This window comes from Cyanistes caeruleus, chromosome 3 (assembly GCF_971803275.1).
Source record: "Cyanistes caeruleus chromosome 3, bCyaCae1.hap1.1, whole genome shotgun sequence".
Taxonomy (NCBI): domain Eukaryota; kingdom Metazoa; phylum Chordata; class Aves; order Passeriformes; family Paridae; genus Cyanistes; species Cyanistes caeruleus.
In genome coordinates this window covers 6,149,472-6,221,560 of record NC_141703.1, presented here as the reverse complement: position 1 = coordinate 6,221,560, position 72,089 = coordinate 6,149,472, and the positions used below count along the sequence as shown (strand labels likewise).

Here is a 72,089-nt window from a genome sequence, read left to right as displayed (position 1 = left end):
AGGGGAAAGAGAAGTTAAGAGAAGCAATCTCCAAATGATCACATCTTGATGTATTTATTTACACTACTCTTCATAAATTCCACTGGTCACATCATTAATCCCAAAGATTCTGAACTATGCAGCAGAACCACTATTTTCCCTGGACAGGGATACATTCACTTTCAAGTCATTCCTTGGAAACCCTTCTACAATTAAGTCCTTATTAAAACCCTTCCGAATAAATAGCAGATAAACTTAGAACAGGCTCCCTGCAGGTTTTGCCAGCAGAAATGAGAGTGCTGTGTGTCCTGAGGGAGAAGTGATTTGTTGCCAATAACTTAGCAGAGTGCTCCTTGCAAAAATATTCTCCCTTCTTCCTTAATTAGGTCCATGTCCCAGGTGTCTGCTCATGCACACTCCAAAAGTGGACAGGTGAGAGACTGGGCAATCTCTGTTTCTTCAGGTTTTTTTAATCCCTTTTCAAACAAAAATTCTTTTGAAATTAATTCATGCTAAAAAGAAGGAAATATTTCCTTCCTTAATGCCCTTAACTCTTCAGGAAAACAAATGGTTCCACAGAACATCAGCAGCAATCAAAGGGCAAACCATAATCAATCAAAGTAAATATTACAGAGGACACAAGTTTGCTTTCTCTTACAGTAAATGAGAGCTTATAGATATCTGCTTGGGTAAATAGGCTCCTCAGAAGTTGGGGTTTTTTTCTGGAGAAAACCCATAAAACTTGGAAATTCCAAATAGATCTTTTTATGTCCTACTGTGTAGTCACTCCTAAACTTCATGTACATTGACTGTAATAGTACCATTGCCACTGATTACTACTGACTTCTTGCAAACCAAATATTTCTTTGAAATAATCTCATAAGGAATATATTTGCAATAATTTAAGCAGCCAAAGTTAATTATCATAGATGGAATTAAATGAAGCCATTATTTGAAAGCCCTGCTACCATGCAAGGTGTACTTTCCTCACAATATGATCATCCCAGCCACACTGGCTCCCTTTCTGCAAATTCTTTTCCTGCATTGTTCTAGCCCAGCAGTCATTCTGCATATTGATGTTCCTGTGCAAATAGACACGCTGAGAAATGAGGTTCCTTGGCATTTCCTGAACTTCAGAGTGTTTTCAAGTGCACTTCCTAATGCCTTTTACACTTGAGAAAGACTTGTGTAGTTTTAAAGAAGAAATATGAATTCCCATGGCATGAACACATGCTCTGTGATGAATATAGATTTTGCAATGTGTGCCATACTATCCACTCAGAATGTGCTGCTGTTGTAGAGAGAGTCACATGCTTGTTTCTCTTGAATAGAATTATGCTGTGAATAAGTCACTGTGAATCAAAGTGTCTCCTAAACCAATAAAGTACTGTTCAATAAGCTGAGTAACAACAGAATGGGGTTCAAAGGGTTGCAAGCATTAAATAACATGGTAAGATGGAGATGGCCAGACATGCAAGGTGTGTGCTTAACTCTAGAGTCTTTAAGAAACTTTCAGCCTGGTTTAATTACTCATGAAAGATATTTTAATGCTGCTCTGCAAGATGTTTTTATCTTGCTGCATGTTATCTTTCCAATAAATTTCTCCTGCCCCTCAGGCCAAATCATTTCAGCAGAAGTGCATTGATCAAGGAGTGTAATGATTCTCTTCTCCCGCACCTGACATTTCTACCGTTTCATTTTTAGAGGTTTTTCTTTGATTTTCTCAATCATTAGCTGGTTTTATATCTGTGAGAGTGTATGACAGAACAGAGGGCATGCATACTTTGGTCTATTCAGCACAGCTCTATCACCCTGTTTTTACACCTACATAAAATTGGTTTAACACAGTGATAAACCAGGCCTGGAACAGCCAGTTCTTCAAATCCCAGGAAGACAGAGTAAATGTCTGGGTTTTGGGTACCCTTAGTTACTGCACAACTGCTCTCATAGTTGCTTTTTGTTTCATAATTAAGCTCACTGCTCTGTTTTGCCAGTCCCTCACATCTTGTGGAAGCCTGTGTGATATCCAGTGCACAGAAGCCTGAATGTGCTGGCTTTTGAGAATATTCATCAGGCTGGGGGATTTGGGTTTGCACATTCCCTGTCAAAGGTATCTCACAGCAGTGCCTTGATAAACTCAACTGCTCCCCTTTGCTCATCATCCAGGAAGAAAGAAAACAGAATTGATACGTGTAGCTCAAGAAGCAAGTTTTTATAAGGCAGATGCAGAAAGACAGTTCTGGCTTCTGGGACGCCTGTGAACAGGAAGGATACCTCCCATCATGTCAGGGTTTGACGAGTGCCACTGCACTGAGTTGGACTCTCTTTCAGCACCGTTTTGACATCCAGGCAGCCATCACTGTTGGAGCTGCAGTTTTCTGATAGCTGTCACATGCATTTTGTTTTCAGCTGGCTTTGTGTGTTTTTAAATCAATCCACAGCTCCTGCCATAAGGAGTCGTTTGTTTCTTAAGAGGAGAAAGATGTGCTGAGTGATGTGGGAAGAGGGACACTGGGAACACGTTCAGAGGGGCTCTCGAGGATGCCAATCCCACAGCTAAAGCTCATGATTTCTTCTAGATATCTCAGAGGCCCAAAGTCCCTCAAGCCATCTGTGTCCTCTCTGTCTGCTGTGGTTCCATGTCCTGCCCTGCCTGCTCTCTCCCACCAGGGTGGGTGGGCTCTTGCCTGCCTGCCCAGCAGTGAAACACATTTCTGCCAGTGCAGCTGAGACGAGGACTGTGAGGAAGTGTCAGGTTTTTGTCAAAGGCAGCTCCTGCAGCTGCTGGGGGTGGTGCAAGGACAGGACAGGAGTGTGTGACAGGACATCAGGCTGCCAGTGAGCTTCATCTTCTGGTTATGGTTTCACATCTCCCTGAGTCCTGCCAAGGAAGAGAGAGGAGACCCTGCCCCTCACCCTCTCTCCTCCCCCAGCCAAATCTGCCCCGTTCCCTTGGGATGGTTCTAGTGACCAGGTAGCCTTGGGGCAAATCAATTCAGAGAATTGACCTGGTGGAAATCCAATGCCACACATAAATAAATATGCAAGTAAAAGAACAATTTACTGCCTGATATGTCAACCTGTCAAGTGAGCAGGCTCGCCCTGAGGCCACACAATTTCCAGAGCCAATATGAGGAGGGAGAAAGGTGCCTGCAGCTGGGGAGAAAGGGCAGGGGAGATGGAGCAGGACCTTTCTTTTCACTGGAAGGTGGGCACTGACTTGTCAGGGCTGCTGTCAGTATGAACCCAACCCTCTGGTTCTGTGCCACCTGTGCTTAGAATGGAAGGGGTCTTAACAGGTGACAAAATGAATAGAGAAAAGTATTAGTTCTTGGAGATTCATTCATCAGGGATGATTAATTATCTGACAGAAACAGATTTCTCTGGGCAAGTGGTTATGTTGTCTCTGTTTTGAGGTTACCTTACCTCACTTACATCAGATTACTTTATCTCAGTTGTGATCATGGGAGGAGCCCAGAGACATGTACAACTACCTGAGAGGAGGTTGTAGTGAGCTGGGGGCTGTCTCCTCTGCCATGTCTCAAGTGAAAGGACAAGAGGGGATGGCCTGAAGCTGCACCATGGGAGGTTCAGATTAGATACTAGGAATGAAATTTGCTGACACAGTGATCAGGCATTGGAATTAATTGCCCAAGGAGTTGATGGAGTCTGGAAGTGTTCAAGAACCATCTGGATGTGGCACATAGGGACATGGTTTAGGGGTGATTATGGTAGTGCTGGGTTGACAGGGGGACTGGATGATCTTGCAGGTGTCTTCCAAACATGAGGACTCTGTAGTTACACCCTCTAGGGACAAGGCTGCTTTGTGGAAATCTGTAATAGCAATGACTTTTGTCTTGTCCCTGGAGTTCTCTGTCAGAGGGACCCTGGCTGGCAGGGTGACCAACTGCCCAGGATCAGGGCTGGCTCTGGCAGCCCCTAGAGAAGTCATCTGTGTGCTCAGAAGCTCCTGACCCCACAAAACTAGAAACTCAATTCCTTCTGCACAGTCAAAGCAGCAAAAATTAAGAGGGGGCAATAATATAACTCTGCTATTGCTGCCATTGAAGTAAAGATAAATAGTTAACAAAATTGTTCCATTTTTCAATTTTTCAGTATGTGTATTTACAAATAATGAATACCTATGTGTATTTAAAAATAAAGAACATCTGTATTTAAATAAAATTATCCACGGTTTATACTACATGCTCATGATGCTCACCTTGCATTTTCCCCATGTAAACATATATGGTTTATCCTGACAAACCACTAACCTTAATAAGAGCAGAACCAAATCTTTGGCAGGAAATTATGCTACATATTTTAAAGCTCTTTTATGCTAAGTATATACATTTTCAGTCTAAGGAAAGGTAGAAGAAAAGCCCCCACAGCTTTTCCTAAATGGATATGTTCTTGCTAATTTAAGAAAAAATTAAAATAAAATTTCTGAACCTCTCATGCTAAAATTAAAATTCAAATAAAGTTAAAGAAACAAACTTTCTCAAATGTTCTCCAAACAAATTGTTATATTTTGCTATTGTGGAATTTCACCAGGACTCAATGAGTTCTTCCCAGTTCTCATTTTTTTGCATAATTGGCTCTTTGTCCTCCAGTTTGCACTGATCTGAATTTACAGGGTTTGCTGCCACCTTTTCCAGTTACTGAATTCAGAAAGATTCTTCTTTGAGTAACCTTACCTGTTCTAAACATATTTTTAAATCATTTAACTGGCCGACTAAACTATTAAACTAATAACTTCAGGATGGCTTTATGTGTGCAGTATGCCGACAGGTCCAGTTCTCTATCCTTAATAAATATACCTAATAAGGTTGCTGAATTATTTTTGTCTCTGTACATAGAAGGAAATGAGCTCCAAAACTGGTAACATTTGGAGAGTGAAAAAATGTGGCTTTTTTTTTCTGCTTTGTGAAATTCTTAGGTTTCAGCAGTCATGCACATGGTGCATATGGTCTGTCAGTACAATTTACCTGAGTTCATTCACCTTTTTGGTCAGTGAAGAGCTCACCACCTGTTCTAGATACTAAAATATTGATAAATAATATATGTGGAAATTAGTTAGTATTACTGCACAAGATGTTGCTATATTAATAATTTCCCACTAGGCACAAGGAATTTGTATAATTAAGATCATTTATCTGTAAAAAAGTGAGTTCTTGAAGTTGGCAATGATATGTATCACAACATTATCAGAAATTATTAAAAAATTCACACTAAAAAAAGGAAGGGAGCAGTTCTCTACAAAGGCAAGATAATGGAACTTTGGAGCTCCTGAAAATTCTTAAATGCTAGGCACTCATATAAAATGTTTTGCTTATTCAAGATTTGTTATTCAACTCAAATAAAATGTTTTGTTTATTTAAGATTTGTTATTCAGCATATGTATGAAGACTGACAAGAATGTTATGAAAGTAACTCAGTGAAACTTGTAGGACACTGCATCATCTTCTTTACTTGCTTTTAAATGTCTGCTCAATGCCATGAGCATGCAAGACTTGTGCTTTGTTTAAAGTTCTGATGGATAATTCAGGGCAAATAATGTCATCTCCCTGTGTTTTCATTTTTTCACACTCATCTCTGTGCTGGAGGATACTGGGATGTAGTATTGGAAATATTAAGGTTTAATTATCTCTTTCTGAACATCACTGCTCTTACCTCAGGACAGCACAGAAGATAAATGACAAATACACACAGTTTTTCATGTTTCTTTGACCCCCCTTAAAAGAGAAAAAAGTTAATGGTGTTGCTCACTGACACACTAGGGGTGAAATTCTAGTTCCATTAAAGAAGATGTGGGTTTGCCATCATCCTCAATACAGTTCACTTTAATTTGTCTTTGATGGGATTTTGCACACTGCTTCATTTCAAACTATACTTATTACATATTTCACTAATATCTCAGTTTGTAAGGGAAAAGATCCCAACTTGCAAAGGAAAACCTCTCCACTGGAGGAATACTATGCATAAAGGTAACAAGGAGCAGCCATTTCATCCAGAATGCTCTAACTATGAGAGTCTGGCTTTAAATTTATCACAGAAGAAATAAAACAGCCACCTAAACTGTGGGCATTGTTTTGACTCTAAGGTAGGCACCTTTGTCCCATGCTTTGGCTGCTATCGAGGTATCAGATGTTTGAGGCGCTGCCCAAGAAGAGCAGGCAGGTTTATTGCTGTTCCCTGCTCCTGCTTTTCTCAAGCTGCAACAATCAAATGAACAAGGAAAGTCGTTTCTACAAGGTGGAGTAGATATCTGTTAACATGCCTGCTGATTTTATGGTGGAGTAGAAGGAACATAGCTGTAACTGCTCGCTGTAGAACACTCTTAAACTTGCATTTATTTACATAGCATCTATGGCATTTAGCCGACTGAAGAGAATTGATTAGCAAGGAGGCTGTTAAACAGCAGTCCTCTAGCAGGCACTGCTCCGAGGATTAGAGGTTTATTTCACTAATTGCCCTCCTGTAGTCTTTATGAGTCAATTCTAAAAAAAATAAAGGAGCGCTCCAAACTGTGTTTGGAATAAAAGCAGAGTGATGCTTTTCACAGCGCAGAAATCCCATAGATGAGCTCTTTTAGAAACGGGTTTAGGATTTTCCAGCCAAATTTTTCTCTCTGGTGAACTCTTGCTGTATCCCTGCTATTCTGTTTAACCCTAGAGAGCACGGCGTGCTGAAAACCAGACCTGCAGCTGACACATTAAGGATGATGTTGTCTCAGCTGTCCACCCCAGCTGCCTGGAAGCCACACACCTTTCTTTTGAAGAATTTTTTTTATCAGGGGAAACAGAAGCAAAGGCCTCACCTCTGTGGTTTTAAAAGCTAATGAGACAAAAAGGAGATGCGCACGCTGCACCCTCAGGAGCAGCACTGGTACTCACACCAGGGGCTGCCCGGCTCCAGCTGCCTCCCGGAGTTCCCAGGGCATGGACAGCACCACTAGAGGGCTCACAAAGTATTTAAAGGGTTATTACATGTGCTACGTGAAAAACAGTCTCATTTTCCTTCCCGTTTCCCCGTTTGTACAAGTGACGAATTTCAGAACCGGACCTGCTAGAGAGTGCCTTTATTTCCTCCCCACGCTCTGTGGCAGGTTCGGCTCCAGCTGGGGCCAATCCAGCTGCTGTCCTCTGCTGTGTGAGCAGCACTTCAGGGACAGCAGTGCTGGCCTGAAAATGCTGCAGCCACCAGCCAGAGACAGCCGTTCTGCAAAGCAACACCTGCCCCAGCCTTCCAGAGGAATGCAGAACTTATATAGCAATAGAGAAATATAGAGGTATTTTATATGTCGGTGCTTCAGAAAAAAAAACAAATCAGAAACCACCACCATAAACTTATTTACCTTCCTCTTCTCATAAATTTTGGGATAACAGACTGTCTGGCATATGAATCATTGTTATACTGTTCATGGGGTCAGTTTGGTCATCCTTATAATTAGATATGAAAGCTATTTTTGGCTACTAATAAATGATATTAACTACACCTAAAACACATTTCCTCTTAAGAATCATGATCTATCTTTGTTGATGGGGGAGAATGCCAAATTAGTATAGCAAGTTTTCTTTTTTGTCTTAGCCCTGAAGACCTTGTTACAACATTTGGTGTTGAGAGTAGAAATGTTCTAATATATAGCCCCGAACTAAAAAATGTGAAGGCAATAATCACAGGAGTATTTCAACACTAACTGAAATTAATTACTTTTTTTTTTTTTTTACTCTTTCTTTTCCCTTTCCTCTCTGAAACAGACTGCCAAGGGAATTATTATGATTACTCTGCATGTTTTGCAGATGGTTGGCTGCTGCACAAGCTTCTCAAGAGAGGTCAACATCCTATAGCATCCAGCTTGGATGCTGCCCTACAGCCCAGCTGAGCTGTGGAAGTCCTTAGTCAGCAAAGCTTTTGCTGACACAACCAATTAAAGTCTCTGGAATGTGTCACCTCCTCAAAGCTCAGACTGAAGCCCTTTCATGAGCTGGGACCTGATTTTTCTCTCCTATTAAACCCAGAGGATGTACTCTACTTGTAAGGAATAGATGTTGAATTGGACTTTTACCTTTTAAGAATATTTATATGTACGTATGTATATCCACAGATATACACATAAGAGCTGTAACTCTGATGTGTTCAGGAGCCACGTTCAAGGATGTTTTCAGGAGCTTCAGCTAAACCTCAAAAGGTTTTTCTTAGGGGTGCTAGAGACAAGGGCATTGATTGTATCATGTCACTGCTGTGAGGACGGGAAGTTTTCCTGCTTTTTGGCTTTGCTGTGTGGCATTCTGTCAAACAGGTCAGAGAGACCAGAGGACAGGCTGTGTGTTTATTTAATCTGTAGCTTTTTGGGACATATTTGGTAGATCCACCTTTCTGGTACCACTCCCCAGTGAAGTGGAAGAAAAAAGGGGCAGTATTGACATAATGCTGCAACACCCACCTGGAGGGTGCCCTGCTTTCTTCATGAATGCCAGTAACATAGACACTGCTGTCATGATTACACTGATTAAAGATCAAATTAGGAATAGCTAACTGCCCCAAAGGCTCTGTTTGGTCAGGGTACTCACATCTGCTGCTCCATTCAAAGAATGAGACTGATACAACAAACCCAGACTTTCAGACACAAGGAAGGGTAAAGGATCAGCTGCTGCAGGTTGTCTTGGAGTCAGCAGCTCCCATGACTGACAGGAAGGCTGTGACAGGGATCAGGAACAAGTACTGCTGCTTGTACTGAGAGTTTGCTCTGGAACATGGCATCAACTCATGTCCAGACCCTGGGGAAGGTCTCCAGAGCTTTAGCCTTAGGGGGAGACGTAGAATGCTCTGCCATTTGAGGTTTTCAGATCACTCCATTCTCCCCCACATGCATCCTGAAAGAAAACTCCTGGAAATCTGTCTTCATTACAGAAGTAGCATCCTTCAGGACAGGAACATGTTTCCCTGACTCATCCACTTCACAGCAACAAATGCATGGAGGTGATAATGCTGAATAAACAGTCCAAGATTTTCAAAGCCACCAAGAGTGAAAACTGGATTTTCACATCCTTTAGGTAGTCAGAGCCTCTGTCCTCATTGTCTGAACAGCACCCACATGGGCAGTCCCTGCAAATGTGGCATTATGCAAGTCTGAGTTTCAGGTTTATTGTTTAAAACTATTTTGGAACCAGTGACTGACACAGACACATCTCCTTATCTATGTCAACAAGTCACAGTTCTTACTGGATTTCTAAAATCCAAATTATATATTTATGCTAGAAATTGATGCATTTAATATAATTTATTTCAAGGTGGGCTTTTTCATTTTGAACAATTCTCACAAAGTTGCATACCAGTATTTATGTATGATGAGGTTGTACAGACCAATAAAAGCAAAGAAATTACAAGGCAAGGTTGATGACAAATTGATGATACATTCCTAACTCATGCTGTTGTGCCTAGTTATTGCAGGACTGACAACCAGTTTATGATAATAACATATTGTGGAGGGAAGTGGGGGGCTGGAGTGGGGAATAATTGCTTTGGGTTCATGTTACTTTTTCTAAACTTTATTGGCATGTTTGATTAATATATCTTTCTTATGTTTTAAGCTTGTAAGACCTGCAAATTCAAATGCAAACCTCCTGATGGATCAGGAAGAGCAAAGCTGGTTTTGACTCTTGTCAAAAACACAACAATCTTAATTACAGAATCAAAGAATCTTAGAATTGTATGGGTTAGAAAGATCACTTCATTCCAACCCCTCTGCCATATGCAGAGATACATTCCACTGTACCAGGTTGCCCAGAGCTCCATCCAACCTAGCCTTGAACACTTCCAGGGCTGGAGAGTCCACAGCCTCTTGGGACAACCTGTCCCAGTGTCTCACCACCCTCACACTGAAGAATTTCTTCCTAATATCTAATCTAAGTCTACCCTGCTTCAGTTTAAAGACATTATCCCTTGTCCTATCACTTCCTGCCCTCGTAGAAAGGCTTGATTCAGTTTTTTACCACAAAAACATGCAGTTATTGCTTCCCTTTGCTAACCATTCTTGACCAATAATGACCAAGCTCATTATCTTCCAGAAGAGACACCAGCCAGTTTTGTTTCTGTTTGTGAGAGAAGGAGGGGCTTTGAAGAGCACAGGCAAGGAGCTATTACACACAGTGACCGTGGATTTCTCTTGGTCTCTCTTTTTACTCTTTCATAGAGTTCAAAAGCAAACATATCTTTCCAATCTCTCACTGGATTTGAATGTAGTTTAAATCCCAGAGCGGTGGTGGTATCTAGAGAGGAGTTTAGTGTTTTTTGCTCTCTCATTTTGCACTCTTATGTCCTTTGCCCAATTTAAATGGTCAGAGCATTCTGGGCCTGCGATTTTTGTTTGCTCAATATGCACATGGTCCCCAGCACTACAGGGTCCCACTCCAATGAAAATATTAAGTGCATCTCTTCTAGAAATGCTAAATAATTGATCACGAATCCCTAAATCATAAAATGCAATGTAATTTCTTCTCCCAGATTTTCTTACACTGTTATTTATATCAGTTTATGGTATCGATAAAAGAAATTTGTAATGAAGTCCCAGAGATGGTTTGATTTAATGTGGTTACAGAGACTATCATTGCAAGTGGGAACAAATAGCTCTAATGGATTTTCTAGTACCTTGTTTTTATCATTCATAATAGACTTTCATCTGTGCTGGTCGGAACTGTAGGATGTCCGTGTGTTCTGCATCCAGACTTTAACAGATCTATATTTTACGGCCCTACAGTAAAAGTAATTGCAGGTTTTATAATGTCTGTGTACTGTTCCGACTGAAAGCAATCCATTTAGAGAGTTCTGGAAAGTTGAGTTGTTTCAGTTACAAGTGCATGAGCTGAGACGAGTTCCAGTCATGCAGCCGGCCAGTTACCTGAATCATTTTAATGAGGGCACATTCCAGAGATCTAACTTTCTTTTCCTTTCCCTATACCAAAACAGAGTAAGTTTTCTGAACATGAGGGGTTTGAGCTGAAAGAATCCTGCCCCTGAGTTCCATAGTTCAAAGGAAGTGCAGGAATGTGGAGGGCAGCACAGAAGATGCTGGCAGCTGGAAGCAGCATGAGAGCAGGATGCCAGCATGGATGCTCACCCTCTTCCCAAATCAGACCCTTTGGCTGCAGCTCACACTTGATAAAAATCAAGAATTGATTTTGATTCACTGTCTGACCTCAAATTAGCTCAAAAAAACATGCAACAGTTCTTGGCAATCTCACCTTAGGAAAGCAGGAACTGAGGCAATCAGAAAAACAAAGCCTTTCTTTCTTTCTTTCTTTCTTTCTTTCTTTCTTTCTTTCTTTCTTTCTTTCTTTCTTTCTTTCTTTCTTTCTTTCTTTCTTTCTTTCTTTCTTTCTTTCTTTCTTTCTTTCTTTCTTTCTTTCTTCTTTCTTTCTTTCTTTCTTTCTTTCTTCCTTCCTTCCTTCCTTCCTTCCTTCCTTCCTTCCTCTTCCTTCCTTCCTTCCTTCCTTCCTTCCTTCCTTCCTTCCTTCCTTCCTTCCTTCCTTCCTTCCTTCCTTCCTTCCTTCCTTCCTTCCTTCCTTCCTTCCTTCCTTCCTTCCTTCCTTCCTTCCTTCCTTCCTTCCTTCCTTCCTTCCTTCCTTCCTTCCTTCCTTCCTTCCTTCCTTCCTTCCTTCCTTCCTTCCTTCCTTCCTTCCTTCCTTCCTTCCTTCCTTCCTTCCTTCCTTCCTTCCTTCCTTCCTTCCTTCCTTCCTTCCTTCCTTCCTTCCTTCCTTCCTTCCTTCCTTCCTTCCTTCCTTCCTTCCTTCCTTCCTTCCTTCCTTCCTTCCTTCCTTCCTTCCTTCCTTCCTTCCTTCCTTCCTTCCTTCCTTCCTTCCTTCCTTCCTTCCTTCCTTCCTTCCTTCCTTCCTTCCTTCCTTCCTTCCTTCCTTCCTTCCTTCCTTCCTTCCTTCCTTCCTTCCTTCCTTCCTTCCTTTCCTTCCTTTCTTTCTTTCTTTCTTTCTCTCTCTTTCTCTCTTCTCTCTCTCTTTCTCTCTCTCTTTCTTTCTCTCTTTCTTTCTTTCTCTCTCTCTTTCTTTCTCTCTTTCTCTCTCTCTCTTTCCCTCTTTCTCTCTTTCTCTCTCTCTCTTTCTCTCTCTCTTTCTCTCTTTCTCTCTTTCTCTCTCTCTCTTTCTCTCTTTCTTTCTCTCTTTCCCTTTCTCTCTCTCTTTCTCTCTTTCCCTTTCTCTCTCTCTCTCTCTCTTTCTTTCTCTCTTTCTTTCTCTCTTTCTCTTTCTCTCTCTTTCTTTTCTTTTTCTTCTATTTTTTCTTTTTCTTTTTTTTTCTTTTTAATGTTAAATGACAGGGTAATTATACCCTCCACCTAACATTGGAGGGTTCTGCCAAACATTTGTACCTACACAGCCGTGCACAGCACTGCCTCCTGCCCCTATGGTAACAACCAGCCCTGCAGCAAGAATCTGGCCCAAGGAGAAGGTAACTGGGAATGTGGCATTTTAAAGGCACAAATGCCCTCTAAATGCCAGTTCTGCCAGTTGCACCTCTCAAGACCAAGAATAACTCAGTCTGAATGCTAACAGTGCCTTTTTCACTGTATGTGATGAATGGATTAACCCTGCTGTTATCAGAATAATTAATCTTGCTGGACACTCCAGGCAAAAAATCCAATATTCTGGATTCCACAGACATGGCAGTGCTTCATAGTATATTGTTATTTTTTCAATGTATTATTGATAAGGAGAGTAGGGAATCCAGGGGAATCAGCCAGTATTAAAATGAGCAGAAACTGGAAAGTCAAGGTATCTGGAGCTGAGGCTCAGCTATTTCAATGACATTATCAACTGAAAAGAAACTCCACAACTGAGGATAGACAAGCTGGCTACAGCATAGATGCCACTTCCTGAACTACCTGAAATTATTTTATGTCATGGCATGAATTATTTCTCTCAGTGATTAGTCTTATTTTAAAGTGTTACTATTTTCACAATATGCTCTTTGACTGATACATCCAGATGTATCAGCTGCAGAGAAAATGGTAGCCAGCCTATACCTTTGGCATTGTCAGTCTCCCAAAAGCAGACATTCAGCCCAAAAACTTGTGCATGGCTTAGTAGGGAAAAAAATATCCTTTAGTCTTATGGGTAGACAATTACAGAATGCTCATATTAATCATGTCATTTTTTTATTTTCAGAATGGCTCCCCAAAGACTCTACTTGATTCAAACAATACACATTCTTCCTCCAGTTCTAGAAAACCACGTGAATCAAACAGTTATTTCCAAACACCATATTTTTTTGGCTTAAAAATTACCTCCCCTCCCAACACACACAAATTATCTTATGTGCTTTTTCTCCTCCCCCCAGGTTAAATACTCATTCTAAGGCTGCAGAGATGACCATACAATATTTGCTGTGTGCTTTGTTCACCTCCCTACCTGGTAAAATAAACAAAAACGTGTGGAGTTCCTACACGGACCAGTGGGGGCTGATAGTTTGAAGCAATCTTCACTTGGACTGGACACCACTGACCTGCTGTAGCTCAGAACCTGTCCTGAGAGACAGAGAAACTTTTATTTCTGTTTTCAGGGGGACTTCAGAGGGAGGTGCTAAATGACATCACTGCAATATCCCCAGCTGAACGTGCCATAGAGCAGTTCTGTGTCACCCCAAGCTGCTCATGTGGAACTGGTGTGCAGGTAAACAGACTTGATCATGGGACTTTGGGAAATTAGGGAAGGAGAAGAATTTGCCTGAGTTTTTAATCAGAGAAGAAAACAATCCATGGGACAGATACTCAGTTGCAATGGTCACTTGCCATGGCCTTACAGATTTCAGCTGAACAAATTAATGTAGCAGCAGCAGTAAGGCCTGGGCCCTAGAACTCCTGAAGAGAGGTGGCAGGAAGAAACCATAGCCACAGGGAAAAACAGTGTTTACTCAGAAGTTCAGTGTGTTCTTGGGTCAATGTGAATAGGTATTATACTATTCAGAGATATGAAAATGCATTTCAGTCTTGACGGAGCTGCCATGGAAATATGCAAAGGAGAATTGATTGAATCACTGCTGCCCATTCAAAGCTTCCCTAAAATCAGATGCATTTTTCAGCCACAGGACCTACTAAACATTTCATGATTAGAGGTGTCCTACTAGAAGGTGTCCCTGCTCCTCTTAGGGAAGCTGGACTAGATGATCTTGAAGGCCCCTCCCAACCCAAACCATTCTATGGTTCTTTGTACTGGGACTAGGAGACAAGGTTTTGGAAATTACAGGGTTTCTTCTGTGAGAAGCTGCTGGAAGCTTCCCCTGTATCTGACCCCACACTAGAACAGGGGAAAGGTGTGAGGAGTCCTCCCCCTGAGGAGGAAGGAGCAGCAGAGACAAGTGATGAACTGACTGCAGCCCCTATTCCCTGTCCCCTAGTGCTGCTGAGGGGTAGGAGGTGGAGAAATGGGAGTGAAGTTGAGCCCTGGAGGAAGGGAAGGGAGGGGAAATGGTATTTTAAGGTATGCTTTTCATTTCTCATTAAGTCGCTCTGCTTTTATTGGTAATAAATTAATCTGATTTTCTCACATGAAGTCTCCTCTGCCCATGATGGTAATGCCTGTGATCTCTCCCTGTCCTTATCTCTACCCATGAACCTTGTGTTGTGTTTTCTTTCCCCTGTCAAGCTGAGGATAGGAGTGATAGGGTGCCTTTGGTGAGCACCTGTTACCCAGCCAGAGTCATCCCACCACGACTCATCAGACTTCTCCTAGAGGAAAACTTCATTGGCAGTGAGAGACAAACCAGACTCCCAGGAAGTGTTAGTCATCCATTGAGACAAAGCAAAGGTCCTGAAGCTCTTGATCTAATTGAGCTCAAGCTCTGCAGCAGAGAGATTGGAAATTTCTGGAAACTTTATTTTAATAGGATCTCTTTGGGTGATCCAGTGCTTTCCTGTGGGACCAAAGCTGGATTCTGGAATCCTCTCTGGAGCAGTGGACAATGTCTGAGCCAGCTGGTCTGAGGCCCAGCACACTCTCAGTCCTGCCATGAAGCAGTTTCCAAAAGTGTGGTGCCAGGGAAGGACAGGACTGGGAGCACAACCACCAGCCACAGAAAGATTCATTCTTCAGCAGCAAGGACCATGAGATCCCAGGTTTTGCTAGTACCCTATTTTAATCACTCTGCAAACATTTTTTCTTTCAATTGCTTCACCACTTCAAAACCTTTGCTTCTGTTTGGCTCACAAATATGGTTTAAAGTTTATGTTTGTCTTTTTTTAAGGAGCCTTTTACAAGCTAGAAATCGTATGTTCTCAGCTGAGGCAGTTGCAGACTAACCCAGCCACTGATGGCTAAAACATTATCTTGTTTTTCTGCACTCATTTTAGTGTCTCTAGCTGGTATTTCTCATTGTACTGTTCATTTTATAGCAGCACTACCCTTCAGCATATTTGTGTACAGGGCTAACCACAATAGGGCCCTGTTTCATAATTGTGTTGAGGTAATACCCCAGGCTCTCAGCAAGAATAATAATAAATGACATGACACAACTGTGCTGAGTCACACCTTTTTAAAGCCCAGCTCTTTTTGAGGGACACAAGAGCATAGATAAAAACAGCCACAGGCAGCAAAGAGCCCCTTCTGAAGAGCTCCTGGTAACTCATTCAAGTCAGTGGTCATAAACAACAATAGCACAGCTGTTAGATAAATGGGATGCTTACAACTGCACACAGAAAACCTAAAAATTTCACCAACAAACCCATTAGCTTTTACTACATGAGTGGTACAGGACCTGCTGTTTCAGTAGTGCTCTGCTGGGTCACATAAAACCTGTAGAGAAAACACAGAGAAGTCTGGCACCCATCCATTCCTCCATCTGTCTGAGGGCAGCTGGGAAACTGCCCCAACCTGTCCTCAGTCTCGGGATTCACTCGTGTGGCAGCCACTGCCAGGGTATCAGAACAGTGATCAACATGTTCACTAGCCTCAGTTTGCAGAAAATGCCCTTTGTCATCTCTCCTTAACACTTAAAATAAAAGTGCCATTTTTTGCAGCTGTTTCAATCAGCCCCACTCCTGGGATGTATATTTTCAAAACAGTGAAATCACAGACATTCAGCACCACTTGTGGATCATTTCACCAGCCTGTGACTGTATCCAGAAAAATCTGCTTCACCAGAAATTTCAAAACTAATTTCTACCACATCCTATTAACATCTGTAACTCACAGCTCCATGCACAACAGTGGAGAGCACATTCTGAAAAATACATGATGCATATTAAAGGGACAAGAGTAGGGGCACATCAGAACACAAGGCAAAGACATCATGAGCCAGGGTCTGCTTTCTTCCATGGGGTTTTTTTGGGGTAAGGTGTTTTTCTTCTTTTTCCCTGCTCTACATAGTCTTCCTAATTTGTTATGACTCTAAAAGAACAATAACCTAGGATGAAAGAATTAGAGTAAGTTATTTTCCATGATCTAATATTTTCCTCATGTTCCAACATAACACTGTGCTCTGCTGACGACATCAGGGCTGAGGAAGTCTCTTAGAAGTCAGATTCAATTCAAGGGCAAGGCAGACCAGAGACCACTTACTTCCCCAGACAAAGTATTCTTGGTTTAGTGTGCTTGTAGGTGAGCCAGAAGCTGTAATGAAAATACTTAGGAAACCAAGTCCCCTTGGATATAGAAGATCAATAATATTCTCAGCAAAGTTGAAAACAATTCAGAACACGGTATCTCACCAACTTGTACTGTAATGTTTTACTGTAGTTTCTGTGGATCTCATTTTTTGGCAATATCTTGGAACAGCAATCAATACTTGCCCAGGGTATCCCTCCCCTCCCATTTATTCTGTTTTCCAGCCAGTGGCAACAACAATTATTTAAGGACAACTAAGCATTGATATGTTGCTAATGCTGAGTATTTACTGTATGTGTAACAGGGTTCAAGACTCTTCCATGCTGGGTACTACAGAAGGAAAGATCCCCAGATACCCACGCTGGAGCATCTGAGGAAATTCTGCATAAAATAAACAGCAAAGGAAAATCACCAGTGGGTTTCCTACCCTTTCATCCAGCAAATAAAAATGTTACCACAAAGACAGTAGACACTAAAAAGGAATGGACTATCTATCAAGGGAGCTGAACTTAAACGTAGGAGGGAAGAGAAGGAATTATTTTAACAATATGGGGATAAGGGTTTTGTGGCAGCAAAGTAAAACAAAGTTGGGTTTGTGGAACTGATTCCTGGTATGTGCTACTTTTGTTTTTCTATTGGTCTGTATTTTATGTTTGCCAGAAATGTCAAAGCGTGAGATGGAAGATTTTGGTTTATGTCCATATATTATGAAGGAAGTAAAGCAAAGGGATCCATCAATCCAGTAGCTGGTGTTTAATCTCCTTTCTTCCTTGGACCTGCTTCTCCTGCTTTTCCAAGAGGGTGGGGACTGTCTCATTCCCAGGAAGTTTAACAAACCCTTGACTTCAGAAACAAAAAGTCTTATTGAGCCTCTGGGAAATGCTCTGAACAACGCTGTCCATCTTGTCCTGTGACAAAACTTTGCAGCAGAGACAGCGCTGATGGAAATGAGTGGCAGAGGAATATTGCAAAACACGTGTGACTGTAGAGCCCAGTGTGACTGTCTGAGGGAGCTGAACACAGCAACACACTGGGGAAAGCACTACAAACTGCTGGATGTGATGGCATTTCTGAATCCTGAGCAGCAGCAAGAACAGGGCTTGTGAAGCACGAGGAAAACAAATGTATCACCTGAAAAGCCAAGTTATATATTCAGTCTTTTAGGTAACTGCTAGACATCAGTAAGGAGCAATATTATGCTTGTGCCCAGAACCAGCTCAAGTTTTTGATTTCCAGATCCTTCTTCACAGAGGTGTCAAAAGAACTTTCTTGTAAGCAAACTCTGGATCTTGCCTACGCTTGATTTCTTGGCTCCTGGTTTCCCATCTCAGTTCAGCTGCATCAGCAGGAGCAGCTCTGGCAGAGTGAGAATGGAAAACATCCCTGGGATAGTGACACCCTCACCAAACCACCACTTCCATTTGCTGGGAGCAGGACAAGGCACTTTCATTGCCACATCCACACCAACAACCCTCAGCAGCCACAGCCTGTGGGATTTCCTCTGGTTTGTCATCTGATTTCCAGTCCATCAGGCCTACAAGTGAGAGAAGGAAAAGTCCTTTTTTTCTCCCTTTGCATCCCTCCTTCTTCCCCCCCCTTCCCCCCCACCTACTCCCTCACCTGAATCTATCCAAAGCTACAGGAGTAGAATCACAAGTTGAAGAGCAAAAAATAGGGAATATGGAAAAAGTTTGTCATAAAAAGAGGTTACTCATTCCATCATGAAGAAGCAGGGTGATTATACACACTTTACACAGAGTGATAGAAACAATAGGATTACTCACACAATTTCAAACCCTAATGAAGTGCATCAGTTACACTCCCACAGCAACCTGGAGAAGGAAGAAGAGTAAAATCTGCTGGTGTAGCCTAAAAAGGACTTTGTGAGAGAATCACAGTTAACATGTCCTGCTTGTGGTTTGTCACAGGCCTGCTGGGGACTGCAGTCTGGGGTTTCTATGTGTGCTCAGCAACCCAGTGGGGGGAGAGAGAGAGCACAGATGTGTGTGCTTCTTGTGTTTTTCCAGCCATCTCCTCTTCCAGAGTCATCCTTAACATAATCTGTTTGGGAGGGAGAGAGTAGGCAGAGGGAAGGTAGGTACAAAATCAGAGGAGGAAGTTCACCAACAGCTATTTTGAAATTTTGAAGAATATACTTTGTATTTAATTTTAAATCACTGGTGGCACACCAAAAAGACAGAGGAACAGGAGAGAGCTTCTTGAGTGCAATTCTACAACCAGAGCTCCTGGAAAGAGCAAGTGCTGGCTCAGCTTTGTGCCTGTTACTGTGAAGGCAGTACCTGTAAATGGAAACAATGAAAGGACACACCCTCTACAATTTGATGATTTCCCACCTGAGACCACTTCATGGGAAAGTCCAAGGCTTCAGAATCTGCAATCCTTGAATTTGTGTGAGATTGAAATAATTCAGCATTAATTACTCACTTCATAGTTGTAAAAATGCTTCACTGCTGCTTCATATAATTTTGACCTATTATAATGTTACAAAGAAAAAGATAAATCTGAATGTAAGCATAAAAATAAAACTTAAAGTGAACATCATGCATTGTAAATGCATTGAAATAAAGCAAATTTTTTTGTAAAGATGTTGGTGAAATCATTGTGTTCTGTGTTGAATCAGCACTTTCTAAGCCTCTATCCAGCTCAAGAATTTGTATGCTTTGTATATCTATTCCTTTTCAGCAGAAAAGCTTTCCCAATGTTTTTGATGGCACCATGATAACTTCTTCAGCATTTGTGCTTAAAATTCCCTTTGCTCACTTTGAAAAAATAATCACGTAGCTTATTTTTATTTTTTTTTTCACTTCTTGCCACTAGAGCACCATCAGCTTTGTAAGAAGCTTGGAGTGATTCAGTTTGAATAATCTCAAGCAAAATTCTGCAGAAGACTCCTCAGTTTGCATTACCCCTTCGCTGAGCTTTCCAAAGGCATAACTGGAACCCTGACATCAACCCAAACTTTTTGCAGCAACCCGTTGGTGTTTCTGTTTATTATCATGCCTGACGTTACAATACACCCTCCCTTAAGAAAGGCAGTGTTTAATTGACCAAACAAGAAAAACAAATGCTTCCCCAAGGCATAAATTCCATGAACTGTTTGGATGTTTTCTATGAAGCTAACAAACGCTTCTGTCAGTATTTGGAAGACTTATACACTGGTTTTTGAATGGACTGAAGCAAAGAAGAGACAACATTAATTGGATTTTACAGTTTCAACAAGTTTAAAGACATTCCAGGGTAAATACAACTTGTTTTATAACATTACTCATAAATAAATGAAGATTTTAGGATAGACTTTATACTCTGATTAAAATTATTTTTTTAGTTATATTAATACAGCTAGAATAACATTAAAAAAATGTGGTTATATTCCAGACTTACAGGGAAGAGTATCAGGCCTGCTCTTGAATCCTTCTTTTTAATATATTTGTATTTAATGTGTCCCTGCAATCAGACTACATGTGGAAACACTAAGCGCAGCTTTATGGACTTTTGGGGGCTCAGTGCAGCTGCAGGGTTATAATCCACAGATGATCCAAACACAGGAAAAGAAATGGATTCAGTTTTTAACACCATCATCATTTACTGACTTCATGCTGGTTAGTGTAGGTGAGCACATGACTACAGAGAAGGGGACTAATTCTTGTTCTTTCCAAACAAATGAAAAACACTAAACCAGCATTTTCACTGCCAGGAAAAAAACTCCAAAAAACAAAAAACAAACCAATAACAACAACAAAAAACCAAAAAATCCCACAAAAAACAAAACAAAAAAATGCCCACAAAAAAAAAAACCAACAAACTTGAAAACAAACTTTCCATGGTTTTAGCACTGAAAGAATTCCAGCACTGGCAAGCTGGAATTCAGGCTCCAAAACCATTAAATTCTTGAGGATGTCTCAGCACTGTCCTTAGGATCAATGAATCAAAGGCATACCACTATCTCAAAGGTAAGTTCCCTGGTTTTTCCCCTTGGCTCTTCCCCCTAAGGGAGAGCATTCCAGGAAGGATGTTGACTTTTGCATAGAAACATGATACAGTGAGCCTGGAAGGAAGAGATACCTGGCTGGGACAGGTTTGGGTTACCCAAGAGCTGATGTTTTTCTCGTCGTATCTGAAATGATCTGTGAGCGCTCTGATGTGCCTGACTGCCTGAAAAGTGAATGCCTAATGCACACAATCAAAATGTGAAGCATATACATGCAATTTCAGCTTGATCAAACTCAGGGAATAAAATTTCTAATGCAGGAGTTAATTCAGATACTATTCAGACAATAAATATGGAATAGTTGTTACCCAGTCTGCACAGTGCCAGACAGTGTTAATCCCGATAAATGGAGTTATTTTGAATCCTGATTTCCCTAGCATGATTTAATTATTTCAGTTTATCAGTTGCTTTTAAGCTCCAACCCAAATTCTACCAAGGTGTACTTGTGGCATGAGGTTTAGTGGCATAAACTCTTGGATACTTCAGACATCTGCAGCCAGCTGTGATAATAGTTTTTAACAGCTTAGGACTGCTGCAATTCAGGCCTGTTGTGAACAGGTAAACATCTCCAGTTCAACCAAAGCACAAGACTTTGAACCCTTCCCTACTGCAAATATGTCCTATTTGCCTGAATTTTTGGTTGAGAAAAGAACTTTACTTGGTCTGTAGATGGGTATCTACTAGAAAATCTGATAAGCCAGCTAGTCTTCATTTTGAAGAGGCTACAGAGCATATTTCCATAGAAGATGACCAGTTTAAGCAAAATTCATTTAAATTGCCTGGGTTTAAACCCACAGACCTGAAAACTTCATTATCCTTCTTGACTGCACTGTGAACTTCTCAGCTGTGCCTGAGTAACTTAGATTTCTCAATACTTCTCATTTTTGACTGAGTGCTAGAAAATACAGTCTTCTCACCTGGGTTTTGGTTTTGAACAAAATCAAAATTTGAGGTCAGGTTTTGCCCTCAACCTTTTTCATATGCAGTTGAGTTCCTGCTTCTGCATAGATTCACCCTGGAGAAGAAAATGGCCTTGAGAATTCTGAACAGAATTTGAGGGGCAAAAAACTTATAAAAAGTTAAAAACATATCAAAGGCAAGAAAACACTTTTACACAAAATTTTACTAAGGAGAAAACTCATAATAAACATCCAGAATTTAGAAAGTGTAGAAAAAAGCAACCTTGAATAATTAGGGTTTCTAGTTATTGGTTACTAACAAGAAATTAGCAATGCCATTAAAATGACACTTGGTTTTCCATGAAAGATTGGCACATTAAAAAAAAAATCCTTTTATTTTGTATTAAGGATTATGAGAGAACTGCATTATTTACTACCCCAACTATTCAGAAGTACAAATTAGTTTTTATGTCTTAACAGAACCCCCAGAGTATTACAAATTTTAGTTCAAAGAACTGTGTATCATAAAATTCAAAGCCCAAATTGTTTTGCTTATAATTTTCCTGTTTTAAAAGCATCAAGCAATCCAAATGAAGAAACCCAATCCTATTCAATCTGTATGACCAGCTGGCACAGGTATGCAAACAAATGAGGAACAGAAAGCAAAAGCAAATAATTTGAACCAAATGTAATTAATTAGTGAATAATTAATCCTGATACTAAATAGTATCAATACCAAGAGACTCTTCTGCTCTCTTTGTAACAGATTGTAAATTCTAGGGTTTTGTAGGAGATGAGTTTGGGCCATATAATGTTCTCAAGGTCAGTATGTTTGACTTCAAAGTTTTGTGATATGAAAACAAAAAAATATGCAAAATTTGCAATCTAATTCAATTTCAAGCTCAGATCACATCTTTCAGAGGCTCTGTGTGTTCAGATCTACCAAGTTTTTGGCTGCAAGCTATATGCAATTAGAAAACAAGCAAGAAAAAAGACAGTCTGTAACCTAGCTGCATGATGTTTCCTGAAAGCATTTCCAGGGTTTTAAGGGAAAATCCACTTCATCATTCAATATAGCAAATATTTTCAAAATCTTTTTTTTATCAAAGAATGAGAAAAAAAAGAGTCTTGCTGTGCCACGAACAGGATGTTGAACAAAGATGTTTTAGTGGTAACAGTGGTGTGTATCTCCCACAGTATCTATTTAGTAGTTTTGCTTAGGTAGCAATAAAAATGAGGGATGGATCATTATTGATTATGAAATGAAGGCCAGACTGGTGTCTGAGCAGTTGGAGTAATCTGAACTCTCTAGACTGCTGGATGCTCCTCTGTGGCACAGAGTCCAAGCTTCAAGTTTAATGGAAGGAGTTACTATAAATAACATCTCTTGTACTTCATCTCGGGCTGAATAAGCGCAGCCACTACAGCAAACCAGTACTACCTCCACCTGAAAATGCTGCCTGTGACAAGATAAATACTGCAAGTTACTTGAGGCATCTTTTTAAGAATTCGTAGTTTCAGCTTATTTGGCATTGACAAAATTTGACATAGGCACCCAAAAATTCTATAGTCACTTTCATATCTGATTTTGATAGAAAATAAGAGTTATTGAATCTGCATTACATTCTTTCCCAAATGCTCTCTCTATCTTTTTCGCTTGCATCAGGAAGATTTTACTTCTGTTGTTATCAGATTCAAATGTAATTTGGATTTGAGAAGAACCTGGCTTGGTTTTGCTGTATCATCCACCACACAAATCAGTTTGAAGTCTTGTCTTCTTTACTTAATTAAAATGTGTATGTGTCACTATCAAAAGACTTTTTAGGTCTATGAGCAAATTCTTACTGGGGCCTCTGTGTGCTTCTGCTGTTCCACTAACAGCAGGAGAGATACATGTAGGAAAAACTGGTATTTCTCCAGAGAAATCTGTGTCTCTTAAATAATGTCAATTTGTTTTTACACAATTTAAGCTGCATATTAGTCAGAGTGCAGACTGCAGAAAAGTATTATGAAATTAAGAAAGAAGCTTGTGATATAATTTCTACACCCTGAAGTGTCTAAAAATGTCTCTTCATCTCTCCCCTTTTCACCTGAGCATTGAGAATATAGAGGAGTTTTTTTTAAGTCTCAGCAAATGAGCTGTTTATTAATAATACAGACTTATTTGGCTTATGGAGAAAGTTACAGGCATTTAGTTAACTACAGCATTATGATTAAGCATCCAGAATATGAAAGCTGAAGTGCAGGGTTCATATAATGGTAGTACTGGCTTTAGACTTGATATTAATCCAAGGTGTTTCACCTGCCAAGGGCCAAAAGTATATCTAAAAACAATTTTCAATCTCATCTCACAGCAGAACACGAATAAATAATGTGTCTCATAAAGTCATATAAAGTAAAGCTGAATACAATAACTGCCTGCACGTTCCTTCCTTCACTCACATTTTAATTATGTAATCAATAATAAAATGTTTAAATCAGTAATTTTGAAACTGTGAGCTCAGAGCCAACACCAGAGACAGAGGTTCTGCAGGCTGTGCAGTGCCAGATATGCATTTTTATAATATTTGTGTCCTGCATTTAGTGCATGAATTAATAGATCAGCACATTTTGAGAGAAAATCCACAGAATTTTCCCATGCACCAATATCCCTTTTCTACTCCTTTGGATTCAATTGCTTTTCTGTCTGACTTGAATCCTTTTACAGGGCATGAACCTGCTCAAGGGGAAAAAACTTCAAACTTCACAAAGATACTTCAATCTAGAAATAATTCAGAGAGAGAGGGGCTCTCAAAGCTCTCCCAGCTCAGTGCTCTTCCCTATCCTAAAATGATTTCCACACATGCAGCATTGAAATGAATTGTAAATGAAAGCAGTTGCAGGGGAGAGGGGCAGAGTCTGGACAAACTGAGCTGGGTGAGGACGGCTTGAAGCAAAGGGCTGAGAGGTCAGTCCTTGTCCCAGCAGCATCCCTGGGCTGGCTGCAGCCCCCGTGGTCCAGGTGAGGGGAGAGGCTGCAGCCCCCACAACTTTTCACCAGCCCTGATCCGAGGGAGCAGCTCCTTTGTCAACCACGACATGAGTCAGACTGCTGCTGAAGGAAATCATTTTGTTTACAGCAACGGGAAGGGAATTGCTAGGGCAATTAAAATAATTTCTTGTTTCATAATACAAGCCATACCAAGAATGCCTGTTAGCTTCATTTCAGTATCAGGTACTTAAAAAACAAACAAACAATCAATCAGGAGAAGTAGGTGCTAATTTCACAGAGGATTGCTAGCAAAAAGCCATCTTTATTTTAGTGCCCTCAAATCTGCCATGCTGCTGTACCCAGTCCACATTCCAGTTCCCTGGAGGCAGTGGGTGGATCAAGGGATGCTGTCCTCTGCTGCCCACCTGAGGCTTTACCTGTTGCTGAAGGTTGTGCATCAGGAGGTGTGCAGGTAGTTGTGAGGGAAAAGAATGAAACTTGAAGTTGTCATCCACTTCTTACCAAGGCTGTTGTTGGGAGGGAACTCTCAAACCTCTCGTTGCCATGATGCTGCAGGTGCCCAAGGCCAGCCTGGCTCCAGTAAACTGCATCCATTTCAAGATTTGTCCACGGATTTCACCACCAAACACAAGATTTGCAATAATGGTGTCTCACTTAAGCCCTGACTGGCTCAAGAAGGGAACATTTGTTTTGTTTTGGTTCAATTTTTTTTTAATTTCCCAACTGTGTTTCTGCATGGCAGAGCTGAAGCCCAAATACATTACACCTGCTGATAGCACCTGCCAAGTCCAGAAAAAATAGCAAAATATTGATATGATCCATCACAGATAATATTTCTCAAGACTCAAATATTTACAGGGAATTTTCCAAGCAATTGGTTGGGAAGGAATAATAGCCCTCCTTTCTCATGTACACACACCAATGTACAGCTCTGTGTAGCGACTCTGAAGAGCCACATTAAATAATGTATGCACTGCTCATGGACATTTTGCAGCAGGGAGAAGTGAAATCCACAGTGTTACATATTTCATTATTTGGTCAGCCCTATTTCTTGTTAACTCTTTAGAGAAGTAAAGCAATCTCCCCCAAAACTCTTTGGTGTGTCCTGGGCTGAATTTCTGGAGAAATACAGTATCCTTTGGGATGGAGCACCATAGCAGGAGGATACCCTTCATCCTGGCAGATTCCTAAACTGAACAGATCTGAATCATCTGCAATTCTGAGTAAACAGACAGGTGGGTTTTGTTCTGGTTGTTTTAAGGAAATTAAATTAACATTTATCATTTGCAGAGGACTGTGATGGATTCCCTACCACTGAAAAATACCTAAATCACAAAGAAAATTTTTTTTCACCTGAAGATTCATTGTCATTCAAACAAGATCTATTCAAAGTCTTCAGACATTTGTTACTACAGGAATCCTAAACAAATTGCAGCAATGGCCTTTTGATATAATTGTTTGCATCACCAAGACTTCACAGGGAAAGACAACCCTGCCATGGGCACAATGTCAGGAGCAAAGGTTGGTCTGTGTCTGAAGGGGTTTGCAGTGTAAGACTGAGATAAGGAACAACAGAAGGATACAGGAAAACAGGACAAACTGATCTACACAACAATACAGGACAAAATTCTGAATCTGTAGACATTTTTAAGACACTGACAAGCCTCTGCAGGCCTGGGGAGTTTCAAATACTTTGTGAACAGAGTATATCAATATTAATTTCCCAATGTTTTCTTTCTGGGGGGAAAAGAAAGTTACTGTTATATAGTAACTTTCCAGTTCAGACTGGCTACACCAACCAAACATTTCAGGCAGCAGCAGCTGCAGAACTTTTGTTTTCTTTTGAAGCAATACAGTCTGTGACCAGAATTGCATTAGACCTCACAGTCTAGGTAGGGCCAGGTCTGGACAACGCTTGGAATAAATATGCATGATTTCTTTGGTCTTCTTAAGGAATCCACACCCTTCTTGATTTCTTTACAAGAAGACTGTAGCTGTGGTGGAAGACTGCTAACAACTATCCATACATGCATTTCTTGTGTCCTGTCATGTTAATCGTAAAAAAATCCCACAATGTCCCTATGAATCTGCAGAATAATTTTTATATCTGTTCTAAAGAAGATGAAATTAAATTAGATGTTAGCTTATGTTTTCAGATGTAAATTATGTAGCAGGATTTAAATTTAACTACCAAAATATTAGCTATAACTGAATCTAAAGAAAATAAAATAGTTTAAATGAAACATATCCCCCAGTATTATTTTTTATTTATAAATCCTTATGCAACTATGAATCCCTGAAACTAGTTTTAATTGATAAATATTGCATAAGATCTGTCTTAAATCTGTTTTTTAGAGATGATTTGCATTTTAAAATGGACTCTAACTCTATAGTGTGGGCTTATTTATAATAAATATTTAAGCAGACATATATCTTCAAGAATTAAGTATCATTAATGGTAATTAAAAAGACACAGCTTGTGAAATGTATTTGGAAATGTTTTCCATATGGTAAAAACATCAGGCAGAGGAAAGAAGGTGATGATACCCAGCCTAGAACACTGCAGCCTGAATTCCCAGTATTTTATCAAGAAGGTTGGTCACACTATGGTTTGTAGTTAGGGTTTTTAGAGACCAGTATTCCACCTGTTACCCTGAAATTGGGGCAAATCCAAAGAGTTTCCCCAGGTTTCACATCCAGCTCCCCACCTGTTAAAAAACAGCTGCAGTGTTTGTTCCTGCACCTCTTGCAGGTACAGCTCTAACCCAGGAGAGCCTGGATTTGCCTATTTGACAATGTAGATGTGTTTAGGGAGAAGTTAACTTGTTAAAAGACAGCCTTAGCTCTTGTTCCAGGCTTGGAAAGCATTTGGGGATCATTTAATTCATCCCTTTATTTCCCATTGCAGATCTGACTGTTTCTAAGTGCTGTTGGAGCCCTATGGCCTTTTGTAGCTCTCTGAGTACAAATTCTCTTCATAATAAAAGAGGCAATTAACAAATTGCAAAGGAAATATTCCATCATGGGAAATATAATTCTACATGTATATTATAGAAAAAAAGAGGAACAGAAATTTGATCTTGACTGTGGTCACCTAAGTTAATATTACTATTTCCATACATAGTACTAATTATTTGCTTCATATAATTGTTGGATTGATGCCTACAAGCAAAGGAAAGATTTAAATTGGAAGGAGTGGTGGGAAGAGAAATTAGTAGAGAGAAAAAGAAACCCTGTGTATTCTTTCCTCAAATATTCATTGCTTTCCTTCATTTCTTCTTCCCTTTTTCTTTAACTTAATCTGTATTTAGGTTTTCCTCCTTACAGTCACCAATATAATCCACTAATTCTGTAATTCTTATCTTTAAAGTACGGAATTTTCTTTCTTTTTACACCTACTAACTGGAACAAGAGGGAGTAAAAAAAAAAGGGTTTCTTTGCCTCCAAGCACAGCATTGCTGTGAGGAAAGGACTGTAAAAGTGAAATTCTCTCACAGAACAAAATTGATGCTTTTTACACTAGGGGACATTCAAGTTATTTTTTTAGAGAGCAACATACAGCTTCTCTGTGTGTTTGCAGAAGAGAGCTGGTGTGTCTGAAGGAGCAGGAGCAGACCTCAGCTTCACCTTGTGGCTCATTAACAGGGCCACTTGTCCGGCCTCACAGGGTGACACTGGCTGCTGACTCAGTGACAGGCACCTCCACCTGGGGAAGAGGAAGGTGTAGCAGGACCAGAGAAGATTACAAAATCACAGAATTACAGAATATGCTGAGTCAGAAGGGACTCACAAGGATCAATCCAACTGCTGGCCCAGCACCATCCCCAAGGATCACACCAGGCACCTGAGAGCTTTGTTCAAACCCTTCTTGAGCTCTGTCAGGCTGGTGCTGTGACCACTGCCCTGGGGAGCCTGTTCAGTGCCCAGCCACCCTCTGGGAAAGAACCTTTCTCTAATACTCAACCCAAACCTCCCCTGACACAACTTCAGGCCGTTCTCTCAGGTCCTGTCACTGTCACCACAGAGCAGAGATCAGTGCCTGCCCCTCTTTTCCCCACACAATAAAGCTGTACCTGCAGTGAGGTCTCACCTCAGCTTCCTCCAGGCTGAACAGACCAAGTGCCCTCAGCTTCACATGGCTTCTCCTCAAGGCCTTCACCATCTTCACTGCCTTGGGCCACTCTCCAAAGGCTTCACGTCTTTTTTCCATTGTGGTGCCCAAAGCTGTCCCCAGCACTTTGAGGTGAGGCTGCCCCAGCCCAGAGCAGAGCAGGACAATCCTCTCCCTTCCCTGGCTGGCAATGCTGAGCCTGATGCTCCTCAGGACAGGGATGTCCCTCCTGGCTGCAGGGCACTGCTGGCTCATGTTCAACTCTCCATGGACCAGGATCCCTTCCTGTGGCACTGCCCTGCAGCCTCTCATTTCCCACTTGTACAATGCTGGACTGGACATGGCTCCTGGTGAGGGGGACCAGGAAGGGAAGCAGGGGATGGGGGGACTGAGCAATTTCCAAGTCACATCAAATGGCAAGAGATAGCTTGATGTCACCAGAGACGTGATCCCTTTTCTCCAAGGGGAGAGGGATGCAGACGATGGACCTCGATAGAAATCTTCAATACTTGGTCTGATTTCATCTGTGTTTACTGCCTGTGATGATAGACAGGATGAAAATTTCAACTTCCCTCAGAGACTATGATAAAACTGAAAGGTCTGGCAGGCAGTCACACTGCATTTTAACTGGTAAACCAAAACTCTTTATATAGAAACCCTTAAAACCATAAACATGAAACTCCACAGCACTGTTTTTACAGTCACCTTTCAGCAGGAGCAACAATCTAAAGTTAAACCTTTTTGTAAGGAGGAATTTTATGACTCCTGGACTTCAGACTGTTTAGTTTATCCCCAGAAAGTTAAAAAAGGATCTGAGCATGGTCTGTAAGGATCTCTGGTAGCAAAGGGCTTTTTAAACTAATGGATTAGGGTAGAGCAAGATCCAACATCTGGCAACTATGCTAACTGCATTCAGGGGCAAAGGCGAGCATTCCTAACAGCCAAGATCTCCAGCCAAATCACTTGCTCAAGGGTACACTGGATTCCTTCTCAGGTGAAACCTTGAAATTGAACCTGTGTACCCTACCAAGGGTTAGAGGCTCAAAAGAGAAACCAGTTTGATAAAAATCTATAGGTTTTGTAGGCAAGATGATCCTAAATAGTCCTTTCTGGCATTAAAACTATATTCCTAGCATTTAATTTAAGTGGCATAAAGGGAGGAGTATTTAATTTAGAAATTCTTCAATGAAGTGTCTCTCTTTTACTCTCTTTCTCAAAACATGCCTGTTCAGGAGGAAAGATGATATGGCCACATTGTTCACACAAAGATTTACTGTTCTCTGGGTGCAAATTCCTGTCCTACTCTTCTCCAGAATACTTAGTAGCTGTTGAGCATCCACACTTTAACCAGAATATTCAATCCAGAGAAAAAATAAATAAATAAAAAGAATATTTATAAAAATGGGTGAAACTTTTTGATATTGGGTATAAATAGCTCAGGTCAACATTCAATTGTTCACTTTCCCTGTCCTCTCATAGGAATACTCACTGACTTTTGAGGTCATGTGCAAACATCTATGGCCTGAACCTCAGACTGCAATAGACAAATTCCACAATTCATGTGGAAAAGTGATTTCTGAGATATTTCAAACTCTTGGGATCACTCTGAAAAGTCCTGGAACTAAAACTGTTTTCATAGCCTGCCATTAGAAATCATCACATTTTCTCAATGACAGAGATGCAGTGCCAAATATGGATCCATTTTTCTCCAGGCTGCTATGACTTCTAGCAACTCCATAATCAACCATGAACTGCCTTTTTCAATAACTTAGGTTTGTGTACTGGATTCTTTTTGCAACAGGCTCCCGTGCTCTGGGAGAGTCCGACACTATCAGTATCTCACATACCAGTTATGTGGGTGTTGTGGTAAATGGTTTACACTAGAATTAATCATCTATAAAGATATCTAGGTTGTATTACACAGATAACAGCAGCCTTTACAGCATGATATCCCTACATCATTCTGACAGATTAATTCAGAAAACAGATGAAATTTCTTAGTCAGGATTACAAGAAGCTTCTGTAAGTGTGACCAGCACAGAGATATGTGGATTGACAGCCTGAAAATCATGGCACATAAACAAAATCTGCCTTTTCCTGCTCTTCTTCATCATCTTTTTTCTGCTTTAGGAGCTGACTTCTTCGGAAATGGACAAAAAATTTCAGTGACACCCCTGTGGACAGGAGAATGCTGACCAAGCATTTGCAGTTTGGTCGCTTTCCAAGCTGATTTTCACTTTTGAAAAATGCAGCCATTTTCACTTTTGCAAGCTGCTTTTCTTGCACATGGACCTGGGGCTGGGGAGGACAGACATCCATGTGCACAAAATGTTTTCCTTTCTCCCGAAGAGAACTCATTCAGTGAGCAGCCCAAACACCTGAAGGGTGTTTCAGGCAGCCCAAGCCCACAGTTTATTCCACATTGGACTGCAAATTGTGAAAACCACAGTCAGCATTCCGAGCAGCAGCTCAGCACTATGCCTCACGTTCACCATCCTACAGAATGGAGTGCTAATTATTCATAGGGAATAATAGCTTTCACATGAAGTAATACATTGACTGTCCTCCAAAGTCTAGCTTGGAATTTAAAAGATTATGAACGGTGCCAACAAAACTACTCCAGGGCAAAACAACCCTGAATCTTCAAGTTTAGACAAGAGCTTTACTATAAACAAACAAAAGTGTGATATTGTTAAAATTGGTCTTTGAAATTGTCAGTGGGCGATCCACTTTTTTTTTTTTTTTTTTTCATGAAACTCTTCAAACAGGAGGGGAACTTTTACCTTCATATGGCAAAGTTAATTTCCAAACATCACCCAGGGAGCATTTCATAAAACATGGTGTGATCTACATGTTCTGTTGCAGAGAAATTGAAACAATCATTGCAAGGTCTTTTCTGTAATTGCCACTTAGAGGCTTAAGGATGTCCTTGAGGCCAAAGAGATTTGACTACAGAGAACCCAGAATTTCATTCCATCTTTCACTGAAAGCCTTTGAACAAATCATTCCTTTGGTCACCAAAGCCAAGCTTTCACTTTTTGAGAACAAATAATTTTAAGAAGAGAGCATTCTTCCCCCACTCTATAGCAGGAAGGAACACTTAAAGGACTTTAAGGAACATTTTGTTTATACCAAAAGCTCATGAAAATTCTCTTTTCACAAGTTTTCCATGTAGGAAACACCTGATGCTGATTCTCAAGCACCTGGTACTGCAGCTGCCAAAAAAAAAAAAAAAAAAAAGAAAAAAAAAAGCAGACTATAAATATATTTACATGCATATATATATATATATATATATATATATATATATATATATATAAGATACAGAGGCTGCTTAATTTCCTGGTTGTGTATAGCTGAAAATCAGACTAAGAAAAGAAGGAATGCAACAACTTTTGTATCTTCTTCTGTTTTACACTCATGAAATTGTGAGAAGTTCAGAGATGCTCACACAACCACAATGAGTTGCAATTACCACTCAGTTCCCTTGAAAATACAAACTTTCCTGTGGCACTCTGTCTCACTGACTCAGATTGTCTCAGCTATGGGCATCTGCAAATAACAAGCAAGTGAAATGATGCTGCAGTCCAAAAAACATCACCTTCTTGTCACAGAAGGATGTTTCAAGGTGCCAGCATCTCCAGTTTCACCTGTTTTTTCTCATGAAGTTGCAGTCATTTTTAAGTTCTAAGATGCTGAACTTGGCAATTATGAGTCATAGTTAGGCTACGATATTTGACTGCTTCAAACTAAATATGCTTTAGCTATTTTACCTTGAGATTACTCAGAAATTTCTTCAGTATAAACAGTAGCTTCACTTTTTCACCTCATCTCTTGTAAGAAGCAAGACAATTTTTTCAAGCCTCACTGGTTTCAAGTTAAGATCAAGAGAAGCAAATCCCAAAATAATTGTCTCAATGCTGCAAATATTCATGTATTTAATTGCACATATGGAGGCTGCTCCACTGATATGCACAAAACTGCTTATGCATCACTGCACAGGTAAAGCTTTTGTAGGAAGGAGAGGTACAAGGAATTTGATTTCCAAAGGAGTTCAATGTGTGCAGCTCTCACTGACCCAAACATCTCTGGCCATGGAGTTACTTTACCAGTCTGAAAATCTGAAAGAGTTGACACAAAGAGTTAATTTTAAGTTAAAGCTGGGATTTTGCATGAAAGCTACACTCTAATACATTGCTACATCAACATGGAAAGGCAGCATTCTACATAACCATCCATTTGAGTTCAAGGATGCTTGGTTTCAGACCCTCAGATGATATAAAATGTGAGTACTTTACTGGACACATTGAAACTACAGCCTTGCAGAAAAAAGGTGTGTGGAGTTCTTCTGTTTCTGAAAAATTAGTGGCAATAGTAATAATAATAATTGTTAAAAGAGCTCTCTCAGCAATAGGACAAAGCTTTCCAAATAAAGAGCAGCTTACCTACAGAAACCTACAGGTCAGCTGGTGCCTGTTGCTGTAAGTTGTGTTACCAGGGTAGGGACAAGACCCAATTCCAATTCCAGCCTCAGAATTCAGAAGAATGTCAGAGGATGACCAAAACCTGCCAGATTTCCCAGGCATTCAGAGTATGTGAATCAGTCTGATGTCAGACACCATACCAGGAGCAACAAGTCAGAAATTACAGCTCAGAAAAATAGAGAAGAAAAAATAAGGAGCTACAACCTTTTGGTTGGAATGGAGTAATTTCACATGACATCTTTCTTTTGAAAGAATATTAGCAAGCAATTTGTTTTTCTTTAGCCATGAGTTTTTCTAAAGGAAAAGCTCTGTCTCTCCATGCCTACTCAAAAAGCAGGTATGACCTCTTAGGGAAGCAGGACCTACATGTTGTGTGTATCCTGAGCTTGTCTGGCATTCCTAGATACCCTCAAGTGAGAATCAGTTTATCAGTTTCTTTGCATGTTTTAAAAAGTATCATGAAACAATCCTATATCATTATAACTTACTTTTAAAGTAGCTTATGAGAAAGTCTTTTAGACTAAACACATAATTTCCAGATACCCATGTCCAAAATTTCTCTACTCCTCAGTGGCTGCAAGAGCAATTTTTTACTTTAGGGCTTTTCCAAACCTTTTCAATTTTCCACAACTATTCATGTGTATACATCACTCAAGAGCATATATGAACCTTCTTTACTTATTCACCTTTTTCTGAACCCTAGGAATACTTTGTGGACCATGAAGCATTCACAGACAAAATGCTGAAAACCATGACACTGGAGGAAGGAGTTATAGCCCAAGAAAACTTCCACTAAAAAAGTGATAAAGGAATTTTTTTCAGGAATTAAAGTGGAATTTTTCCACATTGGAATTTTAAGAAAATTTCCTTCTTCTTTATTATTTATAGTAATTGACACCTGCATTCCTAGTGACAGTAGCAAAGGCAAAGGGATGACGAGTTTTTCTCCTTTTTTAATATAGTGTTAAGAACAACCAATATCCTGAGCATTTCCACAGCTGAAAACTGGCCTTACCACACCATTATCTCATCTATTCTCACTATCAGAATCCAACTAATTAAGAAAATCCTCCCTTGGGAGAACAACACAGATAAATGCAAAGTGACTTTTCACAGACAAGGAAATGATCAGCCTGTCTGAACTCCTTACTTGGCTTTGGAAGTATCCAGCACTGATGGATAACTTTTGTGATTTCCCATGATGGTGGAAATGGGCAGACAAACAAATATTTTAGTCCTCTGATCTTATTTGGTGGGTCTCATCAGGAAAATACCTAAAACATACAGCTGTATTTTTAAGATCCCATTGTCTCCTAATGAAGCATTTGGAAGGGGAAAGCAGTGTGCAACAAACTGTTATCATTTAGGATATACACTGTTAAATAAACACTGTGTTGTCTTCTCCTTCTCCTTCTCCTTCTCCTTCTCCTTCTCCTTCTCCTTCTCCTTCTCCTTCTCCTTCTCCTTCTCCTTCTCCTTCTCCTTCTCCTTCTCCTTCTCCTTCTCCTTCTCCTTCTCCTTCTCCTTCTCCTTCTCCTTCTCCTTCTCCTTCTCCTTCTCCTTCCCCTTCCCCTTCCCCTTCCCCTTCCCCTTCCCCTTCCCCTTCCCCTTCCCCTTCCCTGTTGTCCCAATCCATTTTGCAAGACCACAACTGGTGGCTGTGGAAAATGACTCCAAGATCATTAACAAATTATTAGGACATCCTAAATGGAATACTCTAAGTAAGCAGCTCTTCCCCTTCCCTTCTTCATGAGGAATTTGTATACACACAATATCAGAAGGGCATTCAAAGCACATTAAACTAAATTATGTCCAACAATGTATTTTCCTATTAAAAAAAATAAAATACCACCTTTCATAATTATTGTCCCTTGAGAAAAACCAAAAAATTATATATTATTTTAGGATATATCATTTCTTCATCATAACTATAAAATAGATTTTCAGAATTCATTCTTTTAAAAAAGAAAGTTGTGCATTATATTTTATTGTTACATCATTCTACCTTTTGACATATTTTTAATCTTGGCCATTTATGAGCGTTTTGTAGACCAAATGAAATTTTAAAAGGAGCATTGAAATTTTTAAAAATACTGTTTTTCAGAATATTGTTTTGTAGGAATCTGTGGAATGAAAAGTTCGCAATTCCTGATTTTTCTGTGGAATTGCAATGCAATTCCAAGTTTGGACAAGCATACCTGCTTCATCTGGGAAGGAGAGACTGATGCTATCAGGGATCCCTGGTAAACTGAGCTGGCTTTGAACTGATGACATAGTAATGAAGGTCTTAAATTCCTAAGCCATCCAACTGTCTATTAACAGCTCTTTAAACTTACTGCATACATGCAGATACTGATCTGCTTATTACTGCAGAAATTCTAAACATAAACATTATTATGAAATCTTGATTTAGCCACCAAGAACAGAGAGAGAGTGAAACACTAGACAGCTTTTCTTTGTCTTTTATTCCACGTGTGAGATTGGAGTTAGACATAACAGCCCTGTAGCCTGCTCTGGGAGAAAAATAAGCTCTTATAGGACAAAATGACAGGCATTATTCAAACAATTTGGCCTGAAATGCTTAGGAAAAGGTAGGTGCAGCATAGGGAGGGAGAGATATCACAGCTGAGGAGTAGAAAGTACAGAAAAGTGTGGCAAGGACACAGATGTGTGCTTTTATCAAGAAACGTTTTTTTTTAAAGGTTAATTATGCTTTTGTCATGCATGTTGGTTCCATCAGCCAGAAAAGGGTTGCCCAAATGGACAACCCCTTCATAGTGTGGGAAAGAAGGCAAACCCTTCTGACTATAAGCAATTTTGCACCATCAGGTGTTCTTTTCGGGCTCTTCTTCCTAGGTTGTCTGAAGAAAAGGACAATTACACCGTCTGTTGGAACACATGCCCTCTTCCCCTGGTTTGTTCAGAAAGCTAAATGTGGCTGCCTTCCCTCTTTAAGGTTTTGTCTCTGGACTGATTGTGCTATGCAGCCTGATTTCCACTTGAGTCCACTCAGGACTAGGATGCTGGAACATGATTGTTTCCACTCCTGGAGGCTGCCGGGTTTAGTGCCACACACTGCCTTAATGAGCTTCACCCCGAGCACGCGACCCAGCTGGCGGTGAAAAACAGGAAGCATTTTGGCACACATTTTCCCTTTGTGGGGTGAGAGAGGAAGCAGACACAAGCCCTGGCTAACACTGACACAATTAAAATGGAAACAGAGGGCTGCCTTGCCCTCGGTGCAGTGTGAGATGAACCCTGGGTCACCCCTTTAGGCTGTGTCCCTGCCAAGACCCCTGGGTTGGATTGAGACGTGCGAGGAACATCCACATTAAAATTCACATACAAGTGGTCTCCAGGGGCCTGAGACAGGAAAGCCAAAGGGAAGTCTGTCTCCCCATCCCCACAGAATCTGGATCAAGCCCTATCTCTTCCCTTCTATTGAGCAAGGAACCCTTGAATTAATTGGTTAGAAAAGTTTGTTAGGTGAAGGTCGCTGCTGTATTGGGGCACCAAGAGTCTTCTAACACTACAGCATTAAAGAAATAATGGCAGCTGTATTTACACTGAAGCAACTGTATTGTGTTATTTAAAAGTGCAGATATTCTAGACTTAATGAAGCATGGTGACTTTTGGCGGTAATTTCTCCAAGTGGTCGTACTTCAGCTGTTGACAAACAGAGAATTTCATTCTCCAGCTGTCTTGGAACTTCTCAAGTCTTTCTCATAGGTGTGTCCAGGAGCACTTAATGCTAATTCATCTTCATTTTTGCTTCATTTCTTCAGTTGGGTATTTTGTAATAGCAGCAAGCATAGAGGAGGGGGTAAAGGGGTGGGGAAAACTTTCTCACTTTTTTTTCTTTCACTGGTAAATAACATTCAAAGCAATTTGGAAGATATGTAAAGAAAAAAATGTGATCGCTTTCCACACCTTGGGACACGTTTTCTTGATATAAACTCAGTAAAGGTGCATGAGAGAACATTTTAGCATGAAAGCATTAATCTATGTTTCATTATGTCTGTCAGAACAGGATTCTGCACTGAGCAGGAGCATTTTCCTGTACCTCAAGAATGACATTTCTGAAAGATGGCAAGGTGAAATTTGTATCATCTTCATTCAAAGCCAGATCCTACAGTCCTTATCAATGGCCAAACAAAATTTCTGTATAAGTGCTACAGGGACCCTTAGAAAAGATAGAAAAATGCAAACTGATATTGGTATTCAGCACAGTCAGCACCATCTTTTTCTTTTTCCAAAGGGATACACTTTTTGTCATAACGTCATGGACAGTGCCTACCTACAGCAGTGTCATTCCAGTAGCCAATTATTCCCACTTAGTGAGCAGAATCTGCACAATGAGATGTGATGGCTTTTCCTGAGATGCAGAGGAAGAAGTAATTAAAAAAATCCCACTGGGTAATGCTCATCAGCTTCTACACATTTTTCAGATGAACTGCTAAGTTTTGTGAAAAACTTCACCCTCTCATCCACCCAGTGGTCAGCATTCATCTGCTTTACATGCAAGGGCTGAACGCTCAGCAAGAACTGTTTGGTGCTTTCTTGGTGCAAATAAAAGAAAAAAGCATTTTTTATAGTAAAGACCTTTGTCATCTGTGGAACTCCAAGTAGTTTACAAAGATGACAATATCTTCATCTTGCAGACGGAAAGCAGAAGATCAAGGATGAGCTGGTCAACCCGTGGTCATGCAGAAACAAAGCCTGGAGAGCCCTAAAATCTTGACCCCTAAAATCTTGACCCCTAAAAAAGGGTCTGCATTCACAAACCCAGATGCAGAAAGGACATTTTAGGGAAAAAATCCAGCTGCACTTTCAATATTGTAGCAGTTATTTCCTTAAAAAGAAAACTACTGATAGAGACAAATTCAGGCATCTGGATGAATGGTGGAAAGATGACATTTGATCACCTTAAATGGAAAATACAAGCAATGTAGACAGCCTGCTCATAAGTCATTCATAGGTATGAGTCTATACAAGCCAGTTTTGCAAGAGTTTGTAGATCTTTCTTATGATTGTGTTTCAGCTTCAAATCTTATTGGCATTTACCCACAAACTTGTCATCTCTGGAAACCCCAGCTTATGTTAAGTGTGGGCCCTTTGAGGGCTCTGAAAACACATGGAATGCAAAAAAAAAGGCAGAAAAGAACTGAAAATGTAGAGGAAGCAGAAGGAAAATCAGAAAGAGTAAAGAAAGAAGAATAAATTTGAGAAGAAGAAAGCAGGAGAATGAAGAAGATTAAGAGAAGGGAAGAGTCACGAGAAGAAATATAGGAGGAGAGATAGGGAAATTTGGTTTTAATTATGTTTATTGTAGTTCTTCATGCACAAAATTACAAAGTGAAAACAACATAAACAGCTCTGCTGCAGGCATGCTAGGAAACAATCCATAAAGCAAGGAAATGTTACACAGGAGCTTGGAGTGACTTACTGCATTATTCACTACGTAGTAATTGCCCCAAAGAAATTAATGGGACTTTTTTCAATTAGTTTGGCAGATAGCTGGAAAGACTTATAGGATTCTTTTCTGTAGATTCGTTACCTAAATAGCAGATAAAAGATAACCAAGACCTTTAGAAGCTAGCTGTAGAATGGAAAGTTAGATATGCTTTGCACAGGAGAGGCACCCCTGCCCCAGAGCAGGACCCCTCATACCAGAAGGAGGATATTTTAATATAGCTAGAGACAATCCCTGCGCAGAGAACTTGAAGGAAACACTGGAATGAAGAGGCAAGCTTTGGTGAAAAACACAAAAATAAATTATTTTACAGGTCCAAACCCCTAACTCCAAGAAATTCCAAAATCCACTAATAGAGCTGGGCCAGCTTTCAGCTACTCAAATATTGCAAGGGACAAGCATAACAGGAATAGTTAAGTAATTTAGGTGTGACAAGTTTTGGCAGGGTAAAGTCATTCTCCCCAAAGAACTACATTCTCCTTCCCACTGATTAAGGCCAACAGGGACCCACATGCCACAATATTTCCAAGTCTTTCCTTTTGTATTCCACATTCCCCCATACTCCTAAATCCATGCTCATTTTACTTACTGTCTTCAAAGAAAGAAACTTCAGAAAACCCTTTGACCTGAAGGGCTGAATGGAGAGTACCTCCTATCCATAGCAGATTTCTTTCTTTCCCCCTAGAGTTTGGATGATGATCACAAAGATTTTTCTTTCCATTTCCTTATTACCCATTTCTACCTTTGAACTTTTCTAATTTAGAAATCCATGATTCTTCATCTTCTTCATCTCAGACCTTTAGCTGCTGGATCTTCCCTGATAGTAGCTAACAAGGCTGGGATCATTAACCAAACAATCAAGGAGAAAATCTAGATACATGTTAATAGGAGGATATTCTTTCTCGTTATAGCACTGACAATGTATCTTAAAGTTTCCTGTCAAAATGTCCTTGAAATCTGCTGAGTGTTATCCTTGCCAAACACATTGTCACAATAATTCTGCCTGTTTCTAACAAAAGCCTCTGAGCTGTTTGGTACAATTTCTGGCTAAAAAAGTTAAAATCAGGAAGCTATGTACCCAAAAACAATTCAATGTTATAACAAAGTGTCTACACTCCCCAAGGATTCATGTGCACAGGTCTATCTGCGTGTGACCATGTCCTGCACAGTGTGACTTGGCACCTGATCTCGGAGCATCTGGCACAGCTGCAGTGCCAGGAGTGCAGCCCATTGTCACACCAGTAGTGATTAATAAGCACAGCACGCTGGCAAAACTCGGAGCAGCCCCAGACTGCAGGGATGGGCACATTGCACAGCCTTCATCCTGCCAGTTGCCTCCAACTCTCATCACACATTCCTGCCCCACCGGCCATGCAAACACAACTGGTGCTGCTCTCTGGAACAGTCAATCCTCACTTATGTCCTTAATCTGCTTCACCCATGCTGCATTTCTGTCTTAAAGCCTCCTAACAGAGCAGAAGTGTGTCCATGGAAACCTTCCTTGCTTTGCACTAGCTATGCAGTCTGTTGCTACACTTTTGCATCGAATTTGTTACTGCTGCTTATTCACTTGGACTGAAACGGTAAACTTGTCTGGAGATGTTCTGAATTATTCATAGGCAGCACGTACCAAGATAAGTCAGGGCATGAGATGCACCTCGGTGCTGAAGTCAGTGTGGTGTGTGAGAGTGAATGATGCTCGTGTGGCTTTGTGGGGGAGCTGCTCTCAGCCACTGGGAATGGTGAGGGATTGGGTAATGACCATTAAGACCTGAAAGCCAATTTGCCTTTGACAATGGAAGTTGGAGGGAGTTTTTTTGATACAGCAGCTGCCTTTGACTCACTTTGATTGTGAACACAACACTAGGGCCTGGAGTACCTCCCAGATTTGTGTTTTGACTTTCACAGGAGCAGTTTTGTGGGCACATAGGGGCAAGTATATCTGATAGAGCTAATTACTTCGTTAAGCCTCTCCAGGAAGTAGTTAAATGACTACATATTGACTATGGCTCCAGAGCTACAGCTGGAAAACTGTCCATGGAACTTGGATAAATCAGTCAATCTGTCATCCACCATCAGCTCTGAGCTCATTTTTCAAACAGTGAAAGTGTATTCACTATAAAGTATTTGTGCTTTACAAGCAATTTCTACCTTCCTCTGAAATCTGATACCAAAAGAGCCAGAAGCAGGTATTTGTGACCTATGAGTGGACCTGGTCTTAATGCTGGGTCCTGTTCTTGTTGAACACCACTCCAGTATGAATTGTGTGACTTCATCTCTAGTCTAAGTCTGCAGGATCTGAAAGGGGCCTGTTTATAAAGCAACCACTTTATCAGGTCTCTATGCTTTTCTAAAAAGAAGGTGTACTTACTTCTATTACTCCTGAAAAACAGGAGATGAAGTGATTCCATACTGAAAACACCTCTGTAAGCCCAGGATTAAATACTCACTTAAGTGCTCATGTTCATCCTTGTCCAAAATGGGATTTTTTTTTTGAAAACACAGAATCTTTTAGAGAGGAGAAACTTGGTTCTGACCCAGCTATAGCCCTTAGCAGACTTGGGAAGTGTCCTGATTTGAAGATGTAAGTCACAAAAACAAGGTGCCACATGCCACAGCACAAGGTAATGGATTTGAAAATAAGAGGGCTACCTTCATAAACCACTTTTGGTTGACCAGTTTGATCATTGGAAAGAGATTTCTGTTCGTAAATGGCATGTTCCTATTTAAATTAACTCAAACTTCTCTTTGTGCTATCTTTATTTTAAAATCAGATTTTTACCAGTTAGTAATTTTTCCCTAAAGCACTTTACAGATCTGTGCCATCACAGTTGGTGTCTGACTTTCAGCTGTCAGTAATGTAGTACTGCAAGATGTTTTTAACTTAAATTATATATATATATATATCTTATATTTAAATTACTTCAGAATTGTGTACAGAGCCTTGTTTTTAAACACTTGTTCTCTTTCTGGAGATCGTGTACACGTGCAGAGTTTGTTAGGAATCCAAGAATTTTCTGATTCTAATACTCCTACAGAACATGACTAAATATTCAGCAATGTTTCAAATTAAGTTAATGCCCCACCCGAGCAGATCAGCTCTTCAAACAGCCTACATTCCTTCACCTGGGAGTGGAAGGAAATCATGAAAAAAAAGTAAATAAAGGAGTGAGATGGAAAGCATTTTTGCTGTGCAATTATCCTGATTTTCAACTTGCACTCCCTGAGAAAAAAGAGGGAAGGGCAACCCTTGAAATGTCTCTTGGTCATGGCAGGGAAAAATTGCTTGTGGATCAGTTCTACCATCTGTACTCACCTTACTCTGACAGGCCACTGTATTTAGAGAGAGATCTCAATGCCTTATGTTTTAAAAGCATAGCAGATATGAGTGAGATGCCTCTCACAGCAGGACTTGTGCTCAGCTCTCCCTGTGGGCTGGAGCAGAGAGGAGGAAGAGTATTTGGTACATCTTCCCTTCCATTTTGCAGTATAATATTCTTCTTACTCAGCCAATTTTCCCCCAGTCTATTCCATAAAGTAGCACTGAGCTTGAGTTCCTGGCTCACAACATATTTTTCACACATAACCAACCTGTCTGGGTGGAAGGACTGGGGAGGAGCACATTTCCACACATATACTTATTTGAGAGCACACTCATCCACCTCAACTGATCATTTCAGAGTTATTAGGCAAATATCACGATGACACCAGACCTTCCTTCCAAGCCATCTGGAGGGAATAACTCAGAAATTTTGCAAGACTTTTCCTTTCTTCCCACTGCCATGACTTCATTACCATAAACCAGCCTACTAGCAGACGAACCAGGGAATTATGCACCGTGCTGAGCAAAGCCTTGGTGCAGGGTCCATATTTTGGCATTTAGCTCATGACAAGATTCACATATTTATCAGTCATACTTGGGAGCATTGCTGCTCTTCAGCAGAGATTTTTGCCTTCTGAGGAGGTGGTTTGCGTTCCATGCACCCTCTGAATCACATTCTGCCTTTTAGATTTTAGTACGCAACGATGACACAGCAAATTACACCCTTGTAATATGAAAAAATAATATTTTTCTAGCAACAGCTCATAATGCTGTGACCAGCTGGTCCAAAATGGTTAGCAATGAAACATTCTCAAATTCTCAAAGGAATGCTGGTAATGCAGCTCCTCAATTTTCTCAGGTTTAGGATTAAATGAATGGAGCATCTTACATTAAGGCATTCCACCCTGGATAATACAGTAGTGGGAGTTGCAGAAGAGTTGAAGCTTTCTTGAATTTAAGCAGCTCACGTTATTTCTGGTGTCTTGTTCTCATGATGACACAACATCTTTGATGACATGTCTGTGTGTATGCTGATGGTACAGGGAGATAGGGTCACCCCTAAATTCTCTGCATCCTTGGAAATGAGAGAAATGTGAGCGAGGGAAAGTCCATTGCACAGCATGTGCTGCTACTTACTTACTTTGACTTGACATTGATGGATGCATTCAAGTATTTACAAGCTGCCTGATGAGATGACTCAGAGAAAGTTTGAAAGAAACAGCACGGCTGACACCCCTGCTTGAAGGGGGAGGAAGTGGGAGGGAAAGATTGCCTTGAGATCAGAGTTTGTGGTTTTTTAAAATGCTGCTGCTTCACAAGCCCACTCTTTGTGCTGGAGTAATTATGTGGGTGTAATAGGAAAAAAAAGCTAAGCAGCTTGAGAAAGGTCTGGCTGTGGGGAAACCCAAATTTAAAGATCTTGAAGAAGCAGAGCAGCTCAACAGTCCTGGAGAAGGACATGCAAGCCACATTTGCAAGAGTCTAGAGCAGCTACTGGGCCAGTCCTGGGAAGTTTGGGGTGCAGGTCAGACATTCTAAAGCCTTAAAGCCCACTTTAGCTCCTCCCTGCTGTAAAACTCTTCCCTTCTGGGGTTGTCCCCAGTCTGTGGCACTGCACGAGACGTAGATCAGCACATTTCTCACAGAACTTGAAGATTGCTTTAGTCAAAGGTTTCTCTGATTGCATGAGGATGTAAATAGGATTAGGGACTGGAGGATCAAAAGGCCATTCAGAGCTCTTCCTTCTGCCCTACAGTGTGGGGCTGGGCCCTGGAGACGTGTTCTGGTACTCACCAGCACCAAGCCCATTTGCTTGGTGGAAGGCCAGAACTATGACAAGGCACAGAGCAGCCACTCTGGAGATTACTCTGTCATCACTGATTTTTTAATGAGCAGAGAGCAGAAAGAAATGTGCATCCTATCCATGAATTGCAATTTTTGAGCTGTTTGGCAGGAAATACCTGCACCAAGCTGAGAAGGCATTCCCAAAGGCCATTATATTTAACTCTTTCCATTTTTCTAATATTTTTCTGTGTGCAGGTCACAGAGTAAGTGTAGAAAAAACCCACAGAATCAGGTTTTCTCCACAGTTCTGTATGGGAGTGATGCACCTTGACCTGTTTTTATAACACTTCCCTGTGGCCCAGGGAGAAGTGCTCTTGTGTATTGTAAGGGAAGAGTGTGGTTAAATTTTGACTTCATCCCCATCCTCAAGACAGTCTTCATCAAGAAATCCCCCTCCCTCCAGCATAAGAAGGACAAGTTCCCTGAGTAACCAGTTGGCACAGTTTCCCACATGAAGGAAGAGGAGGAAAAAGGCCATTTCACCTATAGAGTCCTAACAGAGATTTGGCAACTTACCTTTGTACAAAGACACCAACAATCTCAAGGATGTAAGCTATTTCTTGTATACATTGCTGCTTTAACTCAGCAGATAAACTCCTTTCAGAGTCCTTTTCAGGCACCTCTAAAAACAATATAGGGATGTTTTGAGCATCCCTTGTCTGCAGCTCACACCCAGGTGAGCTCCACTCCAGCTGTGGGGGCCTGGGAAGAGGTGCTGCTGTGAAAGTGGAACTTCGGTGTGGATCAGCCACCTCAGGACCCACCCAGGTGTTGTAGCAGAGGCATCCCCTAACTTGCAAAAGGAATGTGATATACAAGAATTATTCTCCACCCAAGGAAATATCACATGGTATTATTTATATTCTTTTATATCCTCCAGGGGATTGGGTAATTTTGGATGCTTCCTGTTCCATAAAATAATTTTTTTAAAAATTTTAAAAAAGAGGGAGAGATTAAGAAACTAATGGAAAATCTTAAAATGGCTGTCTTGTGCTGAAGAAATCAAAGTATTTCCCTCAAACGTTTTTTGCAAAAATCTCTAATTGCATTACAAGATATTTTATTTCCTTGGAATTTTGTTTTTCTGTCAGACTTTGCTGAAAGGGATATTTTTCTTGTCAAATCTTGTGTAATTACAAAAGTAAAGGCACATTTTCCACTATGCTGGTGAAATTTCATTTGGAATGAAAGACATTAAAGAAAAGTAGGTGTATTAATGTTGTTGAAAATAGCATTATGTAACAGACATTTGATGGACTTGCAGGTCTTTATTGGAGGTCAGATGCAGGTATTACTCATTCAAGTGCTCACAGAACTTGATGCCCCTTCTAACACCAATGAAAAGACCCTAGTGGACTGCAAAGAGAACTGTTTTGATACATCAGCTTAATTCCTCCTTTCTTTTGGGAGTATAAAGGAGCAACACTCTGACTGGCAGAGTGCAGTGAGGAAATTTGCTTAATTGCTAAGGCAATAATGCTTAATACAAATTATGACACACGAATAAAAGAACAGGAGAAAGGAGCCTCTAGCTGCACAAGAAAAATCCTCTATGAGATTTTAAAATGTTCCCTTGCATGCATATATGCAGTGTTTTGTACAGTAACCATAAAAATGACATGTTTTATACCTTTCAAGCACAAGCAACCTGTTTTGACTTTGTAGCACTCGGTGAGTCATTAAAGAAACTGATCTTACTAAAAGCTTTGCTATTTCTCTTGTTCTAACTGAGATCCCTAAAAATAAAGGCATGGGTAAGATACAAGCTCCAAAAACAAAATGATGTGCATGTTCATTGTCTCCTCATCTTTGCAATGTGCAGGCTTGGGCTCTAGCTTGCCCTTCCTTTGCCATTCAGGACAAATCCTGGCTCCAGAGTTGCTCATCTGAGATGGAGCCCCACTGGACACAGATTAGGCTTTCTCATTTCCAACAAGTTCATGTGGAAGTGAAAGGAGGGTATCTTTTTGCTCACAGACTTAGACACAGGGTGATCTGGCGTAGCTGGTGTCCATGATGACCTGGCTGAGCTCATATCACCTGCCCATCCACCAGAGCTCAGCCCTGACGCTCCTGGGAATAATAAGCCTCCAGAGCTGGAGCTGCAGATCTGGGCACCACGCCTGTCACAGGTCCCTTGGCTCATCCCCTGCCTGGAACCTGCCTGCTGGGCCCTTGTCTCCTGCAGAGCCCTGGTTTGTGCCATCCTGAGCCCGTGACACATCCCCAGCTGGTGCACAACTTCCCTTTGCAGCTGAGCTTCGCATGGGGAACTGCAGAAATTAGAGCAAGAAGACAGAAACACCAGAAAGGCTTTGCCTGTGATCACGGCATTGCTCTCCTTAACAATCAACCACCAGAAGTGCAAGCACTTTCCAGGAGGAAAAGCAACAACAAACCTATAAATAAAGCATTGCATTCATTCTCAATGTATTATTCCCTGAGCAATCAATTAATGTTTTTGCAACAAAGAGATTATGAACTCCTGTGAGTGGCAAAGGGGTCTGATGTGAGAGTTAGGGGGCTCTGCTGCAGATGACACACTGCAGAAAGAAGCAGCTCTCCTGCAAGATGCAGCACATTGCATCCAACAAATGGAAGACATTCCTGCACTGAGGAATCATCTTGTCTCTGAATCCAAACATCTGTGGATTTTATTTACTTATTTTTGAAAGCTGAACAGGCAGCTATGTGTGCAGAGAGGCAGCATGGTATTCATTTGCTTTGCTGTTCATGCCTTCAATCTTCCTCTGGCTGGTTGTGAACAGTGTTTTGCTGCTGAGTACCAGTGGACTCTTTCATGGTGTCTGAAAGCTTGTCAATAAAAATAACTGCAACAAGAAAAGAACAGCTTTCCTATCGTGCAGCACTTTAAAGTTATCTCTTGATAGCAAGCAGTCAGATGTCACCACTATAAAACCACGGTTTTCTGGGATAATGTATAACCCGAACAATAAATCCAGTACTGTATTGCTAGTCTTTCACATCAGATATGCAGGGCCTAGTGTCACTGCTTTTCCCTTCAGTTTAACCAGGGTTGGTCTGTCTGCTTAAGCTGAATGTTCTTCTGACTCCTACTCCTTTCTAAAACTAACCCACTTCATCTGCTGCCTGAATAAAAAGCTTTGCTTTAGTCACGACATCTTCCTGCACTGTTTTATTCACAAAGTTTGACAGAAAAATACATGTTATGAAACCAACTTTTAATGCTTGATGGAAATAGGTCCAAACCTGCCTGGGCAGCTGTCCTGTGAAAACTGCAGGCAGCATTAAGAGCTCCAGTCCATTTTCACCTGCTTGATGTGTTGCCAGGCTTGGGTCACCCACTGATCAGACCAAAGATCATCAGGCTGGGTGGACCACAGGCCCTTCAAAACCAAGACTTGAGCTTTGACAGTGGTCAGTAGTAGGTGTCTGTCGTGGTTTTAATGACATGCCATGACAGTGTCTCAGGGCAGATGAGGACAAATAAATTGTGGGAGTCACATTGAATCCTCAACCTGCTGCCTCAAGCCAGACTGTGCGCAGTTGTGCTCACAGTTTTAGTAGCTCAGGAAGCGCTTTTCTTTTTTGTGTTTTTATCATCTTATGATCTTATGAAGCAATTCAGACTTTCCACCCCATAGCATCCTATGAGTAAAACATATCCAATGATCTATCAATGCAAAAATCACTTTCTTAATTGGCTTCAGATCTTCAGTCTGATAACACTAGAAGAGGTTTCCAGAGAGGCTGCAGGATCTGCATCCTACATTCAAAACCAAGGAAGACAAATTCTGAGCTAATCTGGCCATGCTTAGAGAGGTTTGGACCAGATTATGTCCAGGAATTCCTTTCAACCTAAATCATCCTGTCTTTGTAACTTGTCAGGGTGTTCAGCTCCCTTTTTATTAAGTAATAGTGAAGCACCTCTTTCTTCTCTTTCTTCTTACCCATCTACCACATCACTGATGATCCCATGAAGGACCACAAACCAACAGCCTCTCTTAGTCCTCACCAGGACTCTTTTCCAGACTCCAGGGTGATAATTCTCTTTTGCCTCTCCCCTTAGAAAAGGATGAGGTGTTCTCTACCTTCACTCGTCCTTGCTGCTCTTCTCAACCTTTATTAATTCAACTTCATCCCTTCTAAGGGAGAGAGGAAGTCCCAGAACTCCTTGAAGAGTTTAAGAGGTGAACAAATCCACCACTTTCTGCTGTGGGAAATGGTATATCCAGACCACTAGATAAACTTCTCCTAATAATCCCAGTCTGGTCAATTTTTCAGAGCCACGAAACAGCATTTTCTCCATGGTACTCTCAGACTCCCATTTCTCTCTCTTAAAGTCATTCTTGATTGTAGTCCCATCTTGCAGCATCCTCACTCCTCTCCTTTCTCCTCTTCATTCTTGCACTTCCCCAGCAGTTAGGGCAACACTGCTGTTTGTGGGGCTCTAAGGAAGCCAGACAGTTTCAGCAGGAGCTTTCATCACACCAGGAAGGCTTGAAGGAAAAGGCTGTGGCTCCTTGGCAGCAACAGTAACTGTGTCTTCTGGCCACCACAACCATTTCTGTTCTCCTATCCCACCACCCTGCTCCTCTCCTGCAGCACCCCAGGGGCACCTTGAGTGTCCTGCCACACCTCAGAGCCCTTCTTATCTCCACAAAAAAAAGGTAGCTTTGGTAGCTTTCTTCCACGTTAACACCTTAAAATGGCTCTACAAAGGAGCAGAGAACATCCAGGCCAGTGCAGGTGATGGAGAGAATAGAGTGGGGCTGAGGGGAGGAGCAGATGATGGCACTGCACCACAGAGGCAGCTGTTCCATCAGCTGAGGCTGCTGTGGGACTGCAGCTGTGCTCACACTTCTCAGAGAGGAGCCCCTGAAAGCTCAGAGCCTGAGGAAGGAAGCTGCTAATGAGCAGCTTTCCTTCTTCCCTTTCTCACATGTAAAAGTGCAATTCTTTTAATGGCAAAAGATAATAACTCTAAGATGTTATGATTACACCACACTTCTTTTTATTCCCCCAGCAAATCTTTGCTTGCCTTTACATAAAGTCTGTCCCCACAAGGCTGTGTGAGGTATCTAACACTGAAAGCAGAAGGCAGTCTTACAGAGAAATAAGGTGAAGTTCAGGGATGTAAAACTGTGTGATGAAGTTCATGCAGTCTATTAAGAGCAGGACTTAAAGGTCTGTCTCAGACTTCATTAATGTCTTTAACCACTAGAAAAGTGCTTGTACAGAAGGAAGCATTTCTCCGTGTAATACTGCTGGAGAAGAGATTGAGGAAAAGTCTGATGCGTGTCTGAAGGAGACGTATAATTTCTTTTCATGTTTTTCAGGTGTCTTATCAATAGACTTGCCTTTTACTATCAGAACCTTACTTTAAATTTCTCCTTCCTAGGTAGGATGACACAGATTAGATGCCCTCAGACAGGTTGGAAAAACAATTTTCCAAAACAGTTTTTGTCCAGGTCAGACTATTCCTCTTTTACATATTTCTCCTCTGAAATCCCTCCAGCCTTCTCTTCAGATTTCTCTTCAGAAACCTGAAAAAGATAAGTCCTGATCTTCTAATAGTGATAGGACATCCTCTTCCCAGCCTAGGGCCTCTGCTTTCCAGCTATGGCCCCTGCTAACAATCTTCATGGGCTTGAGTGAGGAAAGCCTTTCAAAATTTTAATCTATCCCTGTTCAGGAAAGCACTGGAGTCAGGAACATTTGAATTTGCTTGCAAACCCCCTGTACTGTCAGTGAGCTTTTGTAGAAAATGAGTGTCATACCCATAAGGGCAACAAAGCAGAGGAAGAGTAACATAACTGATGGGACTGTCATGTTTCCTTAAGGTTTTAAATAATACATATTTTTATATCATATAACTTAAAAAATTATATTTGTCCATGTAATTAGAGACTGTACTGTCCAAAGCAGCCAAATTGAGACTCTGTGTCTCATGAATGTTGTTGTTTCCTGGTATCTACTTAAAATGTATTCCTAATGCATTCTTTTATAGGTTTATTTCCCCCATCTTATTCAATATTCCAACACATTTTAAAAGAAAAAAAAATATGAAGAGAGAAAAGATAAAGCTAAATTTCTAGCAACTATGGCAATGACAGTCCTACATATTTCTAAGGAGAAGGCTTTTTCTGCATATTCTGGGAGTTACAACCACAAGAAGACAACATCAGCAGCAACCATTTCTAGTTTTGCATAACCTGATCACAGTCTGAATTTCCATCAGGAGCTTGGACTGTCCCACCAAACACTTTCCACCAGTCAATCTCCAAGTGAATTAAGAAGGAAGGCAAGTATTAATGAACCATTTCACAGTCCCACAAAGGTATTGGTTCCCAAAAAATTGAAGGGAGATACCTTGAGGAGAGAGGTCAACAGCAGTAAAGTCATGGAACAGCACAAGGTTCACTTAAATCCCAAACAATGGTGATGGCTTCCATTCTCCTCCAAAATGTTTGGACAATGATAAATCATATTTCAATTTCATTTGGATTTCAGGCTGTTCTCATGTGACTGCATATTGCAACTCCTGTAAGACAAAGCAAGAGCTTCCCTCAGGCTCTCCCAGGAAGGCCTTGTCCTGAAGCTGTTGCAGGGAAGTCAGCTGTAGGAACTGTTTTTCTATGACAAGCTCATGATGTGCAGAGAAGCACATTTGGCTCCAGAACCCAGTGAAAAGGCAGGATGCGGGAATTGCCTCCCACTGTGGCCAAGAACCCAGAACCACATCCTCTCTCTTGGGAATGAGATGGTCTCTTCCTCTGCTGCCTACTACAGACCATGAGGATGGTGGACATCCCACTCGAGCCTGAAGGGGATTGTTTTCCCTGTCATGAATACCATGCCTGGGCGAAATGGAACTTTACAGCAGCCCACAAGTAGTCAAATCCCAGCCTCTGTAACCAGAGAGGCACTCCTGCTCTTCCCATCCTGCTGCAGTTTTCTGCTTCTGGTAGCTCATGTGCTCTCCAAAACGAAGAAATACTACTGCAACCCCTTTCCTGACACTTTTGTTTTTAACAATGGTTTTTTCATATCCCCCTTATTAAATCTGATGAGATGGCTTTGCTTAAACCTGTATACTCATATACATATTTTCATGCTGAGACAATGTTTAATAAGCTCAGTCCTGCCTGGATGAACAATTTCTATCCAGCAGGCATTGCTCTTGTAGGTTCACAAACCTTGAAAGGAGTTACCTGGATACCGTTCATTATTATGGCAGCATCCCTAGTAAATAGGGAATCACGGTTGGAGTTCTAACCGTGCTATGATCATTCCCATCTTCCCATATCAGCAATCCCACTAAAGCCCAGGGTAAATCTGCCCTAAGGGGAGCAACTGGTGAGCATTCAATACCACCAGTATTCAGTGAGCAGCTTGTGCAAGCTCTGGGGGGGCTCAGTTTCTGCAATGAGCACTGTTCCCCCTCAGACAGGACAAAACTCCAAGAAGAACAAGCCTTTTCACAGCTGTGATGGAGTCATGCTCTCATCTATTCTTGCAAAAAGATGAAGCCCAGAACAGCCATAGTTGACAGAATAAATTAATCCCCCTTAATAGCTGCCTTGCAATATAATCTCAGATGCCACTAACCTACATTTGTTTGAAAACAATCAACTGGTGTCTGTTTCAATAGTGGTTGTGTATGCTCTATAATCAATTTTCCCTATTTGTACTCTCTTCCTTGGTTCATGAGTTTAATCACCTTATTAAAAAATGTACAAGAACTATAAATAAGAGAAAAATAAAACCTTTCAACCATGAGGCTGAGTATGTATATCAGTGTACACATTTCCTGAGTAATAACACACTACACAGTTTGTAAAATGCAATTATGCTGTAGCAACTCTTATCAGGAAACATATTTACACTGATTTCTTATAGCAATAGATCAAAGAACTTATTTTACTGACCTATATCTGTATTTAGTTGTACAGCAGGTTCTTACATAAATAAGCAAATTGTCTTCCTTTTTCTGAATAACTTCCTAGTAATGGACAGCAGTGTTCCTGACATAGATACTTTGCAAAGATTAATTTTTGAAGGTTAAACTGGTGTCTGAATTTAAAATAACTCACGGTTGGAAAATTGCAGATGTGTGGCAGACAACACTGGCTGTCTGTAGAGGAAAAGAGAAGCAGTCAGGCCACCACCCTGAGAAGACACAAGCAGGTGCCCTTGTCACAGAAATTAAGATTTTTTTCCTCCTGTCTATTTTCTTCTTTGTCTCTACCCACCCACAAAACTGTCTCGAAAAGTATATCTAATATTCATCCAGAGGAGGAGGACCAAGAAGCATGCAAGGCTCACAAATCCTAGCTCCTACTCCTTTAGTAACCAGGGGTGTGCAGAATTTACTTCCCAGCCATCCAACCAGATTTCCATTGAGAAGTGTCTCCAGTACAGCTGAGCAGCTGACGGTGACTCCTTTGTGGGGGATTTGAAATATTTTGTTTCCACTCTGCTTTTAAAAACCATTGCTAGCTGTGTAAGGGCTCCACACATGGGACACGTCACCTCTGGGCCATGCAGCCCTGCTCAGTCAGGGGCCCTGACTTGTTTGTCTGCTTCAGCACAGACAGGAATACCTGCAAGGGCATTTGCAGCCCTTAGCAGCACGTTCCAGACAGCATCAGCTGTGCTGTTCCCTGGTTAGCTGTGCCAAGACCAGCTGGGATGAGAAGGGAAGGCACAGGATTGAAGTTTTATTGAGGGCTGAGTGAGGTTCCACAGGGCAGCCCAAAGAGCCAGACCTTTGACCTCCTATTCTCTACAGCTGCTATGGAAATTTCTATAAAATAACTTTTTCTACAAAATGTGGATTTGTTGAAAAGTAGAGAATCTTATGGAAATATAGATGTCAAAATGAAACTTTTGGTACAAAAACCAGCTTGCGTCACTCTAGGAGACAATATGTGTCAAGGCTGCTGGAGCTGATGTCAGGATTTCAGTTTCAGGATTAGGTGTTCTCCTCATCAATGTCATTTGATAGAAATGAAAAGGCATCTTCTCCAAGCCCACCCACTGGAGAAGTTTCCAGTTTTTATAAACAAAAAATACTTGGCTCAGGAGCAAGCATCTGAGTGCCCCTCATCCTAGAGCAGTGCTCAAACCCACAGAGACAACATCTCTTGGAGAAGCACAAGCAACTTATATGGCCAGACCCATTTAAGCAGACCCATCACAGAGCAGCTGATGGAGTGGTGTCAGGGGAATCCCTCCTGGTGCAAGAAACCCAGATCGAGCCAATGAAGGATTTAAATCTGTTTCTCCAATAAACCCAATGTGAAACACAAGCACCAGGCTACCACCTTGTTCAGAATAAACTTGCTCTTTTCCCTATTTGGAGAATACTTTTAGAGTTCTGCTTCATGCCAGAGCAGCATGGAAACATTGCCCAGCCAACTCTGCTGCCTAAATTTGTTCTTGAAAATGGCAACTAGTTACACTTAAATTTCCTTAGACTATTTTGAAACCAGATTGGCAAAATTACAGATCTTGCATTATCTTGCAATAATTACAGCTAATTTACTAAAGCTAATCCTAAAATGCATGTCATTTATTTGTGATAATTCCTCTTTTAAGCAAGGCGTTTTCTATGTCTGGCACAGTTTTCATTTAGGTGGAAAAATAAGTTGCTCACCTTGTTGAAATTAATTAGATGGACAAAGAAAGTAATCAGTGAAAGTCCACATTGGGAAGGAATTTTGTGGAATTTAAAGAGTCTTACATGCCAGCAAAACCAAAAGATCACCTGCAACCTTCACAAACCCCTAACCTCAACTTAGGTCTGTGGTTATTATGGGGAAAGACAAGATACATTTATTATTGAATTGCTTGTGGAGGCTGATCTGTGTCAGCAGACACTGCCATATGTGGCTGCCCTGTCATTTCCTACAGAGTTGCTCACAAGTCTCTGAATGACACTCAGGGAATTGTTCAGGAGAGTGTCACACGTGTCCCATTAATTCTGAGAGGAGACGTGTCACTGTGCCGCACTTTTTTAGAAATTTTCCATCATTACTTACATTGTCTAAGTATTTTGCATTTTCAATGAGTGATGAACACAGAAGTAGAATGAAAACTGATTATGGTTAATATCTGAGCTTGCAGAATGTTTTAAGAAGTCAGTTTGACTTGAAAGGAGGAAAGAAAGTGCCAAAGGCAGCCATGGTTTGGATGAAGAGTAGGTTCTATCTGTACCTACCTATATCAAGTGAAATTCCCTTCTAACATTGCTCTGGGAGGAAGGTTGGTTTAAGAGGTTGGTTTATTGATTGATTGTTCCCTCTAGCCCAGGATATTTCAATATTTGCATGATGGACCCAGAAGCCTGTACCCTGGAAGGACAGGAGTAATTTCCTAGTTCAGGGGTTCTGCAGCCACAGAGAGGCACTGAAGAACAGTTGACATAGAAATCAAATCATTGGACTCAGTTTTCCTGAGAATAAGGAAAATATGCTGGAAAGTATGGGCCAGTGGATTTAAGTAAGTGGAAAACAATGAAAATACTTTAGACTTGGTTTAAAAGCACTTGACAAGTTGTTTTGGTTTAAAAAGAGAAAGCAGCCACTTTAGCTCATTATCGTACACAAGCCAGGCTGTTTGGCCATGTTCCCTTCATGCAACACCTCACACTAGCCTTTACTATTGTTATTATTAACTTGACTAAAGATATTCTTCGGGGAAAAAAAATCCCAACTACCAGAACATTAAAAAAAGTATTAGTTACTGCTTTTGATAAAAAAAAAGAAGTGATGTTTAAATGATCTGTTAATCCATATGTGCTTTGAAAGGTGTTAAAGTGAGTTAACCAATGCATTTTGAAAGTACCATCATTTATTTTCTCGGTCCACATATATCCTGTGGAAATTAATGAGAAAGAAAGGTAGAATCCCAAGATATTGAAATATAAGCCAATGGATACTGATGGAGCTAGTGGTCCCCAAGAAGCCACTGTTGACCACACTGGCTGTGTATGGCTTAAGCTTCCTTTTACATTGAGATTGTGTTGAAAAACGGGGTCTGTGATGTGCTGAGCTAAATAACGTCAGAGAAATTGCAGCCTTTTTTGGAGACCAGCACCCAGCATTTGTAGTAACCAGGTTGTTCATTTAACATGTACTGGCTTACTAAGTAAAGTAAATTAAAGGCTGAGGTGGCAACAACGATAAGCAGCAAATTTGTTTGTTCAGTAGGGAGCTGAAACGTGTCGGCTCATGCTTTGATCAAGTTAAATTGAGAGGTTTCAAAGTACACACAGGAAATGCTCCAACAGATTAACTTTGTCCCTGGAGGTTTGTCCCAGTCACTTTTCAGCCTTCTGCACTCTGTTATCTGTTTCAGCAATTCTGTAACTTTAACCTCAGAGAATCCACAGAGAAAAGTGACAGTGTTAAAGGTCAAGGGTTGACTTCTAGGGTGATGGGCATAAAGTCATGGTCTTAAAAGAAGCTCTTGGGCAGTTTTTGGTTCTTAACAAAAAGGAAGGGAAAAAAAGGAGAAGAAATGGAAAAGAAAGAGTTTTTTAAAAATAATTTGCTTTAAATGCAGTTATGGTGGTAAATCATTACTGCAAACCAGTATCCCCACATGCTCATGGAGATCAGTACATTGAAGTCTCGCTGTTGAAAGACCAGAGCCTCAAACTCCATTGACTTCAGTTCAAACAAGGAAACAGCTTTCCCTGAAATGCTCCCCATGGACAGGTGTTTATAAATAAGCACTTTTCCTAAAAGTGGGTTTTCCTCTGTCTGAAATGGTGCCTGTTCACACTGCAGCCAGTCTCTTTGTGAGCAGATTATTTTCACAAAGCTTGTAGGAACTTGATTTTCTTTGAGAGATCAATGGGTTGAAATTTGTCAATAGGTTCAAAAGATTTCGGGGGTGTGGAAGTGACGAAGATACAAGCACACACAGCAGGATTGCATAAGCCTCATTTCTGCAGGAATCAGGAAAAAAAGTTGCAGCAATATAAAAATAAATAACTGAGCAGGCATAATTCCTAAAAAAATGCCAGTAGCTAGCCAAGACTTCATTTTTGCTGGGGGCAAAAAGAAACAGGAGAGCTGTCATTTTCCTCAGTGTTTAAGTATTTTAGCCTGTGACATCTGTTTTTGAGAAGTGAGGACATTTCACAGATAAAAACCACTTCCCTCTGAAATAAGGAACATGGAATCTTCTTATCCTATTAGGGAACAATAAAATCTCCTGCAGTTGGTAGATGAGATCGTATTTTTTCTGTTGCTAATAATGCTGTTCAGCAACACAGATCTGTTCATGGAACTCAATGCCACTCACGCTGTCTCTCATCCATCATACACAGGGTTTAAAGCTGGCAAGTTATTTCACTGTTAATGCAAACACAGCTATACAGACCAGAGAGGTACCTACATCTGCATGATGAAATAAACTCCATGGCCATAACACTTCCCAGTGTCCAAGCCTAACCTGAAAGGGACCTGACTGACAAAATCCCACTCTAGTTACTAAATCCGAATTAACTACCAGCACAGTTAGTACACAGCATCTCAAGTGGAATTCAGAAGATAATGTCTATAAAATCCTTTGCAAAAAGAAATTGACTGAGATGAGTTTCTAATATATTTGAAAACTTCTAGTATTTTTGACAAATAACATAATAGTCTAAGAATATTAAAAGCAGAAATTTTTCAGTATTGAAGAACATAATAATTTCTTATTTTATTGATGACATATGGCACCACAGAATCTGAGAGTTATTTTCTCATCAATACAGGACCAGCTAGAAAATCCTGCTGCTTGGCAGAGCACAGCCTCTAGCCCAGGAAAGTGACCTATTGACTGAAAAACTACAGCAAATCTAAGTGGTCTGCTAGCCCAGTTAATTTGTTCTGTTATATTTCCCTGTTGATGGAGTTAAATGCTAGAAACTTCAAGTATAATCTCAGAATCTCAAAAATACCTGCTTCTCTCCATTTTCAGTTCAGCTTTGTGTTTAAGCAGCACTATCTTCCTATGTATCTTCTAGACTTTAAATCCTGTCACTTGTAAAGTATTTCCCTTTAAAGAAGAAAACGTGAACAAACAAGAAATTTCCCTTCTCTGTGACAACCTGGGACACTGACCAAAGGTGCAGCTGATTGCTGTGCCCAGGGTGATGTGCTGTGGCATGAAGAGCTTGGTTAAAATTCAAAAGGATTGCTGCACATTTCCCCTCCTATTTAGCATCTTTATTTGCACTCCTTTCTGCACAGCCTTCTGGACAATCCCTTCGTGCTTACGGTTTTCCTGACCCCTTCATTATCCTACATTAACTTCTTGTTAAAGACTTTCCTGCTGGGAAACCTAGAAGCTTTCTTCCTTCCCCCAGTGAGATCTTAACTTAGAAAGAACAGTTATAGCAATAATTCAATTTTGGGAAGAAAAAAAATAAGACAGCTGCTCAGCCATGCTATTCAGCACTGATTTTTTTTTTTTTTTTCTTTTCAACCTTCTTAAGTTTTTCATATTTTTTATGACTGGAAGCGGTGTGGAGCAGAAATTTTGTTATCATTTTTGTTGAAAATACATAATAGTAGTTATTCATGCAAAAGCAGTTCTAAATTTATACAAAAATAAACCATAATCTGAAATCAAATTTTTTTTTTTTTTTTAGAGCTAGCAATCACTGCAGACAATTCAGTGCAATTTTGACTGTATGTGCACGAGCTTAGCTTTTTGCTTAAGACAGATCAAAAATACTCCCCAATATAAACTTCCCTACAGTATTTCCAGCACAGCCTTAAAAAGAGCCAGAAACAAAAAAAAAAAATCTTCGAAGTCTGCTGGAGAGGCAGGAGGTCAAAGTGCTTGTGCAAATTGGTAAAGAAAGAAGTCATGTTTTATCAGTGACACTGCAATTACGGACGTTTGATTTCTGTTCATGGGACAAAGTCCTGTCATTGATGGAGAACCCACGGGGCATGGAAAGAAAGGAATCTTTGTGTGAGGAGAAGCAGCACATGGCAGGCATCCTTGTGACCGGCTGGCTGACGCAGCCCAGGCTCGGGGTCTCCCTGCTCTCGCTGCGTTCCACCCCCATGACTGGAGTCTGCTCTGCTCTCCACAAAATAAAACAAACAAAAAACAACAACAACAAAAAACAAACAACCCAAACCAGAAAACCAAACCCACAGCTACAGCCTTTGAAAGAGGTGGCTGTGCCCACGGTTAAAATAAATATATTAGGAAGGAGCAAACTGCAGCCCCCTGGGCAGTGCTTGGCCTGGCTGTTCCCTGAACAAGCTTGTTTCTAGATTGCAGCAGGTACCTTTACCAGAGCTGAAGGGTTCTCCAAGGCAGTCATTTCCTTTTTTTTTTTTTCCCCCTCAGGCATTTCAATGGGAAAGTTAAAAATAAATGGAACAAATCAATGCCTTTTGGCTGCTGCTGTTTCAGCTGATGCCTCCTCTAGCAAAACACAAGCTTGATATGGTGCCTGAGAGCTCTTCACAAGAGAAAATGGGCTTCTCCACACAAGGTTTTACAACTGCAGCCTTCCATCCTTATGACTTTGAGTAATGTTTTGCTTCTGAATGTTTATGCTTCCCAGCTATGAGTGAATATATGAAATAGCTCTTCCGTGCAGTGGGAAACAACCTAACAAGCCTGAGCTACACAAGCACACTGGAGGAGTTTATAAATGTGTGGAGAGCATGTGATGAGTAACCCAGGGGATACCGCTCCAGGGAGTCCTCTGACAGAGCTGGGGACAGCACTGTGCCTGGAGGGGAGCAGACACCCAACCTGAGCAAAAAAAGGGGCATCTTAATCTCCAGCTGAATGTAGGTACCCGAATCTCTGGTCTAGACTGAGGTCTTGCTAGGTCTGAAGGAAAATCTGTAGGCAAAAGAAGGCAAGCTGGGCTGATCTGAGGTTTATAGGGCCAGTCTTAGCTTAGTTAAGCAGCACAGGAAGTGGATGAATGGAGGAATAAATAACATTAACATGTTCGACTAATACAGATCTGGGAAAGAAAAAAATCTCCTTGTGGTTAAAAATTTATTAAATTCTTGCTTTCATCTGCTGAGAGACGGACTTATTGGTTGGGGACAAAACAACACTGGTGGAGACCGAAGGGGCGGAGGATGAGTTTTTGGGAACAGGGTCCAACCCCAACAGTCTCCCCAAACAAATTCCATTCAGCTCTTATAGGGAGTGAAAGTTTAGTTTTACCCCCAAGGCAGAAGCTAAAAGAGGGGCTGGAAAGGTGAATTGCTCCATTAGGTGCAGAGACTGAAGGAAAAGCTACCATGTACACAAACTGAACAACCAGTAGGGAATGGGAGGGTGAATGTCACATTTAACAGTGATCCTAAAAAAAGCAAGTCATTATCTGAAGAAAGCAAATGGCAGCACAATGTTTTGAAAGTCCTGTCACGCTAAATATTTTCCTGTGGTTTTGCAAGAATGGAGTGGTACAAGTGCCATTAATAAAAAGCCCCCTACCATCAGAGATCACATAAGGATTAATTCAATACTGCCCTTAGGCATTTCACAGGAAGCCAGAATATGTTTTGGATGGTGAAATGGGGTAAGAGGATTTACATTTTAGTAGTTTTACTAGACATTTTAGTAAAAAGAGAATCAGAAGAAGAGTACAGCCAGTATCTGCTGCTCCACTGGTCAAGGTACGGGTACAAAGTTCAACATTCCACAAAATCTATCTCACTGGCCAAATTCTAGTCTGAGAGCACTCAAGAGTGGTCTGTGAGTGGACTCTGCAGGGATAGCACTCCACAAAGGATGCAGCCCTTAATAACCTGCCTGCAAAACAGAAGCAGATGATGAGAGCAGGGCAGGGAACACAGCTCAGCATGAAAGAGATGGAGCACGTGGTAGCACAGTACAGGGACTGGGTAGGTAACACCTCTGCCCTGTGGCTTCCAAGCCTAGTGCCCCAGTGACATGGTGACACTGTGCCAGCACAGCACGCCTACACATGGACACCAAAGCAATCCAGCCTTCTCAGCATGTGGGGATCACAGAACTGACTCAGAAGAAGGGCCGCTTGGCTACTGCTCTGTCCAGAAAGACCAGGGCCAGTGGGGTCCACTGGAGGAGGCACAAGATGATGGCAAGGGGAGGCACCAGGATGAATACCACAGGGGCTGTAATCACCATGAACACCCTCCAGACTGGATGTCCCTCAAAAGGTTTTAACTTCCCTTTGAGTTCATGACTGTCGGCCAGAGAGGAAAGGAAGTTGTGTCCAGATGTACCCTGGCCATGCTGGTCAGACAAGGGTGCTGGGCTGGGTTTCTCTTCCTACAGTGCTCAACCCTGCCAGACACAGGGGGACTGACACCCATCTCCTCACCAGGACACCCTGCTCGACCATCCTCAGGTGGCCACTGTCTCCTTCTGCTTCAACACTGCCTCCCCAACTTTCCAATCCTGGGTCTTGCACAGGCAGTGCCCAGGGCATGGGACCAGCCTGTCTTCTCTGATCAATACCCAGCTGTGGGATGTTCCTCCACCTCCTTCCAAAACCCCACAGTGGTCTAGCAGACAGGGAAAGCAGCATGTGGCTGGCTAGCCCCAGGCTCCCTGGCCCTTCAAGAGGAAGGCGGCAGGCTCTCTTACACCATCCCTCAATAATTTACTAGACAGGCACTAACAGCTTCCCCCTCTGTTGCAACAAGCAAGTCAAAAACAGTAGAGCAGAAGCATCCATCTCTGACATTCCTGCAGGTTTTCTGTAATGGATCACTTTTGATTAATTAGCGAAACAAGTTTGAAACAGCCTGCAGGATACTTGGTGTGTGCTTGTGTCTCAAACTGGAATAGGAAACTAAATCTTTCTCTATAAAACACGAACATAAAAACTCTGCCCTTATTGTTTCCACTTTCACAGGGGTGCTCCTTTTTCTACTATCCATGTAGAAAAGAAAAAATACCTAAAGCATCTTTGCCATTGTACTAGAACTAAAAACGAAAAATATTTTGTTTTGCTCACCTTTCCCTCTCTCACCTGTGAACACACAGCCACTGTTTGACAAAATGTATCACAAACACACAGCATGACATTTCTCCTGCAGATTTGCTGTCTAGAGTTTCCTCAGCTAAAACCTGAGCCAGGAACTGGCTTCCTACAGCTGGTTACCAGTTCAACACTTGAAACACAGATCATCTTTGACAAAGTCCCACGATGATCACTGTGGTACCAATCTCAGCCTGCATGGGCAACACCATCTCTGGAGTGTCTTGAACATCAGCACACACTGTGAAGAAAGTGTCTCCAAGACACTCACTCAAAGAATTTTTGTTAATTTTATTATATGTTTCCCAAACTACCATTTAAAAAAAAAAATAAAAAATGGTTTAAGACGGCAACTTTCTCCTTTTTTTTTTTATCCTGAGGAATTAGTCTGAGGCCTTGCACGCTTTCCCACGCTCGCAGATTGCGGGTTATAAATGCGTGGGAGTAATGCAGTTTCGATCAGTCAGGTAGGCTGGGTTTCTGTTAGCTGCCTGCATACCTTTGAGCCCTATCAGCACACGGTGATCAGTGGAATTCCTGGCATTTTTGTCATAGCATCAGAGGCAGTACTTTACAGAGTAAATACCAATGACCTGCTGTTCTGTCAGGGCTCTGTACTTACCTTTTATTTTCAAGTCAAAGGTTAGGCCTATTTATGTAAATCCTCAGCCATGGGCCAAGTAATCTGACCTCCTGGTTTTCATTCTCCTAATTGTTTCAGGTATTTTTCTTGAAAAGTTTGGTCAGTTAAAGCTTGGGATCTTTTTTTAAGGCGCCTTTGAAGGGCTCTAGGGGCTTTCATAGCCCACCCAGTTTGCAAAGTGGAAACATCAGTGACCTGATGCCCTGGGCACTTATTTAAAATTCATTACCAGGAAATAAGGTTTTGATATATAGCCCCTCTATGGTGAAGAATATCTTAGGGAACATATGCATGCCATTTTTTACTTTGGATTATGTGATCTCTGAAGCCACATAGAGAGGCAATAATAAATTATATTCCTGTTTGCCCTTCACTTCTAATAAGAACGTTATTCAGCTGTAGATAGTTTTGACTTCCCACATGCTGGCCACTGCTTACAATTCCTTTGTTACTTCACGCTTGGCCGTGCCATTTTATTCATAAAAGGGTGTCCGAAGCTGTATAACAAGAAAAAGAAATTAACTGGTTTTTTTCAAGCCATTTCTCTGAAATTCGGCCCTGTTATATTCTAAGATTAAAAAGCAAGATGAATACCCTCTGAATAAGAGAGAAGTACAGCCAGTTTACTCATACACAGAGGAGTACAGCTACTCTAGATTTTGTCCCATCACCCCTGGGCATAGAAGCTACATATTTCCATATGACCAAAACCAGCCACTGATAGCTTCATAGTGGGAGTAATTCTCTTCCCTCTTCAGGTATATTAAAAGTAGAAACACTTATCAGGTCACTGTTTTCACTTCTGACCGTGGATAAATCACATAAAATGCATGTTATCACATTTCAGTATTTATTTCTTCCCTAGTCTTTTTCCTGTTAAGTGTCACTCTGAGGTATACACTGCAGAAGGATAATTAATATAAGAATAATATGTTCTTTAACTGGTGCTGATATCAGAGCTCATGCTACCATCTGAAAGCAGCAGCTCTAAACTAGAATTTGGCTTCTGCATTTTAGATCTGTGGGGACTGAAAGCACAGATCAGAGAGCTGAAGTTTCAACATCTGGGGCACTTATTATGCAGCTTATTCTCCAGGTGTATTCCTTTTAATTATTGGAATAGTCACTTGTCTGCTCCTGGTGAAAAAAAAAGGAATTGTAGGAAACCAGGCTAAGTGAAAATCACCATTTACATTCTTCACTGCTGCGTGCTACTGCCTTGAATTACAATGTTCATTTTTTCCAACCTTCAGGTAACTGCAGCCTCATCCTGGGGGAAAAAAATTCCTGCATTCCATACCCAGCAACAGAGGAAGACTGAGGAAACGTTAAGGAAGGAAGGTGAAGTCCCTCCTCCTGAAGCCATTAGTAGTTAAAACACATAAGCTGTGAGAGGGAGAGTTAGCAGAAATTGCTACAGCAAACAGATGAGCAATGGAGGCATAAAATAATAACAATGGCTGGCAAATGGAAACTGAAATCAAACTGTCAGAAAAGGTGAAACTACAGTCAGGCTCTCAGGCCTTCACAAAATGTGGAACCCAGACCTAGGAGATAAATTGCACATTGGGACTTTTCCCCACCTTTCCTGATTTCACAGGCCACTTCCCACGCTCAGCCACAATTGCTCAATATCCCTACAGTGACTGCAACTGTTACTTAGATGCCAAATTTTGAAAATACTTTGACTTTCTTTGAACTGGAGGAGATGTCATTGTTTGGTAAAGGCAAGTTCCCTTTTGAGACCATGCACATTTCTGTTCATACTTCTGGGCCCTGTAAAGAAGATGGGACCAAATCATTGCTATCATGAAGACTATTTCTTTTCATAGATAGATATCTTCCTAATATTAAATGGGTTTGACTGTATAGCCTGCCTATGCCTAGAGGATGAGAGATGATCTTAAGATTCACCTGCATTGGATTAGGCCAAGACATTGACACCAACCCATTTTTCTTCCCAAGATGTGCCCAAAACAAGTCAGCATTACCTCAGTTACATGGCAGGGAGTCTTTGTACCTCTCTATATGCCCCTGTTGCCTTGACCTCAGGAGGAGACATATCAGGGTGGTGAGATTTAAGCCTTCCAAGCTGGGAACTTACAGCATTTCACAGATCCAAATGCACACTTGCTGATGAGTGCTGGAGTTCTTTTAGAGTCCACAGTCAGGTAAATGTGGATATAAAATATCCAAGAGGACTGAAGGTCTGTAAGTGGATGCAGTGGAGCAGGAGGAAGGGTGAATTGCTGTAAGTTGAAGTTCCCCAAGAGCTCAACCAATCCAAGTCCTGCAATTTCCTTCTCACCCCAGCCACAAATTCCAGTGTACCAGTGACAGGCCTTGCTCTGCTCTGACCTGCTTCAGGGAGTCAAATCAGTAAAAAGTAACTCTGCAGGAAAAAGTTGAGGGCTTTAAGAAGTTTAGTTCCCTGAAGTGGCTCATGACATGACCATGCAAATATCAGTACTGGCAAGAAGAGAGGGAGCAAGGTGCAGGACCAGAGCTCTTACTTGGACCTGAATCAATTTGGACATGAGCCCTTAAACAAAGTGCAAGACTAGTCTGTGTAACAACGTCACAAGCATGAAATAATTCCCCAAACTGCTGCTCACATTCCTATTTACACAGTAATTCCCTGCTTCAGAAGAGTGCATGAGGACACATCTTTCTGAGGCAACAAACCTTTTTCATCCATGTAGAGTAAACCCATTCCACACACTGCTCAAACACAACCTGCCTGACCCTTAATTTTTCTACTGGTCCCCTAACCAGATATAAAAATTGAACTTTGAGGGCTCTTCAGCAGGGCTTGAACAGCTGAGCAGATTTCTGCCAGCCTTTACAGGCTTGTTGAAAGACAAAAAGAGCATTCCAGTTCAGCTCAGTTGGGCTTTCTAAACCACAGCATTCCCAACCAAATCCAGCAGGTTTTGACTCAGTGCTATTGTTCTTAGGCACATGGTAGACACAACTTACTTGCTTCCCATTTTGTTGTTTTGTTTTGTTCTAAAGCATTGCCTCTCATTTCTCTCTAATTCCTGGCAGTGTTTCATGGGATTTTGTGCTTTAAACACAGAGCTCTCAGAACCAACAATTCTTCTACAGCAATTTCCCCTCTGTAGTTGTCCCTTTTCTCTTTAGAGACAGCATGCTCCTATATCACTTTTGACTAACAGATATGTGATCCTTGACATGATATTTGTCTTACTCCATAAAAGAACACTGGCTTTTTTTACTGTCCATCTATGCCTGCCTGGGGGTTATAGATAGAGATATAAGGCATTTTCTATTGATACTTCATTTAGCATTAAAAATTTTTAATGCGCTTCCATCAAATGTCCACCTTCATTTTACAAATTGACTGCTGCTTTCCTACTTAGTCTTTCTGAAGGCTTCTGATTTTGTGGTTTGCAAAGCCAGCTGTACATGTGGTACATGCACCACCTACCTCCCCACTGACTGGGTTATGCTGTTTAAAACACCATTGTGACCCTTGGTGCTTTACATGGTGTTGTGCTTTACGTGGTTTACATTAAAGCACCCTTGGTGCTTTACATGGTGTTGTGACAGCAGCAGTTTTGTCTGCTTGGCCAAAGGCAGAGAAAGACGTACCCCCCGTCGTGCTGCAGCCATTTTGCACGCTTCCCAAGCAACATTTTCCCGAGCAATGTTTTGTATGCTTCCCAAACATGGACCAGATCCCAGAGTTACAGAATACAGCCTTGGGATCCTCGTTGCTGCAGCCCAAAGCGCGCTGCCTCAGGGCCCAGCAGGGCACAGATGAGACGCAGGCCTGCTCCCCAGCATGGCCCCCGGCCAGGCGCTGCAGGGCCTGCTCCCACAGCCATCCCACCCCGGTGTTTGCTCCTCCACAGCTCCTTCCCTGCCCGTTCCCTTCTCCAGGCAGGCAGGGTACACCTGGCACGGCACAAACTGGCGTGCCCACACAAGCAGACGTGGCCAGGGGCCGTGTCTGTGAGGTGCGTGGCAACGCGTCCTGCAATGTACAAACAGCCCTTGTGTCCAGGGCTAAAATCTCCCCTCAGAGAAGGTGTGAGGACAGCGCGAGTGGAAATACCTGTGCAAGTTTGCATAGCTGGCTTAATCCTGTGACACAGCCTCTCTCAGTCCTTGGTCTGAACACTCTCTGTACATCCACATGCCTTTCCTCTCTTTCACTCTCTGCCAGCGGCCTCAACAACCAGTCTGGGCTCCAACCAGAAGTTCACACACAGGAGAACTGGAATGGCTTCCAGCCCTGTCTTCACACTGCTTGGCTGGGTATGAAATGAGGCTTCGTTCTCAGGGGAGATATTTGGGTCACAGTCAGGGATGGAGTGACCTACTTCAGTATCCTTGGGAATTACTTTTACTCTCCATTTCTGACTCAAGAGCCATGCCCAGACAGATGTATTACCACAATATTGCAACTGTCCTAGTGAAACCTGCCAGCCCTGACTGATCTTGGCATCCCTCCTAATACCCCTGGAACCATTCACCCCTCCTGGCTGGTCTGCTGGCATGGGAATAGACAGAGCATCTCGGCAAACCTCACCAGGCCATCCTTGCCCTTTGGATCAGCCTGTTACAGAGGGATGTTTCAGCATATGCAATGCAATTATGTCAATATCAAGACACGGTGGATTTCTCTCCAACACAGTTTCATCAAATCAAGAAAAATGTCCTAATTCCTACAGCAGTAAGTTGTCTCCCTTCCCCCTCAGATACAGCATTAACCTTCTCTACTCAGCAACCCACTCACAGGATTGCTGATAGCTACTAATTAAAAAGGTTTTTAACTGACTGCAAAACTGGACTGAGTGCAATGATGAATATCATTGCTATAGATATGAATTTTAATCTGTATTTATGAAATAGGCAATTACAGTTACATGTATACATACATACATATATATATGCAGACATCTCTAGTTATATGTTTTTGTGTATTATAATAGAGCATGGTCCTTCCAGTGGGTGGGGATGAAGAAAAAGACAAAGCTCGTGAATTCAAATTTCATATGCCAAGGGGAAAATGAAGAATTTTTAATCCCTCAGAATTGTTCTTTCTACAAAGTAGGAAGAAGTCCATTTTCCAGGCTTTGCCCAACTCTGCCAAAGGGTGATTTCTTCCATCTTGGTCTCTTTTGACAAGATCACAGCTCTGGACCCTCTCAGCTGAGACATCATAGTTGAAAGTAGCTGTAGTTTTGAAGCTCAGAGCCAGAGGTAATAAGTCTCTGAAAAGAAGAGCTAGTGTTAACTCTCACTGGATGACTCAGGACATTTCAGCTTTCTCCTGAAGAGCTTTGGAGTTAATCTGTTCATGTTTTCACACCCAGAAATGAAGCAGATTCAGCAGCTGAAGTCTGGTCTGGATGGCTGCAAAAAATGATTGAAATGCAACTTGAGTGAACCCTAGAGGCTCATTATACAGAAGATACCCTCTTCAGTAGCAACTGGAAATATCATGCTTCTGTTACAAAAGATACACTGTCCTTCTTTGAAGCCAATTTCCAAAACAATTTTTCAAATAAGAAAAGAGAAATTTTGTGAAAAGAAAAGAAACTGCAATTCACTGGGACCTGGCAGAACTGACAGCAGCCTTGCATAGACATAATCTGTCCTGTTTATAAAGAGACAAAATGTCTCCCAAAAAAAACCTTCCTCCATTCATTTCTACACAATCATGGTTTAGACCCCTACTCTAAGGACTGAGCTTCATTTTCATAAGATGTTTTTCTGCCTCCTCACAGTGGAAGTCCTTCCCATTTATTGCCCCCTTAAAAAAACAAACATATCAAAGAGGTATATATTTTTTTAATATTTTTTTTCTATATGGCTATGAATTAATTGATTTAAACTGATAAATCAGAAGCAGATTTTCGGTTTTCTACAATCTTATCACTCAAATCTTAGTTTATGAAAAAGAAGCAAGGGAAGTCAACTGTGCCTCATCATCAGGGTTTTCAGGGAGGAGAGAGAAATGGAGATTAATTTCTAAAATCTGGTTTTGATTTGTCCCAGAGGCAAATTAGCTTTCTTTCCTTCTAGCAAAGCAAGGTGTAGAACCATTCCAACACTGGTCTCTTTTAAAAATGAATTCAACAAGAGATAGGAACTGTGCCTTCATTTTCAATCTATAGATGAGTTGTGGAAGTGTTTCTTTAAAGGAAGGAGGCGTTAAGAAATGTTATTGAAATGTGGGAAAATAAATAACTTTTATCCCTCATGATCAATATCAGCAAAGGTGAGGAGACTGTCACAGGCCTAAATCGGAGGCAGAGCTGAAACTCCCCCTGTTGGCATCTGGAGGGCCATGCTTGAAAACCATCTTTCCTCTGTCTTCCCAAATCTTTGGGGATTCATTTCAAATGAACAGGTACAAATCCTCAGTTATTTGCTCCTTAATGCCAGCCAGGAGAGAAATTAGCCAGATCCTCTGAAATCTGTGCCACTGTTCCTCCCTGTGCCTCACGCTTGGCGAGCTGTGAGATCTGAAAGTGGAATAAACCCACGTAACGGAGCAGGCTGCAAAGTAGGAAGGAAAATTAACCATAGGGTGCAGCTCAGTGAAAAATAAAACATTAAAGGAAAAGGTGCCTCCAACCATCCTGAGAGTTTGGGGAGAAGGGAGAAAGACCTGCTCAGTGGAGATGGCAGGTATCAGGCAGTGCTTTTGCTAGCAGCCTGTGGATTTATCCTTGGGTTCACAAGGCGGTGATAGCACTATCAGTCGGTTCATCCATCATCAGAAAAGAAACCTCACCACAAATAAACAAATTGATCTATGGAGCTGGCCCCTATCCAATGGCAGAAAAAAAATTAGAGAGAGGAAGAATTACACATGTTAGTCTGGCTATGGGTAGCAAATGAATCTATCATTGAACCCAGCTAATAAGCCCACTCACTTTGTGTCAGGGAAGTTACATATCCTGGAGGGATTCTTCAGGGACTGAGTTTCAGTCATCCTGCCAACTGCATTTGCTGTCATTTGGAGCAAATTCCTACAGCCCTTTCTCTTTTTTTTTTTTTTTTTTCCTGTCATAATTAAATTCCCAGGCCATCTCTATGCACACGGATCGGGGTTAGCACAGGCGGTGCTGTTCGCCTGCAGACTGAACATATGCTGTGGGTCTTCTTGTTCCCTCCTTTGTACCTCATGGTTCTCCTAACTCTCAAAATTCAGAGTGATGCATCTGACCATGCCAAGGACAAGAACTAACAAGACTTTTAGCACTGCAGAGCCAATACAGCTAAGAAGAAACAAATCAGCACCTATTCTTCTCCGTGGACCACAACAGCCTATATCTGCTAACCTGCTGAGAGTAGAAATATTACTTTTGACATTGATGTCAAAATTATAGAGCTACTGTTTGATGGTTGTTTCTTGCATTGTTTGCCATACATAAGTGATTCCTGTTGCAAACATGTTGTAGAAATTGCTGTATAAAAGTCCGATTTATATAAAATAATATCACCATGGCATGGCTGAGTGAGGAATTTATGTGACTGTGGAAATGCTGGACAGCACAGACTTAAAACCTGTGAGATCTGTGAGGAGACACCGCTCACAAAAGGCAGCAGATACCAGGGATTGCCTTAAGCCATGCCCAGTTAATTCTTTGCAAGGGAAGGAGTGTTTTGCAGTTAGGGTCAAATTCTGTTTCTCAATAAACACTGAGCATGTCCTTTCCTTTATACAGTCCTACTGACCCAAGTGCAGACTCTCAAGGAGTGGAGTGCTACCCACAATGACTAGAGATGGCAGGATCTCATTCTGCTGTATTGACCCTGCAATTCTGCAGTTCTGCTCTATCTGTGCTACACTAGCAGGAGGTCTGCTCTGATCTTTCTCTTCCTGTGAAATTGTTATCCCAAGAAAAGCTAGCTAGTTATTAAATATTAAGCAAAATTAAACTCATACATGGAGTTGTTTTGACAACTCATTTTAGTGACAGCAGAATTTTGTTCCTGCTTTTCACATAAAAATGTGAAGAGACTACAAGAGTGTTTTAGGACAGCACAAAAAAGCAAATATCATTTCTGTCTGTTCACCCATGACAGGAAGAGTTAACCACAGGCACGCTGCTCCACAATGTACCACATCACGAGCAGGAAGCCAGGTTCAAGCATCCTTTACACTGAATTCACCAGCACAGGGTTTCTCACTCTGTGCAATGGCTCACACGTGCTACAGGCACCTGGCAGAGCCCTAAGGAGCTTGCTCATCACTGTCCTCCTACAGCATATCTGAACTGGACAAAATCCCATATGGACCTTTCCCATAATGGAATTCATATTTAAAACAGTCTTTTAATGATAAATCATTCATGGGGGTGCTTGGAGGCCTTCCTAAGCCCTCAGCAAGCAGAGTGGTGACACAGGCACAGGGAAAGAGCAGCAGACATCAGCAGGGAGTCAGTGGCACGAGTGGGACCGCCAGTGGGTGCCTGGGACGGGGGTCCCTGCAGAACAGCCCTTGGCAGCTGGATGTCCTGAGTGTCCTACTGGAGGCCACCTTACAGAGATGCACCATTCAACACCTGTAGAAGTGTTTGTTAAGTGCCCTGTTTCAGCTCAGAGGCATTGGCAGTGGTTGTTCCTAGATGCTGACGTGCCAGGACACCATCCACAGCCCCGTGCACCCCCAGTGCCACACAGAAAAACACATAGAGAGCCCACCAAGGAGAGCAAGGTTGCAAGCAGCACTTACAGCAGGCCATGAGGAGGCTGCTGGTCAGGAGCTGCCTTCCTGTACATCAGCTGCAGCTCAGCATGTTGACCCAGAACCCATTCAGATGTAAGGTGCTCCAGCAACCCTGTGATGCTGCTTCCCCAAGAGCAGAAGCTCCAGCAGTTTGGTTTGCTGTGATGGTGAAGCTCTTCTCTGAGCACAAGCACTTCATCCCAGGAGGGGAACAGTCACAAGCAGTTTGAACGTGGTTTCACGCCTTTTCACACAGTGACAAATTTCCTTTGAGCATCCCTTGCATCCCTACCGTGCTACCCACTGGTCTGGCCTTAAGACCAACTGAGCATCCACTCTCTTTTCTCAAATGCATTTTCATTGAAATACCTACTTTTGCTTTAGGATTGCTTTGAATGCTAATGTGTTCATCTTTATTTCTTCAGAACAAACTGTTCATAATTTCACAGGTTTTGTTCTTTTCTGAACGTGCTATCTGCAAATGGATTAGCTTTACTTTCAGCCTCAAGTGCTTCTGTGCAGGCATTTCAAAGTGAAAGAACTTTGGAAAAACAATTTTCTGGAGTGCTTCAAGAAAAGAAAAAATCACATGAAGTGACTGAATTATTGCGCTGTATTAGAGTACTTAAATGCTTAAAGCTGGAATTTTTTTAAGTTCTAACTGTTCAGAGAGAGAAATATATTAAATAATACTTCTTAATGCTTTCACTTGTTCTTTAGTCTCAAATCAAGTTCTCTAAATGCTTACAATGCTATGCTTTATTCATAAAAGGTGAAATTCATTCATTCTGCATGAATCCTTACTCATCAATCAGGGCAACAAGTAGGAAATGGAGGGAAGATAAACTGCACTGTTCAAAATAAGCAGACTAGCAGGGTGATTCAGAGCATTTAAAACCAGGCTCCTGTTCTGAATCATCCTCTAGAGAATCCTTCTCCAAAGTACAGGGGCAAAAGTTTAGGAGGCAAGTCTCCTTTGGCTGAAATAAGCCACTGTGAATTAACCCTTTCACTCAGAATATCATTTTCTTCACAAATCCATAATGTTTGGCTTCTGGATCCTCTCTTTACAAAGCTTCACTGTGGGGTTAAGTCATCCCCATTTAGAGGGAATTCTCATTTTCCTGAAGGTTGCAATCATCCTTGAAAGACGTAAAACACAATCAGCAAGAAAATTTAAAAAAAAAATGTGAACAAAGGAAAAAGAGAGAAGAGCTGAATAAACAATAAAAATATCAGTGCCAAAGGACACTAGTCTGTTGTCTGGGGCAGCACAACAGGTCTTTCCCTTGTTTCTATTGCAATAAGAAATGAAGAAAACCTGTCTGCAAATACTTATTTATATTTAAAATACATTAGTTTGGCCATATTTGCAGTCAGTATGTATCCACTTTACCTGATCATTCCAGCACCCACATTCCACAGAGCTGTATATTTAACAGTAAAATTCACATTTTGCAGTGCTTGGTGTGCTACAGAAGCCATTCAATCAGAAAACAGAAATGATTTGACCACAAATTTGCAACTGTAAATATTTATATCTAAGTGTTTGTAAATGATGTGCAGTACAAGAATAATTGCCAAATCAATTCAAAAGGCAAAACTGAATAAATTAATGCATCTATGAATTATTCATAAATTTTACTTTCTCATATAGCAAGTTCATTATTTTTCTATGTAACAGTAAGCAGCTAATATGTCTGAGTCCATTTAAAATATCGATTAGTCTTCTGGATACACTATTCAGAGCTTTTAATCAACAGAAGATTTCAATAAGTATTAAACTTTCATTTAGGGAAAATATGAGAAATCTTGGTTCTAGGGATAATGCATGCTTATTCCAGAGTATAACAAAAAAATATTTGCAATTTATCCAAAATATCAAGATAATTTTCCATAGCTGTTTTAGCTCAGATGAATGTAATAATAAAGTGCTCAAGAATTAATTGGCCAGGAATCTTGCAGAATTGATTGATCTTGGGAAGATCAATCCAAAAGACAGAGTTTGAC

General features: G+C 41.2%; 1 protein-coding gene across 1 annotated transcript; it reads right to left on the bottom strand.

The window, feature by feature from the left end:
* Window positions 1–24,672: 24,672 nt before the first annotated feature.
* Window positions 24,673–65,579, bottom strand: LOC147653906 (uncharacterized). Its single transcript, XM_086879654.1, has 3 exons — window positions 65,448–65,579; window positions 28,577–29,134; window positions 24,673–28,192 (listed from the first exon to the last, which is right to left on the bottom strand). The coding sequence occupies exons 2-3, from the start codon at window positions 28,937–28,939 to the stop codon at window positions 28,148–28,150; spliced, it is 408 nt and encodes a 135-aa protein (XP_086735780.1). The 5' UTR covers window positions 28,940–29,134; window positions 65,448–65,579; the 3' UTR covers window positions 24,673–28,147.
* Window positions 65,580–72,089: the final 6,510 nt, after the last annotated feature.

Excerpts from the sequence above, each read along its gene's own strand:
- LOC147653906 (XM_086879654.1), bottom strand. The coding sequence starts at position 28,939 with ATGTCCAGTCCAGCATTGTACAAGTGGGAAATGAGAGGCTGCAGGGCA. Across the intron at positions 28,193-28,576 it reads TCAGCCTGGAGGAAGCTGAG|GTGGAGGTGCCTGTCACTGA; the intron begins GTGAGACCTCAC and ends CCTCTTCCCCAG.